The sequence below is a fragment of the Hyla sarda genome, chromosome 12, assembly GCF_029499605.1.
Source record: "Hyla sarda isolate aHylSar1 chromosome 12, aHylSar1.hap1, whole genome shotgun sequence".
In the NCBI taxonomy this organism is placed as follows: Eukaryota; Metazoa; Chordata; class Amphibia; order Anura; family Hylidae; genus Hyla; species Hyla sarda.
In genome coordinates this window covers 53722499-53794142 of record NC_079200.1, presented here as the reverse complement: position 1 = coordinate 53794142, position 71644 = coordinate 53722499, and the positions used below count along the sequence as shown (strand labels likewise).

The following is a 71644-nucleotide window of genomic DNA, read 5'->3' as shown; positions in this document are numbered from 1 at the left end:
TTAATTTTTATTGGGGGGGGAGGGGGCCTTTATTATGTGTTCGTGTAGTGTAGTGTTTTTAGGGTACAGTCACACAGGCAGGGGTTACGGTGAGTTTCCCGCCTGGAGTTTGCGCTGTGCAGGAAAGTTTGCTGCAGCTCAAACTTGAAGCAGGAAAATCAGTCTAAACCCGCCCGTGTGAATGTGTCCTGTGAACCTCCAGCTGTTGCAAAACAACAACACCCAGCATGCACTTTCAGAGCGTGCATGCTGGGAGTTGCACTTTCGCAACAGCTGGAGGCACACTGGTTGGAAAACCTTCAGTTAGGTTCTGTTACTTAACTCAATATTTTCCAACCAGTGTGCCTCCAGCTGTTGCAAAACTACAACTCCCAGCTTGTACTGATCACCAAAGGGCATGCTGGGAGATATAGTTATGCAACAGATGGAGGTACGCAACTACAATTCCCAGCATAGCGAGACAGCCGTTTGCTGTTTGTGCATGCTGGGAGTTGTAGTTTTGCAAGATTTAGACGGCCAACATTTAGAAACCACCGCACAGTGATCTCCAAACTGTGGCCCTCCAGATGCTGCAAACTACAAATCCCAGCATGTCCAGACAGCAAAAAGCTGTCTGGGCATGCTGGGAGTTGTAGTTTTGCAACATCTGGAGGGCTACAGTTTAGAGACCACTGTATAGTGGTCTCCAAACTGTAGCCCTCCAGATGTTGCTAGGACAACTCACCGGCTTCCGTAGTCTGCACCAGGGAGCCGCTACTCATCACCGCCGGTCACAGGAGGGAGTTAAGATGTCTATGGGGTGGAGTACCCCTTTAAGCAATGTTACTTGTTTTGGTGAGATGCTTTGACAATTTCATGGGGGCTGGTTACATTGTTTGCCTCAAAGACAAGCAGCTACCCATACACTCGCTGGACACTTTAAGTACACCTGATGAAATGCTTGTTAACACATTTAGTTTATCAGCCAAATCACATTGCAGCACCTCAATATATTTAGGCATGTAGACGTGGTCAAGACAACTTGAAGTTCAAACTGAGCATGGGAATGGGGGAGAAAGGACATGTAAGTGCCGTTAAACGTGACATAACTGTTAGTGCCAGATGGGCTTGTCTGAGTATTTCAGAAACTGCTGATCTATTGGGATTTTCACACACAACCATCAATGCAACAATCCAACAATGCAAGCCTATGGGAGGGGGAGTGACAGCTGTCACACGGCGCCGACCCCGTGGTCGCCGGTAATCAGACCCGGAGTGAACACGCTCCGGGGGACTGATTTTAACTGGGGTGCAAGATCGCGGGGGTCCCACCGCTGGATAGGGGATAAGATGTCTAAGCGCCGGAGTACCCCTTTAACCTCTTAAGGACCATGGACGTTCTGGAACGTCCCCCGCACCCTGGGCTTTAAGGACCAAGGACGTTCCAGAACGTCCTGGTGTTTCTCCGGTCTCTGCCGCGCACCGGGCAGAAATCGGAACGGCATGTCTGCTGTAATCGTTCAGCAGGCATGCCGTGCAAATGCCTAGGGGGGTCCCTGGATCCCCGCATGTCGGCGATCGCCGGAGATCGCTTGCAAAATCATGCAAGCGATCTTCGGCGATTCGGGTCACTTGTGACCCTATAATAAATGGTGATCGGCGGTGTACAATTCACAGCCAATCACCTGACGTTGCTGGGGAGCGGTGACAATACTGCCACCGCCTCAGCAACGCTGCTATTGGCCGGCGATCATCCGGCCAATAACAGAGCGGCAGAGGAGGGGTTAACGGCTCCTTCCCGCTGCTGCACCCGCTCTTTTTGTTCAGTCAGCGGGTGCAGCAGTGAGAAGAAGCCGTGGATCCCCCCTCAGGAGCCGTAGAAGAGGGAAAGCTGATTGCAGGGACAGGTAGGATTTAAAAGGTTAAAAAAAAGTTAAAAAAAAGTTTTTAAAAAAGTACACCCCCCCTCTGACCCCCTAATAGGTCCCGCAGGGTCCTATTAGGGTCTGATCCCTGACCACGGGTCCTATTAGGGGTTCAGGGAGCTGCGTGCACCATCCCCTTTTTTTTTTAATAAACAAAATCCCCCCCTGACCCCCTAATAGGTCCCCCAGGGTCCTATTAGGGGTTCAGGGAGCTGCGTTTGCCACCCCTTTTTTTTTTGGCAGCAGTTTTTTTTTCTTTTCCCCTATTACTGTTATACACTTTTTACACCAAGCACCACACAGTACATACTTCCCCGGCCCACCCCCCAGCCACCGTAGAAAAAAGGCAATGGCCTGCCGGGCATTTTTGGCAGCGGAGGCTTACGCTTTTTTAGCCTCCGACTCCGAATCTGCCAGTGAGGACGAGGAAGATCATAGTTTTGTGTTCTTCCTCGCCCTCCTCATCATCTAGTAGTGATGAGGAGTACCCTGTACGGCGGCGGAGACCCCGCCAGGCGAGGCCACGCACCCCCCATGAGAGTGACCCAGTGGCCGACACTAGTACGAGTGGCAATGCCGCTCGTAATAGGAGTCCGGCCCCCCAGACAAGTGCACAGGCGATCTTCGGCAATTCGGGTCACTTGTGACCCGACGACCCGGTAATAAATGGTGATTGACGGTGTACAATTCACCGCCAATCACCTGCCAAGCATTTTTTTTTTTTTTACATATGCAAAAGTCGGGAAACCCCTGTGGGGTATTAAGGTTCACTTTACCCCTTGTTACGTTCCCCAAGGGGTCTAGTTGCCAAAATATAATGCCATGTGGTTTTTTTTTCGCTGTCCTGGCACCATAGGGGCTTCCTAAATGCGGCATGCCCCCAGAGCAAAATTTGCTTACAAAAAGCCAAATGTGACTACTCCTCTTCTGAGACCTGTAGTTCGCCAGCAGAGCACTTTTCCCCATCATATGGGGTGTTTTCTGAATCAGGAGAAATTGGGCTTCAAATTTTGGGAGGTATTTTCTGCTATTACCCTTTTTTTTTTTTTTTTTTTTTTTTACATTTATAAAAGTCATGAAACACCTGTGGGGTATTAAGGCTCACTTTATCCCATGTTACATTCCCCGAGGGGTCTAGTTTCCAAAATGGTATGCCATGTGTTTTTTATTTTTATTTATTTTTGCCGTTTTGGCACCCTAGGGGCTTCCTAAAGGTGACATGCCCCCCAAAAACCATTTCAGAAAAATGTTCTCTCCAAAATCCCCTTGTCGCTGCTTCCCTTCTGAGCCCGCAGAACACTTTACATAGACATATGAGGTATGTGCTTACTCAAGAGAAATTGGGCTACAAAAACAAGTAACAATTTTCTTCTTTTACCCCTTGCAAAAATTAAAAAATTGGGTCTACAAGAACATGCGAGTGTAAAAAAAGATTTTGAATTTTCTCCTTGACTTTGCTGCTATTCCTGTGAAACACCTAAAGGGTTAAAACACTTTCTGAATGTCATTTTGAATACTTCGGGGGGTGCAGTTTTTATAATGGGGTCATTTATTGGGTATTTCTAATATGAAGACCCTTCAAATCCACTTCAAAACTGAACTGGTCACTGAAAAATAGTGAGTTTGAAAATTTTGTGAAAAAGTTGAAAATTGCTGCTGAACTTTGAAGCCCTCTGATGTCTTCCAAAAGTAAAAACTCATCAATTTTATGATGCAAACATAAAGCACACATATTGTACATGTGATCCAAATTTCTTTTTATTTTGGATATCCATTTTCCTTACAAGCAGAGAGAAAAATGCTAAATTTTCATTTTTTTCATCAAATTTTGGGATTTTTCACCAACAAAGGATGCAAGTTGCCACAAAATTTTACCACTATGTTAAAGTAGAATATGTCACGCAAAAAAAAAAACTCTGAGTTATTAATGTTTAAAGTGACAGTGGTCAGATGTTCAAAAAATGCTCTGGTCCTAAGGTGTAAAATGGCTTGGTCACACACTTGATTTTTTGATATGTTGTAGTACTTATAGTTACATAGTTAGTACGGTCGAAAAAAGACATCCGTCCATCAAGTTCAACCAGGGAATTGAACGGTAGGGGTGTGGCGCGATATTGGGGAAGGGATTTTATATTTCATCATAAGCATTAATGTTATTTTGTTCCAGGAATGTATCTAATCCTATTTTAAAGCTGTTAATTTTTCCTGCTGTGACCAGTTCCTGAGGTAGACTGTTCCATAAGTTCACAGTTCTCATGGTAAAGAAGGCGTGTCGCCCCTAGAGACTAAACTTTTTCTTCTCCAGACGGATTACTGATATAACATATCAGTAATATGTTTTCATTATTTATTTTTTCATTTTGAGGGTGAATTTTACGTTTGAAAACCGGCCACTAGGGGGTCTCCCTCCTAGTGGCCGGCTGCAGCCTGGCGTGACGTCACGCCTGAAAAAGGACTGATTTTGGCCTGGCAATCAGTCCTTTTTCATTTAGGCTCCTCTCGCTCCCTGCCTGCTGGCTCCCAGGCCACTGGCTGGGAGGCCACTCCTCCCACACGTGTCGTCGCCGCCGCTGACCCTGCACGCCCGCTGACGGACTCTGCAGTATCAGTAAGCATCAGAAGGAGGGGGACAGGGGGAACTGGGTATGCGTTTGTGACAGGGAGAACTGGGTATGCGGGGGTTGTGTGTGACGGAGGGAACGGGGTATGCGGGGGCAGTGTTTTTGTGGCGGATGGAACAGGGTATGCGGCAGCGGGCGTAGCACCGCATGGCACTAAGTTATAGTTCATCTACACAGGGTGCCTCCTGCTGCTTCACTACTACAACTCCCAGCATGCCCTGACAGCCAATAGATGTCAGGGCAAGCTGGGAGTTATAGTGGTGAAACAGCTGTAGGCACCCTGTGTAGATGAACTAAGGACGGAAGTCCCCCCCCCCCCCCCCAGCAGGCATCAGTGATGTGGTGCCTGCTCGTGAAGTCTGCCTGGTAGTGAGCACACTACCAGGCAGACAAAGAAGTTATTTTTAATATAGTAAAAAAATAAAAAAAATAATAATTAAAAGCAGGGAGGGGGTTAGGGATAGATGGGCAATAGGCAGGGACAGAAAAAAAATATAGGATGGTGGGAGCTACCCTTTAAGGGGTTAACTCAAATAGCCACTGGTTACAACCAAGGTATGGAGAATACCACACTGGGTGGCACTGCTGTCAGTCAACAACAGCTGAGAAACTGAGGCTACAATTTAAAGAAAAAATGTCAGCTCACTACCAGTCTGGTTATAGGTCCTCACACGAAACCAGTGAAGCCACTTGGAGCACAGAGGACAAGGAAAGTGTTCCCATTATTACAATGCAGCAAGACAAATGGCTATGCCTCCAGCTTAAAAGTTAAAATGTACTGAAACACCAAAAACATGTTTTTTTTTATTTAAAGTCTTTCTTTTTAAGATGCACCAATAAACTTTGGATGGAGAAATATCCATTTGCCTTAAGCATGGGTCCATCTGGCCTTGTATCAACCATGTAGGCTAGTGTTGGAGTAATATGTAATGGTGTAGGGCAGTGGTCTCCAACCTGCGGACCTCCAGATGTTGCAAAACTACAACTACCAGCATGCCCGGACAGCCTATGCTGGGAGTTGTAGTTTTGCAACACCGGAGGTCTGCAGGTTGGAGACCACTGGTGTAGGGGAAATTTTCTTGGCACACTTTGGGCTCCTTAGTAGCAATTGAGCATCACGTCAATGTGGCAGCCTGAGGATTGTTGCTGACCCTGCCCATCTCTTTTTGACTGCAGTGGCCTCCTCTTCTGATGGTTACTTCCAGCAGGATAATACACCATCCCATACATGACAATGAGGTCACTGGACTCCAATGGCCTCCAGAGTCACCAGATCTCAATCCTATAGAGCTTCTTTGGGATGTGGGAGATTCCCATCATGGATGTGCAGCCGACATATCTGCAGCAACTCGTGACGCCATCATGTCCGTATGAACCAAAATCTCTAAAACAATGTTTCTAGCATCTTGTAGATGGTATACCACAAAGAATGGAGGCAAAAGGGGGTACAAGCCGACACAAGGTGACTATTGCTTGTATACTGAATAAACACTTATCTCTCGCCCACCATAAAAACATGGGTATGTGGTCAAGCCCAAAAAACACAAAGTCAGGCCCTGAGGAACTCGCTTGAACTACAAAATCCAGGCTGACTGTGCTGTGAAGACTTATAGGAAGAAGCATACAAGATGGTCAATACTAGCAACTTGCAGCTTTGCCGCTTTTGGCCCTTTTGCATTCTGAGAAGAAATTAAACTGATCGCCCCCTAGGGACCAAAAATGTGTACAATGCTGCACAATATGCTGGTACTTGATATGCAATGAGAATGCCACATTATTTCCTGCAGATTATGCTACAATTGTAATAATAGCAATATAAAATTAAATTTAGAATCTTTAAAAAAAAAAAAAAAACAGTATATCTAAACATTATGGGGGAGATTATCGTTGCTTTTAGAGCATTTTTTTTGTCTATGTTTAGGCGCAGTTCAGGCACAAGCAGTTTATTTTGAGACTTTTATGCGCCTTTTAATATAGACAGTTTTATTCTTTTTGCCTACCCATAGAACTTTTTCTTGTTGACCATGCAGTGGTCAAGTATTTATCATTTGCGACTTTTGTCAAAAGTCGCTATTTTGTGCGCAAAGGTACATGTTTAGGCGCAAAGCTACACCACCTACCAGTAGGCGTGAGAATTTCTACCTTCCACAATTCAACCTTTAACCCCTTCCCGCAGAATCCCGTCTATAGACTGCAAATTGCGCAGGTCCTTCGCGCTTTCCACCGTCTATAGACAGCATTCAGTTAACCCGTCGATGCGCGGCATTGCACGGGTTAACTGGCAGAAGTCCTGCTGTTACCAGCCCGATAGCCGATAACTTATACTGGAATATCGGTAAAAGTTATCGGCTAAGTTATCGGCTATTTCTCCCCCCTCCCCCCCTCAGAAGCCGCTGCAGATCAATGATTTAAAGCAGGCGCTTTAAATCAATGAACTGCAGTGGCTTTTGCTGGGCCAGAGACCGCTGCCGCCACCCGCTTCTCTCCCCCTGCCTCTCCTGGGGTCCTCCCTAGTCCAACCACCACCGCCCCATTGCCTCCCCCATCCCCGGTTTTATAATTACCTGTTCCGGGGTCCGCGCTTCTTCTGGCTCCGGCGGCATCCTGAGCTGTCACTGTGCGCACTGACTGTGACGTCGCGTTGAGGACATCACTCGCCATTGTGCTGCGCAACTAACAGGAATAGCGCAGGACGTCACAGGAGCCAGAAGTAGCACGGACGCCAGGAACAGGTAATTATAAAAGCGGGGATAGGGGGAGGCAATGGGGCAGCGGCGGCATCAGAGAAGATAGTCACTAATCTTCGCTGCTGCTTCTAGGAGTTTCAAAACTACAACTCCCAGCATGCCCAGACAGCCTTTGGCAGTCTGGACATGCTGGGAGTTGTCGTTTTGCAACATCTGGAGGGCCACAGTTTGGAGACCACTGTGCAGTGGTCTCTAATCTGTGCTCTTCCGGATGTTGCAAAACTAGAACTCTCAGCATGCCCAGACAGAACAGGCATGCTGGGAGTTGTAGTTCTGTAACATCTGGCCCTGCAGATGTTGCCAAATTACAACTCCCAGCATGCCTAGGCAGTCTGGGCATGCTTGGAGTTGAAGTTTTGCAACATCTGGAGGGCCAAAGTTTGGAGACCACTACACAAAACTACAACTCGGCATGCCCTTAGGCTGTCTGGGCATGCTGGGAGTTGTAGTTTTGCAACAACTGGAGGCACACTGTCTGGGAAACTGTTTTCTAACTCAGTGTTTCCCAACCCGTGTGCCTCCAGCTGTTGCAAAACTATAACTCCCAGCATGCATTGACAGACCATGCATGCTGGGAGATTTAGTTTTGCAACAGCTGGAGGCACATGGGTTGGGAAATCCTGAGTTATGTAACAAACTCTGTTTTGAAACCAGTGTGCCTCCAGCTGTTGCATAACTACAAGTTACAGCATGCCCTTCTGTCACTGCATGCTGAGAATTGTAGTTTTGCAACAGCTGGAGGTTTGCCCGGCTATGCGCTGACAAGTACTTGCCAGTATGTCGGTGCTTTTGCATACCAACGCTCAACCTGTGGCGTACCCCTATGGGTACGTGTACCACGGGTTGAGCAGGCCTCTGGTTGTTGGTCTGACTCTTTTTAAGAAAGGTGTACGTTAGACAACTTTTCACGCTAAAGGAGAGCTGCGCCTTATTCATCATTACGCTGCTCATTATTGATGAATAAAGCGCACGCTAGTCAAAGTATAGACAAAAAAAATCTCCCCCTATATAGGTTTTTTTTTTTTTCTTTATCTGATAATTTGGGACCTATCTAGACCCATTGATGCTAGATGATAGGAATTTAGCATTTTTTTTAAACATTTTTTTAAACACATTTGCGACAACAGAGTTTGATATCTTAATTTTTAATATTTCAACTCAGAACATGGACAATTCGAACTGGCTTGTGATAAAAGTGTAGAAACACACAGACCACTTGCAGCGGAGACTACAAACAAGGATCATCGTTTCCTATGGAGGAACTACACAAGAGTTGTAACTTCATCAGGCTAAGTGAAAATATGCTTTACACTGCTGGAAGGAGGTGGCGGAGCTAATGGTAACGAATAACAGGTACATCTGGGAGGGGTGGGGGGTGGATCAGCAAAAAATTATAAGTAAAAACAAAAAACATCCAGGCATTACTATTAGCAATAGGTTGTGTTGGGTGTTACAGCTCAACAACACTTGAATAGGAGTGCAGTACCGGACATAGCCTATAAACAGACATGGTGCTGTTATGAGATGTGGTGGGGAAAAATTGACACTTTTTTCCTAATCTTTTATCACCATTCCCTTTATCTCAGGCTGTGGCCACAATCAAATTGTAATACAAAAATTATGTAATACTGGGCACTGAATGAACCATCAGGTAACAATCCGGTAATAGCCACATGTATAAATGTAAACCTTTCAACATAGAATTTTCATAAATTAGGTCATTCTTTATGTGTCAGCTAAAGGGAGGAGGTAAACCTAGGACAAATGGCCCCATGGCCGGCTTGGTTATCTCTATAATACAAGCAGAGTGGCCTTGTAATAGTGCAATAAACTAAAAAGACAATTTGATCAGATAAGAAAGACTCCTCTTGTTACGTTTACACACATGTAGTGAGACTGGATGCAATGAATTTGCAGCAGTGCTGTAAAGAACTAAGGCCCAGACGTGTGATAAAGGAAAAAGCCACTGTTCATTTCACGCTATGTAGTGAGACTGGATGCAATGAATTTGCAGCAGTGCTGTAAAGAACTAAGGCCCAGACGTGTGATAAAGGAAAAAGCCACTGTTCATTTCACGCTCGTTATGCAAATTTCCTCTTCCAGAAGGAGCCGCAGAAAAGCTTATTTGCATACTTTCCCATCAAGCATTGCATGCGAGACTCCATAATATCACTAAATCAACTCGCAGGAAACAACCCCCTCAGACTAGCATTAAAGGGGTACTCCACTGCCCCAGGGTTTGGAACATTTTGTTCTGAATGCTGGGTGCGGGCAGCGTGTCACGACCACGACCCTTTTGAAGTCACGCCACGACGTGACATCACGAGTGGTGGGGTGTGGCGTAACGTCACTACTAGAGATGAGCGAACTTACAGTAAATTTGATTCGTCACGAACTTCTCGGCTCGGCAGTTGATGACTTTTCCTGTGTAAATTAGTTCAGCCTTCAGGTGTCTTCGGTGGGCTGGAAAAGGTGGATACAGTCCTAGGAAAGAGTCTCCAGCCACCGGAGCACCTGAAAGCTGAACTAATTTATGCAGGAAAAGTCATCAACTGCCGAGCCGAGAAGTTCGTGACGAATCAAATTTACTGTAAGTTCGCTCATCTCTAGTCACGACCCCTGGGTTCGGAACAAAATGTTCAAAAAGCTGGGGCAGTGGAGTACACGGTTAAAAGGCCCACTAGTACCCAGCTCTGTACTGATGAAATGTAGTGACCTTTAGATAGCACTACAGTTTACCTTCTGGAAGATAACTAATTTGCATATTTTCCCATGAAGCATTGCCTACGAGACTTCATCCATCAGCTGGGTCTCCTCAAGGAGAAACCGTATCCCTGCACAACTCCATAGATTAATCCTACATAAAATGCTGACAAATCTGTCATTACTCTGCTTTTCTTTCCTACGATGCTATTCTGAGACAGATTTAGCTTTCTTTATGATTTCTGTGACCGGAGAGCAGTGCATTGTGGGAGCTCAGGGGACAGTAAGGCTATGTTCACACGGCAGAATTTCCAAGTGGAATTCAGTGGGAATATTCTGCTCGAAATCCAGCAAAATTTACTGCACATTATGTGCAAAGGGATTCCGCTGTCCCATTCACACAGCGCAATTTCCGCAGCAGACATTCCACAACAGAAATTCCGCAGAATTTATAGACATGTCTTTACATTTTGCGAAATTTTGTTCAGAGACCCAGTTAACACAGAAATTCTGCTCGATCTCCATGCAAGCTCTGTAAATCTGCTGAGGATTCGCATTCTGCTTTTCTGCACTGAATTTGAGCGTAAAAGCATAAATTGTACCGTGTGAACATAGCCCTATGCAGATGATGGGTCACATGACTACCTGTAAAGTGCTAATTTGTCACATAGCTCTAAGGCCTATTTGTGTTAAGGCTCAGTTTCAATCCTGGGCTGCTAAAGAAAACAAAAAAAAAAAAATTTTTCAATAATAATTCTATGGGCTTATATGATTTTAGAATTTTTTTTCCCCAGAAGCAGAGCCAGCCTTGTCCATTTGATGGTCTGGTACTGTATTTCACATTTATAAAAATCCTGAATGGGGACGAATTGCAAGACACAGTCCATGGACAAGGGTGGCGCCGTATTCCATCAACAAATTTGGACCAGGATTCCTAAAAGAAAATCCACAAAAATAAACCACAAACAGACATTGTTGAAAGATTTAATTTACAGCAGGGATACCTAATATGGTTAAATTTAGTTTTAGTTGTTTTATTTCTCTCCCAGATTGTATACCTAAAAACAAAAAGGAGGAGCAGGGTGGGAAGGAAAAAAAGAAAAAAAAAGGGGAGGGTGGGGGACGCAAAATCTTCAACAAGACCCAATGTCTTAAGATGTTCATTGGAAACGTTTTTGTTTCACCACACAGAAGTAACACACAAAAGACCCCCGTAGGTAAAGACAATGAACGCCAAACTATATACTTGAAACGTGTGCAGGTTTTATGTACGCGTGACAAAGACGGCTGTGTGTCCACATCAACAGATCACCTAAACAATGGGTAGAAGAGAATGGATAGTGATGTGGGGGAAAACACTGTAAATGGCTTTATTATGGGGAAGGTAGAGCCAGACTCTTTACCCTACCCTGTACAAAATACTATATGATGGTCTCCTGTTTGGTCCCTATGCCAAAAAAACCCTATTCCCCAGCACCCGATATTCACTGCTATGCCAGCGCGCCCAATCCCTGTTATTACGAGTCAGTACTTGATGCAATAAGCAACTTCTGTACATATAGGTCTGCGTCCCATAACCGTTGCAAAAAAGAAAAAAAATATATATATCTCTGTACTGTACAGCCTTGGCAGCCGGGATGACCGAAACACCACTCCAAATTTGGCCGGCTCCCCACCCCGCCCCCCCAAACCTCGAACTGGCAACTGTACAAATTCAGGAAGGCTGCAACTGCAGTATACAGCACAGGAGATCGGGAAGGTTTATACACTTAAAAATGGACGTAATCCTTCATGAGCAGCAAGTATAACTAATTATATTTATATATATATATTTATATATGTATACATAAACTAGAGGGCAGAAAAAAAAAATACCACTTCCCCTCCCTTGGAACCTAAACGCCACTGGACCAAAAGTGATGACTATTTCCTTGACTTATTTTTTTATATATTTTTTTCTTAAAAGAGGTAAACCAGAGAGACTTATCCAGAGATTTAAAAAATGTGTTTTGTTTTTTTCTCTTTTTTTGTCTTTAAAATGACATTTTACAGTACGACATTGAAGAATTAGGTGACGTTTGTTATTTAATCAATAATGATCTTTGCTAAAGAATCATTCTGTACAATTGATCTGATCCTAGAAGCAAAAATGTTAGAACTGAGCGGTGGGAGAGGGGAGGAACTTAAAGGCAGGACCTGTGAAATGTTGTACATTTTTTTTCTCTCGCTCTCGTTATGAATAAATTTAAATTTTTCATTGATATGGCTAAACCATCGACAGTATGATTTTTGTAATTTTTTTCCTCTTTTCCTTTAAAGCATGCGTCGTCTACAAGGCCACTTTCCCTATGATTACACCGATAATGAAAACCAAGACTGCCAGGGCGAGTATCCGTGGGTTTAAGCCTTCTTCTTTTACAAGGCTAGTGGATGAAGACACAGGGTTACTGGAGGCCTGGATTTTTCGCATCCTCAATCCATCTTCTTCCTGTTGAAATAAAGACTTGTGTCAATGCACCACCTTGTGGCTGATAAGGGGAAATACAGCACAATAAAATCTTTTTAAACATGGAATACAAAAAAAAAAAAAAAAAAAAAAAAAAAAAGAGTGTAGTCCCCAGAAAAACAAGGCAAACTGTTTTCTATTTGTACATTTAACCCCTTATTGATACAGCCAATTTGGCCTTGAGATCCTTTATTTTTGCATTTTCATTTTGTTTTTACGCCATGCACTTTATAGTAAAGCTGGCATGTTCTCTTTACTATGTGGGACAAAACTACTAAAATTATACCCATCATCTTTAGATACTTTATTATTGTAATACTTTTTATTTTTAAACTTTAAACAAAATTTGTATGTTTTAAATTGCCCTACTGTGACCCCACCCCCCCCTATAACTTTTTTATTGCTCCGTATACAGGACTGTATGGCTCATTTTTTTCACCGTGATCTGTAGTTTTCAGTGCTAACACTTTTGTGTATATGTGAGTTTTGGGATTACTTTTATTACTTGTTTTCTGGGATTTAATGTGACCGTACGGAGTCATTAACAGAGTATTTTAATAGATCGAACATTTCCACACATGGCGATACCAAGCATGTTGATTTATTTTTTACCTTTTCATTTGTAAAATCTGATAAGATAGGAAATGTTTTTTATTGGGGGGAGGGGCTTATTAATTTGTCTATTTATTGCAATCTTTAGATTGCAGATACTGATCAGTGCTATGCATATACATAGCACTAATCAGTGTTATCTGATATACTTCTCTGGTCTCCTAGAAGGCAGACCAGAGAAGACGACCCCATGATGATGGCCCAAAGCAGGTAAGGAGATCTCCATCTGCCATCTTGGCAGCTCTGATTCCCGCAGTCGTACCGCAGGCGATCTGATCAGCCATCAGAAACCTTGCATTGCCGCTGAATTGCTGATGTCCCAGAGCGTACCTGTATGGCCTGTGTCCTCTAAGGGTTAAGAAATTATAGAGCAATAAAAATAAATAACAAAAAACACAGCTAATATCTTCCAAAAACAGCACCACACCCGCCCGCAGGTTGTCTGTGGTATAACTTTGCTTCATTCACTTCAATGAAACTGAGCTACGAAACCACCCACAACCAAAGACAAGGGTAGTACAGTTTTTTTTTAAAGAAATCAGTTTTTTTTTTAAATCCTAGATAACCTTTAAAAGAGAATCTCACAGCTAGTTCACCTGCAATAAACCCAGTATACTTGGTGCAGGTGAAGAGCTGTAAAATGAGGGGTTACTTAAATACGTTCACTAGGTGTTGTGTTCTTCTTGTAAATAGTTTAATTCCTAATGCGCCCCAGCACACATTGGAGGCGTGAAGCCGGCTGACCAAGTTCCCCTGCCTCCTATATAATCCCCAGTTGGCCCCGCCCACATTATTATTATGTTAATGAAGGCAGTGAGCGAGCGCTCTGCTCTCTGTGCACTTTCAAGAACAGAGGTCCCTAGTCTTCAATTTGAAGGCACATTGCTGCTCCATTTATTGTCAATGGGACTGATAAAGAAAGCCGATTTCTGTGTCATCTCCAGCAGTCCCATAAACAGTGGAGTGGACGCATGCAAACACAACTAGTCCAAACCCTTGTTCTCATGATCACAGGGGGTCCTAGTTCCTCTATAAATTGCATGGAATATAGTCTGATCATCATACATACGACCGCTGTGACTTTTCCGCTGCAAGACAAAGGGTAGAACCACTCTAGCCCTGCTTACAATAAGGCGGCCAAGCAGAGCCGACTTCCCTAGAACCATAGCCAATTCATTATAGCAATCATTTGGGTTTATTGCTGTCAGATCCTTGCCTTTAAGACACTTATGGAAAATTCTATGTCTGCCACGAGACAACCCTTGTGTGAATCAAAAAAGTCTAAATCCTAACTGAATTTATCAGTGGATATTAATGCAGATGGTGATTTGGATGACAAGACTGAATCATTAAAATCAGGAAGTGTTGTCATGGGGACACAGTGGCAAAAACAGCTGTATGTAACTTCAAGTATCACTCCAGGCTTTATGGCCTTACCTTAAGCTGTTTATAGTCCTCTCGTAGTCTCTGAATTTCCGCCTGCAGCCGCTTGTTTTCTTCAAAGACCTTCTTTTGCTCAGAGTCGTCCAGACTGGAACTTATGGATTTGAACATGGAGGTGGATTCTGCCTTTGTTACACTGCTAGAGAGGACCTTGTTTGCTTCACCTTCATGCTGAAATGTAACAAACATAAAAGGACTCCCGTCAAACCTATTGTAATCTCCTCTATCAGAAGTTTTCCACTGTGTGGTCCACAAGTGATTTTTGTGGAATTTTTTTACATTTATTTTCAAAATAGAGGCAGAAACCATGACATGCAATAGATATAGTAAAGAGTTTATTCATCAAAACACATTTTAACCTGTGCGCCCAGGCTTGCATATGGGGGGGAAAAAAACGCATGGTCGTAAAGGTAGCACCCCTGAAATTTTTCACAAAAAAGGATTGCAGTAACACACGTTTTGCTATACATGTTTATTCCCTTGTGTGTGTATTGGAACTAAACCAAAAAAGGGAGGAAAAAAATCTAATTGGACGTAATGCCACCCCAAACTCCAAAAATGGGCTGGAAAAAATTATTGGCACCCTTAACTTAACAACTTGCCGCAAATGGACGTTCATTAACATCCATCTGTAGCTCCCGAGGTATGAAGCACGCATCATACCCGGTGGGTCCCGGTTGCAATAGGCAACCAGCACCCACTGCTAATGCCGGACATCACCGATCGGGCTGATGTCCAGCATTAACCCTTTAGACATGGCGATCAAACTTGATCGCTGCGTCTAAAACTAAAGTAAACATTGACGGTTAGCTCAGTGGTGCTGTTCGGGACCGCCGCAGTAAAATCGCAGCATCCTGAACAGCTTGCAGGATGCAAGGAGGATCCCTACCTGCCTCCTTGCTGTCCGATTGCCGAATGACTGCTCCGTGCCTGAGATCCAGGCAGAAGCAGTCGAGTGGCGAAAACACGGATCAATGCCATGCTATTGCATGGCAGTGATCAGTGTAGGAAATTGCACTGGTGTGCAATGTTATAGTCCCCTATGGGGGCTATAACATTGCAAAACAAAAACAAAAATAAAAGTTAACCTTTTATTCACCCCCACCCCCCCTTTTCCCATAAAAAAAAAAACAACTGTGTAAATAAAAAAAAAAACCATGTGGTATCACCACGTGTGTAACTCTCCGAACTATAAAAATATATTGTTAATTAAGCCACACGGTCAATGGTGTACACTAGAGATGAGCAAACTTACAGTAAATTCGATTCGTCACGAACTTCTCGGCTCGGCAGTTGATGACTTTTCCTGCATATATTAGTTCAGCCTTCAGGTGCTCCGGTGGGCTGGAAAAGGTGGATACAGTCCTAGGAGACTCTTTCCTAGGAATGTATCCACCTTTTCCAGCCCACCGGAGCACCTGAAAGCTGAACTAATTTACGCAGGATAAGTACGCTCATCTCTAGTGTACACATAAAAAAAAAACAAAGTCCAAAACCACGTATTTTTGGTCACTTTTTATACCATAAAAAAATTACTAAAAAGTGATCAAAACAAAAATGGTACCGATAAAAACTTCAGATCACTGCGCAAAAATGAGTCCTCCTACCACCCCGTACATGGAAAAATTAAAAAAAGTTATAGGGGTCAGAAGGACATTTTTTAACGTATTAATTTTGGTGCATGTAGTTATAATTTTTTTTAGTAGTAAAATAAAATCAAACCTATTTAAATTGGGCATCCTTGTGACCATATGGACTTACAGAATAAATAAAAGGTGCAATTTTTACCAAAAACTGCACTGTGTAGAAACGGAAGCCGCTAAAATTAACAAAATGGCTTTTTTTCTTCAATTTTGCCCCACAATTTTTTTGTTTTTGCCGTAGATTTTGTAATGGAATGATTAATGGTATTACAAAGTAAAAATTGTTGGCACAAAGAACAAGCCCTCATATGGATTTTTAGGTGGAAAATTTAAAGTGTTGTTTTTTCCTCCTCACCTTCTAAAAAGTGCAAAAATGAAAAAAAAATCGCCAAAGAGGAAAGGGGTTAATATTTGGTTGCACACTTTGGAAAAAAATTACTGAAATGAGTTGCTTCCTATAACCATTAATAAGCTTCTTACACCTCTCAGCCGAAATGTTGGACCTCTCTTCCTTTGCAAACTGCTCCAGGTCTCTCTTATTGGAAGGCGCCTTTTCCCAACAGCAATTTTAACCCCTTGGGGACGGAGCCCATTATGACCCTAAGGATGGGAGCATTTTTTGCAAATCTGACCACTGTCACTTTAAGCATTAATAACTCTGGGATGCTTTTACTTATAAATTTGATTCCGAGATTGTTTTTTCGTGACATATTCTACTTTATGTTAGTGGTAAATTTTCGGCAATACTTGCATCCTTTCTTGGTGAAACATTCAAAAATTTCATGAAAAATGAGAAAATTTTGCATTTTTCTAACTTTGAAGCTCTCTGCTTATAAGGAATATGGATATTCCAAATAAATTATATATTGATTCACATATACAATTTGTCTACTTTATGTTTGCATCATAAAATTGATGAGTTTTTACTTTTGGAAGACACCAGAGGGCTTCAAAGTTCAGCAACAATTTTCCAATTTTTCGCAAAATTTTCAAAATCGGAATTTTTCAGGGACCAGTTCAGGTTTGAAGTGGATTTGAAGGGTCTTCTGGTTAGAAATACCCCATCAATGACCCCATTATAAAAACTGCACCCCTCAAAGTATTCAAAATGATATTCAGTCAGTGTGTTAACCCTTTAGGTGTTTCACAGGAATAGCAGCAAAGTGAAGGAGAAATTTCAAAATCTTCATTTTTTTACACTCGCATGTTCTTGTAGACCCAGTTTTTGAATTTTTACAAGGGGTAAAAGGAAAAAAATCCTCTCAAAATTTGTAACCCAATTTCTCTCGAGTAAGAAAATACCTCATATGTGTATGTCAAGTGTTCGGCGGGTGCACTAGAGGGCTCAGAAGCGAAGGAGCAACAATGGGATTTAGGAGAGTGAGTTTTTCTGAAATGGTTTTTGGGGGGCATGTCCCATTTAGGAAGCCCCTATGGTGCCAGGACAGCAAAAAAAACCACATCGCAAACTATTATGGAAACGACACCCCTCAAGGAACGTAACAAGGGGTACGGTGAGCCTTAACACCCCACAGGTGTTTGACAACTTTTTGTTAAAGTCGGATGTGTAAATGAAAAAAAAATATTTTTCCACTAAAATGCAGGTTTTTCCCCAAATTTAACTTTTTTACAAAGGGTAATAGGAGAAAATTCCCCCCAAAATTTGTAACCCCATTTCTTCTGAGTATGGAAATACCCCATGTTTGGACATCAAGTGCACTGTGAGTGAACTACAATGTTCAGAAGAGAAGGAGCGCCATTGAGCTTTTAGAGAGATAATTTGTTTGGAATGGAAGTCGGGGGCCATGTGTATTTACAAAGCCCCCCGTGGTGCCAGAACAGTGGACCCCCCCACATGTGACCCCATTTTGGAAACTACACCCCTCACGGAATGTAATAAGGGGTACAGTGAGCATTTACACTCTACTGGCGTTTGACAGATCTTTGGAACAGTGGGCTGTGCAAACAAAAAAAATTAAATTTTTCATTTTCACGGACCACTGTTCCAAAAATCTGTCAGACACTTGTGGGGGGTAAATGCTCACTGTACCCCTTATTACATTACATGAGGGGTGTAGTTTCCAAAATGGGGTATCATGTGGGTATTTATTTTTTGGGGTTTATGTCAGAACCGCTGTAAAATTAGCCACTCCTGTGCAAATCACCAATTTCGGCCTCAAATGTACATGGTGCGCTCTCACTCCTGAGCCTTGTTGTGCGCCCGCAGAGCATTTTACGCCCATATATGGGGTATCTCCGTACTCAGGAGAAATCGTGTTACAAATTTTGGGGGTCTTTTTTTCCTTTTACCTCTTGTGAAAATAAAAAGTAAAGGGCAAAACCAGCATGTTAGTGTAAAAAAAAAAAGTTTTTACACTAACAGGCTGGTGTAGACCCCAACTTTTCCTTTTCATAAGGGGTAAAAGGAGAACAAGCCCCCCAAAATTTGTAGTGCAATTTCTCCCGAGTATGGAAATACCCCATATGTGACCCTAAACTGTTTCCTTGAAATACGATATGGCTCCGAAGTGAGAGAGCGCCATGCGCATTTGAGGACTAAATTAGGGATTGCATAGGGGTGGACATTGGGAATCACTGGCGAAGAATACCCCTAACAGGGTGCCTCCGGCTGTTGCTAAACTCCCAGCATGCCTGGACAGTCAGTGGCTGTCCGGAAATGCTGGGAGTTGTTGTTTTGCAACAGCTGGAAGCTCCGTTTTGGAAACACTGCCGTACAATACGTTTTTCATTTTTATTTGGGGGGGGAGAGACGGGACAGTGTAAGGGGGTGTATATGTAGTGTTTTACTCTTTATTAGGTGTTAGTGTAGTGTAGTGTTTTTAGGGTACATTCGCACTGGCGGGTAACGGTGAGGGTCCCGCTAGGAGTTTGAGCTGCGGCGAAAATTTGCCGCAGCTCATACTTGAAGCAGGAAATTTGCTGTAAACCCGCCCGTGTGAATGTACCCTGTACGTTCTCATGGGGGGGGGACCTCCAGCTGTTTCAAAACTACAACTCCCAGCATGCACGGTCTGTCAGTACATGCTGGGAGTTGTAGTTTTGAAACGCATGGAATCACACTGGTTGGAAAACCTTCAGTTAGGTTCTGTTACCTAACTCAGTATTTTCCAACCAGTGAGCCTCCAGCTGTTGCAAAACTACAATTCCCAGCATGACTGATCACAGAAGGGCATGCTGGGAGATGTAGTTATGCAACAGCTGGAGGTACCCAACTACAACTCCCAGCATGCCGAGACAGCTGTTTTCTGTGTGGGCATGCTGGAATTTGTAGTTTTGCAACATCTGGAGTGCTACAATTTAGAGACCACTGAACAGTGATCTCCAAACTGTGGACCTGCAGATGTTGCAAAACTACAACTCCCAGCATGCCCAGACAGCAAACAGCTGTGTGGGCATGCTAGGAGTTGTAGTTTTGCAAGATCTAGAGGGCAGTATAGAGATCACTGTGCAGTGGTCTCTAAACTGCAGACCTCCAGCTGTTGCAAAACTACAAATTCCAGCATGCCCACACAGCAAAAAGCTGTCTGGGCATGCTGGGAGTTGTAGTTTTGTAACATCTTTAGGGCTACAGTCTAGAGACCACTATAGTGGTCTCAGACTGTAGCCCTCTAGATGTTGCTAGGCAACTACTCACCGGCTTCTGTTGCATCCGGGAGCCGTCTTCTGCCGCACGCCGCCGCAGATCTCCGTCGCCGCCCGCCGATCGCCGTTGCTCCACTGCCTCTGGAGGGGTAAGTGGACGTCGGCGCCGCTCCTCTTCGTTTTCCCCGTTCTGCTCCGCCTATTGTGGGAGGGCAGGACGGAAAACGAAAGTAAACACCTTCGCCCCTGATCTGCTATTGGTGTTCGCGTCTAGACCACCAATAGCAGAGATAGGAGGGGTGGCACCCATGCCACCTCACTCCTATCGCTTTAGGGGGATCGTGGGTGTCTTAGACACCCGCAATCCCCCTTCTATTCCGGGTCACCATAGACCCGTAATGACCCGGAATCGGCGCAAATCGCAAGTGTGAATTCACTTGCGATTTGCGCCGATCGCTGACATGGGGGGGGGGGGGGGGCATTTGCACGGGGTGCCTGCTGATAGATATGGATACGTCCTTAAGTACCAGGACACAAGGGCGTATGCATACGCCCTTCGTCCCCAACAGGTTAAGATCTCTCCACAGGTGTTCAATGGGATTTAGATCTGGACTCATTGCTGCCACTTCAGAACGCTCAAAATTGAAGAAAAAAAAAAGCCATTTTGTAACTTTTGGGGGCTTCCGTTTCTACGCAGGGCATTTTTCGGTAAAAATGACACCTTATCTTTATTCTGTAGGTCCATACGGTTAAAATGATACCCTACTTATATAGGTTTGATTTTGTCGTACAGGAAAATGTATACGTTTAAAAATTTCCTCTTCTGACCCCTATAACTTTTTTTATTTTTCCGCATACGGGACCAAAAATATTATACTATTTTGGACTTTGGAATTTTTTTTACGTGTACGCCATAGACTGTGCGGTTTAATTAACAATATATTTTTATAGTTCTAGCTCAGACATTTACGCACGCGGCGATACCACAGATGTTTATTTTTATTTATACAGTTTTTGTTTTGCTTTTTGAAGGAAAAAGGGGGCGATTCAAACTTATTAGGGAAGGGGTTAAATCACATTTATTAACACAGGGGGCTATAACACTGCACACACTGATCTTTTACATTGATCACTGGTATATATTAACATGCTACTGATGAGTGTTATTGGCGCTTGACTGCTCCTGCCTGGATCTCAGGCACGGAGCAGTCATTCGCCGATCAGACACCGAGGAGGCAGGTAAGGGCCCTCCCGGTGTCCTGCAAGCTGTTCGGGATGCCGGGATTTCATGGCGGCGGTCCTGAACAGCCCGACTGAGCTGCCGGGATACTTTCACTTCAGAAGTAGCAGTCAACTTTGATTGTCGCGTCTGAAGGGTTAATACAGGGCATCACCACGATCGGTGATATCCTGTATTAGCTGAGGGTCCCGTCCGTTGACGGCCGCCGGGACCGACCCGCTATGACGCGGGGTCAAGACTTAAATATACGTCCTGCGTCGTTAAGGAGTTAATATTGGCAATAACGTGTCAGCACAGGTTCATCATCAAACGTTTTGGTCCAGGGTAGAGATGAGCGAACTTACAGTAACTAGATTTGTCACGAACTTCTCGGCTCGGCAGTTGATGACTTTTCCTGCATAAATTAGTTCAGCCTTCAGGTGCTCCGGTGGGCTGGAAAAGGTGGATACAGTCCTAGGAAAGAGTCTCCTAGGACTGTATCCACCTTTTCCAGCCCAAGGGAGCATATGAAAGCTGAACTAATTTGTGCAGGAAAAGTCATCAACTGACGAGCCGAGAAGTTCGTGACGAATCGAATTTACTGTAAGTTCACTCATCTCTAGTCCAGGGCACAAAATAGTTGCCCCAGCATACGTCTAACCAGAAGATACTTACGGGCTTGTCATTCTCAGAAGGAAGCTCAAACAGGCACCGGAGTTTCGAATCCATCAAATCATCTGGCTTAGCTTCTTTCCACTGCAAAGTATGAAAAAGTTTTAGAAAAAAGGTATATACAACATATCCATTCAAATAAAGAGAAAATTCACGCACAATGATGTGGTGGTCATGGGTGCTGCTCCAATTATGTCTATGGGGATGTTAGGTATATAGCTTTATTCTCCATTCTCTGCTATCCTTGACATTGTCCACTCAATAAACGAAGCAGTAGTGGTCCTGCACATAGGAGACTTGGGACCCCCCATTCTTAAGATCACAGAAGGGCCTAGCGGTCGTGTCATACACTTAGCCCATATACTATAGATTGGGATAACATTTTAATATGAAGAGTCTGGATATAGGTAAAAAAAAGAATCTTCTCGTGTTCAGCCTGCTGAACATGCGGGCAGCAGGCCATGAAGCTCCCAATGATTTCTAGATTTCTTTCCATGTGGTACCAGGTCTCAGATTTAAATCAATGGGAGATTTTTTTGCCCTTGTGCACATACCCACACAATAGCATTACATGGCCTGGACACCATGACATCCACAAAAGCTGGGTCTGCGATATGCCATAAAAAAATAAATATGGCTTTGTATACTTACAACGGCTTCCATGTCGGTGGTGTCTGGCGGTGCATACATGGACTGGACCATGAACTTATGCTTGCTTTTCTCATTAGGATCATAGTCAAAGGGTTGGAGCATAACTGAAAATAAAGAGATAAAATACACACATTAGATCAGACTGTTAATGTATATACCGTATATACTCGAGTATAAGCCGAGTTTTTCAGAAAGATTTTTCGTGCTGAAAACAACCCCCTCGGCTTATACTCGAGTGAACTCTCCGCCCTCAGTGGTCTTCAACCTGCGGACTTCCAGATGTTTCAAAACTACAACTCCCAGCAAGCCCGGACAGCCATCAGCCGAGCGAAGGGGAGAACAAAACTAAAGGGGGTGGGGTCTGGATGATGCCGAAGGCTGCAGTGGTCTTCAACCTGCGGACCTCCAGATGCTTCAAAACAACAACTCCCAGCATGCCCGGACAGCCATCAGCCGAGCGATGGGGAGAACAAAACTAAAGGGGGTGGGGTCTGGATGATGCCGAAGGCTGCAGTGGTCTTCAACCTGCGGACCTCCAGATGCTTCAAAACAACAACTCCCAGCCGATGGCTGTCCGGGCATGCTGGAAGTTGTAGTCTTGGAACATCTGGAGGTCCGCAGGTTGAAGAACACTGTAACATTGACAAGCGGTGATGATGAAAGGGGGGGGGGGGCTGATGACAGGGGGTGATGATGAAGGAGGGGTCGGATGATAAGGGGAAGATGACAGGCGGTGATGATGACAGGGGGGGGGATGATGACAGGTGGTGATGATGAAGGGGGGGGTCGGATGATAAGGGGATGATGACAGGCGGTGATGATGACAGGGGGGGGGGATGATGAAAGTGGTGATGAAGGGGGGTGTGTGGGAAGATGACAGGGTAATGATGACAGGCAGTGATGATGAAGGGGGGTGTGGGATGATGACAGGGTGAAGATGATGATGAGGGTGTTAATGACGAGGGTCTGGATGATGATGAGGGTGTTAATGACGGGGGTCTGGATGATGACGGGGGGGGGGGGGGGGGGTGATTTATTTCCCACACTAGGCTTATAGTCGAGTCAATAACTTTTCCTGGGTTTTTGGGGTGAAATTAGGGGCCTCGGCTTATACTCGAGTATATACGGTACACAATACAATACAAACCCAGCATATCAATGAAATTAATTCTAGAAACTGCAGCAGTAATTAAGTGATTACAATAACTGACAGAACCACAAAGCCAGTTGTGACTCCTGGCTGCCATGTGGACAGTGTTTTCTGTTTGTTCTACAGGCGTCTCAATGACGTGTTTATGATAGCTCATTAATGAAATAAATTGGGATATCGGGTGGAGTATCTGAGGGAAGAACCATATAATAGATGAACTGATACACATATGAATTAAAAGCGCACACCCAGCTACTTAACTACACGTGTACAGAGGAGGACGCAGACAGTCATCGCATGGGAAGGCCTGATCTTGGGCTCGGTTACTATAGCAATTCTAGCCAATTCCTGCTCTTTCAATCAAATGGTACCCCGCCGACAATGACGCGTGATCACTATAGCAGGCCTCAATCGTGCACTGCAGTCCGCACAACAAAAATAAACAACATTTGGGGAATCCTTAGCTTATTATCAGCAGGGCAAGTTGCATTGAGAGTCATAGGCCGTGAGGGCATTCCGGGAGTTGCAGTTAGTCAAACTAACTACAATTCCCAGCATGCCCTAACACAGCCTATGGCTGGGCAGCTGTCCCAAACAAAAACTACAGCTCCCAGCATGTTGCACTATAACTTAAGGTCACAGAAAACTACAAGCCTGCTGTAGCTCTGATGAGCTGCCGGCAGTAAGTGCTGCTGGAGATCGGGTGGTCTCAGTGGCCTTGGGGGCCAGTCTCTGGATAGCTGATCTAAGAGCCTCTAAGCAACATGTGTCAAGCAATGCTAAAAACTCCTGACTGGCACCTTACAAACCAAGCCTCTTTCATAAGACACACCCCCAATATTTTTCGCCTTTTCTCCCCCCTTTCGGCTTAAAAGGGTAAATTTTTTTTTAATCAACTGATGACAGAAAGTTAAACAGATTTGTAAATTACTTCCATTAAAAAAAAATCTTAACCCTTCTAGTACTTATCAGCTGCTGTATGCTTCACAGGAAGATCTTCTCTTTTTGAATTTCCTTTCTGCCTGACCACAGTGCTCTTCTGCTGACACCTCTGTCCATGTCAGGGAATGTCCCGAGAGCACTGTGGTGAGACCAAAAAGAAATTCAAAAAGAAAAGAACTTCCTCTGTAGTATAAAGCAGCTGATAAGTACTGGAAGGATTAAGATTTTTTTAATAGAATAATTTATCTTTCTGGCACCAGTTGATTTTAGGTTTGGCCGATATTCACGATTTTGGACTTTATCTGTATCGGCAATTACCTTGCCGATAATCAAACCGACCCCCCCCCCCCACCCGGACCGCTGCTGCCCCATTGCCTCCCCCATTCCCGGTTTTATAATTACCTGTTCCCGGGGCCCGCGCTACTTCTGGCCCCTGCAGCGTTCTGCGCTTTGCTGCGCAATGACAAGTGACGTCATCAATGCGACATCACCGTCAGTGCGCACAGTGACAGCTCAGGACACCGCAGGAGCCAGAAGTAGCGTGGAACCCGGGAACAGGTAATTCTAAAACCGGGGATGGGGGAGGCAATGGGGCAGTGGTTGGACTAAGGACTGGCAGGGGGAGAGAAGGGGGCGGCGGCAGTCTCTGGCCAGAGGATAGGGAGGGGTGGGTTGGACTCAGGAGGACCCCAGGACAAGCAGGGGGAGAGTTGTCGGCTATCGGCTTCTGTAGTCGCAGGATCGCCACACCAGGGAGAGGAACGTCGCCCAGCGTCGCCGGTAAGTGGACCTCCACCGCCGCTCCGGTCACAGGACGACAGACCGTGGATGCTGGGAGTTGTAGTTTTGCAACAGCTGGAGGCACAGTGGTTGGAAACCTTCAGTTAGGTTCTGTTACCTAACTCCGTATTTTCCAACCAAGGTGCCTCCAGCTGTTACAAAACTACAACTCCCAGCATGTACTGATCGCCGGAGGGCATGCTGGGAGATGTAGTTATACAACAGCTGGAGGTACGCAACTACAATTCCCAGCATGGCGAGACAGCCTTTTGCTGTTCGCGCATGCTGGGAGTTGTAGTTTTGCAAGATTTAGAGGGCCACGGTTTAGAGAGCACCTCACAGTGATATCCAAATTGTAGCCCTCCAGCTGTTTCAAAACTACAAATCCCGGCATGCCCAAAGAGCAAAAAGCTGTTTGGGCATGCTGGGAGTTGTAGTTTTGCAACATCTGGAGGGCTACAGTTTAGAGACCACTGTATATAGTGGTCTCCAAACTGTAGCCCTCCAGATGCTGCTAGGCAACAACTCACTGGCTTCTGTAGTCGCAGGATCGCCACACCAGGGAGAGGAACGCCGCCCACCGTCGCCGGTAAGTGGACCTCCACCGCCGCTCCGGTCACAGGACGGTTCCACCGTTCTGCCCGGATTATTGTGGGTGGGCAGAACGGGGGAACTGAATTTTAACCCCCTGCCCCCGATCTGCTATTGGTCGGTCGCCACCCCACTCCTATCCCTTCGTGGGCGTCTTGGACAGCCCTGATCCCCCTTATTTTCCGGGTCACCGGAGACCCGTATGACCTGAAATCTCCACAGATAGATATCCGCAGTCGGGCAGGGACCAAAATTTTCATGGGCGTACAGGTATGCCCTGGGTCCTTAAGTACCAGGGCGTTTGGGGCGTACCTAAGTGTTTAAGGTTGAAAACACTATTTTTAGTTGTTGTGTTTCGGTTGCCAAAATATCGGTGCATTCCTAATTTTTTTATTCTATCATAATAAGACAGCCTGGACACGATTTTTATTTATATAACTTTTTGCTATACAACTGCCTTAACCCCTTAAGGACTCAGCCCATTTGGGCCTTAAGGACTTTTTTATTTTTACATTTTCGTTTTTTTCCTCCTTGCCTTCTAAAAATCATAACTGTTTTATATTTTCATCCATAGACTAGTAAGAAGGCTTGTTTTCTGTGCGACCAGTTGTCCTTTGTAATGACATCACTCAATTTACCATAAAATGTGTGGCACAACCAAAAAAATACTATTTGTGTGGGGAAATTGGTAAGAAAACTGCAATCTTGCTAATTTTGGAAGGTTTCGTTTTCATGCTGTACACTTTACAGTAAAATAGACCTGTTTTCTTTATTCTGTGGGTCAATACGATTAAAATGATACCCATGATTACATACTTTTCTATTATTCTACCGCTTTTAAAAAAACGCAAACTTTTTAACCAAATTAGTGCGTTTAAAATCCCTCTATTTTGCTGACCTATAACTTTCATTTTTCCGTATGAGCGGCGGTATGAGGGCTCATTTTTTGCGCCGTGATCTGTAATTCTTTTTATACCACATTTGCATATATAAAACTTACAGATGATCGGATTGCCGCGGCAGCGCTGCGGGCGAGGTGATCTTCCACATTAAGTGCCGCATTTCTGCAGATGCCATGATCTGTATTGATCTCGGCATCTGAGGGGTTAATGGCGGACATCTGCGCGATCGTGGATGGCTGCCATTACCAGCGGGTCCCTGCTGCGCATGACCCGAGCATCGCTCCGATGCTCGCGGTCATGTATAGGACGTAAATGTACGCCCTGGTGCGTTAAGTACCACCTCACCAGGACGTACATTTACGTCCTGCGTCGTTAAGGGGTTAATATAGATTTTGTTGTTTTATTTTTATATAACATGGGAGGGTATTAGTGGGTGCCATTGTGGGTTCAACGAAAAACGATTACCGGTAGGAGTAAGTTATGTTTTTCCTATCGCCCATGACGGCACCCATGGAGAGTAGAATAGAATAAACTATTTAGGGGGGAGTTGACTACGACCTGGAGTACTTTACGACAAAGAGATCTTCATCTCTCATCAGATTTAATCTATAGTGCCTGTAAAAGGTATGAGGAGAACTCCAAGTGGCTGCTCAGCAAATTTGTTGTATGGAGGCTGAGGCCCTTTCTGCCCAGGATGTGGAAACTGATCTGGTAGAATGAACTGTAAACCCTATCATTTTTCGGATTATCACAGAATAAGGGTAAAGTAACAACTTGAGTCCTGTGGAAGTCATAGACCACCTTAGGGAGGAAAGCCAGATCAGGAGAAGACACCACCCTATCATCCAAAATGGACACATAAGGTTCATTAATGGTAAAACTAGTGATTTCTCCAAGCCGTCTAGCCGACGTGACCGCTAACAAGAACAAGTTTAAAAGGTAAGAACTTTTAAAACGTAATTCTGTCAAAGGCTCAAATGGGGCTTTTGTAAGACTTTTTAGGACAATATTTAAATCCCAGGGGGGAACAGATTGTTTTACTACTGGAGACATCCTGACTGCTGCTTTAAGAAGTCTTTTTATCCAGGGAGGATCGGCTAATTTATAATGAAAGCGGGCACTAAGGGCAGATACTTGACCCATTAAAGTGCTAGGTCTGAGATTTTTATCTAGACCTGCCTGCCGAAAATCTAGGATTTTTGAGATATCAGGGGACCTAAGCACATCAATAGGGTCTTGTACAAATCTACCATAGGCTTTCCATGTTAAGTAAATTTGGGACGTTCCCTTCTTTCTAATTGCTAGTAGAGTAGTGATCACACAATATGAAAGACCCCTTTGCTCTAGGATCCCCTTTTCAACAGCCATGCCGACTGGAGGTCTCGGCATGCAAAACTGGTCCCTGACGTGGAAGGTTCGGGGTTTCCGAGAGGATTCAAGTGGTTGTAACGGGGCAAATACTATTACTCTCACTCTGTCTTCTCTGATCTTTCAAGATCCTCGGGAGCAACCTGACTGGAGGGGAGGCATAAAGGAGTCCCCTGCGCCAACACTGGGGAGAGGAATCTTTCCCCAAGGGATGGTCTGTTGGGGACAGGGAATAGAACTTTTCCAGTTTTCTGTTTTTGCACCTGATGCGAACAAAACTACGCGAGGAGTGCCCCAATGCTGACAAATCTGGGAAAACACTGACTGATCCACCTCCCATTCTCCCTGGTTTAGGCGATGTCTGCTGAGATAGTCCGCAATGCAGTTTTGGGATCCCTTTAGATAGAGAGCAAAAAAGGAACTTAGATGAATTTCCAAAAATCTGAAGATATGGTGACAGGTTCTCATGAGAGAAGGGGACCTGGTTCCCCCTTGATGATTCAGGTAAGCTACTACCGTGGAGTTGTCTGACAATATCTTCAGATCCTTTCCTGCAACCAGGGGAAGGGATTGAGAAATGGCGAACAGGACTGCCTTCAACTCCCTCAGATTCTGAGACTCTCTGGACACCTCTCGACTCCAGTGACCTTGTAGGACTAGGAACTCCTAGTAAGCCCCCACCCCAAGGGGCTTACATCCATGGTCAGGATAAATTAGTTTTCCTTTATCCAGGGGATACCCTTTTCTAGGTTTTTTTTAGGTCTAACCACCAGAGAAGGGATCTTTTTACTTGTCTCAGAGGGATATCTGATTGTCTAAGAAATCGGGGGCTCTGTCCCACTGGCTCAGAATCCGATCCTACACAGAAGGTTAACAGGCCCAGAACTGACAAAGCCAACCTTACTGAAATCTCCCTCGGTTCTAACAACTGAGAAACCCACTTCTGAACCAGAGCTACTTTGGACTGAGGAAGAAAGGAGATTTGGCGGGTAGAATCTAGCCCTATCCCTAGGAAGAAGGATATTTGGGAAGGAACTAGCTGGGATTTCTCTAGGTTCACTTCCAAGCCTAACTTCAGTAAGATATCTTGTACTCTGTGGACCTGATGAATCAAGAGGTCCCTGGAATTCGACACCAAGAGAAAATCATCTAGATATGGAACTAAGATAATGTCCTGTTCCCTCACATGGGCCATCACCTTCGCCATGAGCTTGGGACAGATCAAAGGGAAGAGCTTGAAATTGCAGGTGCACTAAGGAATTCCCTAGAAAAACTCTGCCACTCATATTTTTGGTGACCCTGGAAAATCGGGACATGATAGTATGCGTCCCTCAGATCCAGGGTGACCATGAAACAGTTCTGACTCAGGTTCAGGATGGCTGACTGAATCATCTCCATAAGGAATTTTTCGTATGTCAGGAAACTATTCAGCAGCTTCAGATTTATTATAGTGCGGAAGGAGCCATTTGGTTTTCTAACCAAGAAAAGGGTCGAATAGTAACCTCGGCCCCGCTTCAGCTCTGGAACCAGAGTCAGAACTCCTTTCTCTAGAAGGGAGAATACTTCTTTCTCCAAGGCAGCTTGCTTCTCTGGAAATGCTCGAAGATCTGTTTGAACAAACGTGGAGGTCAGGAGACATGAAAAAGTTCGGGCAACCAGTTATCTGCGGAAACATCTGAAATAAAAGTCTTCTGCTGCCACTAAATTAGTATTGATTGTAGTAGCTGTTCTCTTGGGGTACCATCTCTCATTTGATCCCCCAGCTGATCAATCCAGAACCTTAGAGATCTGGCTATTGATGTGGTAGCAATCACGCGTCTAAGAAGGAGCCAGCGGCTGCCTCCCAGGTTTTTTTCAGGAAGCCATCCGCCCTCCTATACATCGGTTCCTTTAGAGTAGAGATGAGCGAACTTACAGTAAATTCGATTCGTCACGAACTTCTCGGCTCGGCAGTTGATGACTTATCCTGCATAAATTAGTTCAGCTTTCAGGTGCTCTGGTGGGCTGGAAAAGGTGGATACAGTCCTAGGAGACTCTTTCCTAGGAAGTATTCTCCCTTCTAGAGAAAGTAGTTCTGACTCTGGTTCCAGAGCTGAAGCGGGGCCGAGGTTACTATTCGACCCTCTTCTTGGTAAGAAAACCAAATGGCTCCTTCCGCACTATAATAAATCTGAAGCTGCTGAATAGTTTCCTGAAATACGAAAAATTCCGTATGGAGACTATTCAGTCAGCCATCCTGAACCTGAGTCAGAATCAAATTTACTGTAAGTTCGCTCATCTCTACTTTAGAGAACCAGCATCCTCAAATGGTAGGGCTGCTTTTTTAGCCATTTTAGCTGCAGGTGGATCGATTTTAGGGGATCTGTCACAATTCACAGAATTCTTTTCCTGAAAAGGATATTTTCTTTTTATAATTCCTGGTACCACAGCAAACTTTATCTGAATACTGCCATTCAGACTATGATAGAAGATAAGGAATCATGAACTGGAAAGGCAATTCTCTTTTTGGGTGTAAGACCTTCAAACATATGGTCCTGCACAGACGAAGGCTCAACTTTATCCTCTAGCTTCATAGTCGCTCTAACCACTCGGACCAATCCGTCCACATTTTCAGTAGGAAATAGATCACCGCTATGACCATCCAAAACTTAAGACTCCTTTTCCAATTCTCCTCCTTCCATCTCAAAATAATCTGCCTCATCCAAATTAACAGACAAGGGCGGCTGAATGGAAGCCATTTTGGTACTCGCACCCGGCTGTACAGATACCCAAGTCAACATACATGCCCTAATCTCTTCTCTGACTACTTCTTGCATGCTCTTGGTAAATGCTGGAGACTCATCCTCCACAATCTTCTTCACACAGGATTCACAATGCAAACTCATACAAGCAGAATCCAGCTTTCTTCTACATAGTACACATTCCTCTTAGACTTAGTCTTTTTAGGGGCTTCCTTAGCCTAAAACAGTAAATAGAACCACCATTAAGGTATCTGCTCGAATACCACAACAGGTTCCATATTCTCAGTGCGGGTTGTTTGCTCCATCTGTCCACGGACTGGAGCGAAGTCCTTCTCCTTTAAGGTCTGGAGAGGTCCTGGGACTGGCTTAGCACCTCTCCGGTTTAAATCCCCTGCTGGATTTCCGCCCTTCCCGGCCGGACGTCATGGGACCCTCCCATCTCTGGGCATTTTCCCATAGGCCGCAGCGCCCCCATCCTTCTTCCATTCACATACGCAAGCTCCGCCCCCTCCCCGGCCACCCGTAGTGAACCTGGAAGAGGATAGAGCCCGCATGGAGACCCGGCGCCAAAAGGAGTAAGAGGGACCGGGAGACGTGCGCCATACACAGGCGGGGAGAGGCTGCACCAGACTCTGCAGCGGCATCTCGCTAGAGGTCTTCTGCCACTAGAGGTACCCTGTAAGTCCCATTTGGACCAGGGCACCCAGTCCCCTAATCCCTATATGCAATTCAGTAATGGAGACCCGTCCCATTCCTCCGCAGGACAGGAAACAGAATTGGGGAATAGCAGCCCGTGTCATCCTTATATGCAAGTTGTACCTGTTCCTGTCCCTCGGATGAGGGGGCGGTCTTCATGGGTGCTGTCGTGGGCGATAGGGAAAAAACTTTCTTATTTGGTTATTTAAATGGGCAGTGTCACTTGATCAGCGTGAATACACAGACTGTCTGTGCCTTTTCTGTTTGGGGTTCAGCTGTCTCCCACAGTAGGCGATACCAGATTTTCACGCAGCTGCAGACTCTACAGGGATGTCCATGTAGATTTATATGCGACTAAAGATTAAGTTAAAGAGGTTAGTCAACCGCAAATTGTTAAATGCTTTTGTATAAAGCAAAATTAAACATACTGTAACAGAACAAGTGAAACGAATGCAAAAGCTCAGTGTGAACCTAGATTTACCAGATACATTGATTGAGGAGCCAGCATCAATGACCCCGCTGTTAGGTCGCACACAGTACCGGCGAGGCGCTGTGGTCTTCACTTTGAAACAAACATTTTTCTCTGTGGGGTTCGAGAGTTTCAGGTTTGTTGTAACGACATCTGTGAAAGGACCTGGGGAAAAAAAAAGACGAAAGAAAGACATGTCAGAAATGAATGGAGAGCTCTCATTTACTGCCCAGGAAAGATTCAAAGGAGTAGTCGAGCATTGGAAAACTTATCCCCTATCTTAATCTCCCATACGGGGCTCCCGCTCTCCGGTCAGATAGAACGTGTCAACCAATGCATGAAGCGTTGGTCGCCACGCCCCCTTTATATAGTGCTATGGCAGAGCCGGAGATTGCCGAATAAAGAGCTCCAGCTCTCTCATAGAGTTGTATTGAAGGGATGTGCCAGCCACCGCTTCGTGAGGTGGTCGACACGCCCCCTTCCTGCTAACTGCCGGGGCCCGTATGAGAGATGGTGGGGGTCCCAGCAGTCGGACCCACCCGCGATCTGAAACTTAACCCCTATCCTTAGGATAGGGGATAAGTTTTCCAATCCTTTAACAATTAAAAAATATAGATTTAATTTAAAAGCAGCAGTTCTCAAAGTATAGGGAAGCCAAAAACATCTGGAGGTGCATGCCTGCTAGGACCCCCGCTGATCAGGAGAACAAGGCCCAGAGCCCCTTAGAGTGAAGCGGTGGTAAAAAATATGCAAGGCTGTGCTATTCAAAGACTACAGAACTGTTGAATGGAGTGGCAGCGCATTTGCTTGACCATCTATTCATTTGGAGGGGTTATCCCAAGATTAAGTTAACCATATCATGAGGGACTCCAAAACCCTCACCTCTTGATTGGTTGGGTACCCAGAAGATGGGACCTGTGGTGATCATATATTACCAATACTGTGGATAGATGATAATACACTACTGAAGTTACCTGACCTGCTTGTGAGGTCTACAGTAAAGCATCCATCATTATTTTATTGGTGCCATAAGATCAAAGGTTTCAAAAAATAACAGATACCCTTTAATTTAGTAAATGAGGGAGAAAAGGGCCTTATAACACTCCTGTAACAGATTTTCAACAGCCACAACCAAGACTGGCCTTATGTTGGATGGTGCTCTGTATGGTAACCCACATTATAGGGTGCACCATCATATAGTGTACAATATCATGTGTGTCTAATCACATCACACACTGGTGCTAGAAGTACAGTTGACTTCTAAACAGTACCCAATGTATGTTCTGTGACTGCCTAAAGCAACTTCATTACCACCCTTGCCCACAAGTTTTATATTGAGACCTGCAGGACCCCCGGGATGCCAATCCAGATGCAGGGCTTTATTGTATCGTATCAAATGTCATCAACACATATTAACCATATAACAGCTCAGCACAAAAAAAAAAAAAAAAAAAAAAAAACACACAAGAAACATTGCCATGCATTTAAAATGAACATCATGGTGGTCACAAGTTTTGGGCACCAGGCCATCCGAGGCCTAAAGTGGACCCGCACTATAAAACTATTAAATTTATACAAAGGATATAGCATATGGATTATACAGAAGATATATACCAGGATAACATGAGCAGCAAGCAAAATTAGAATATGCTACAAGTATATAGTCCGCAACCACCCCTAACATGGTCCGGACTTGGAAGTTCTGTGGAGTACAATGGGATTCTGCAGCAAGTGGATTCTGCTGGGAATTCATTCTGAGAACCCATACGACAGTAAAGGACCTTTTGCACAGAGGGGGGGTAACTAATTGTGTCAAGTGCACATCGCCCATATAGAAAGTCAATCAGTGTTTGGTTTCTTCCATCTTTGTTTAAAGTCTTCTGCCCATAGTCACACATTGCTCGTAAGCAGAAAATGGAGAAAAGCACTGCTGACAAACAATGCGATCGGCTGAAAAACACTGGGATGTTTACACAGGGCAATGATCAGGAAGAAATGCTTGATGTTCGATCGGCCTGTGTAAAAAGACCTTTCTAACCTTAGGAAAAAACTAACAAAAGAAGTACAGATTACCAAGACAATACCACCGGGTCACCTCATGGAATGCTGCTCCTAAAAAGCTTAACAAATCAAAACCTGTCCAACTAGATTTTCCACCTAACCCGTGTACATCACCTGCACAGAGCGCACATTCCCCGTGATCTCTCCACATCATCTGCTTTCTAGCTGGATCAATACATGAATACTCACCCGGCCCGTGACTTCACTAGAAACATGGAGAGACCAAACGCAATAAAGAAAAGTCAGCTTCATTTATGTGAAGTTACAGGATAGGAGGCTGTGGAGGTTCAGAGGCAAGTACCTTCACTCAACCATTATGGAATGAAACCAAAAAAGTTGTGTCAGTCTAAAAACCTTATGGGGTAGACATAAGATGGCCATATATGACAACTGGGCAAGAATCCAGCTATGGCCAGTATCAGACAAGTTTAAAGGGGTATTCCAGTGAAAATTTTTTTTTTTTTTTAAATGAACTGGTGCCAGAAAGTTTAACAGATTTGGAAATTATTTCTATTAAAAAAATCATAATCCTTCCAGTACTTAGCTTCTTTAAACTACAGAGGAAGTTCTTCTCTTTTTGGATTTCTTTTCTGTCTGACCATAGTCCTCTCTGCTGACACCTCTGTCCATTTCAGGAACTGTCCAGAGTAGGAGCAAATCCCCATAGCAAACCTATCCTGCTCTGGACAGTTCCTAACATGGACAGAGGTGTCAGCAGAGAGTACCATGGAAAGACAAAAGAAATTCAAAAAGAAAAGAACTTCCTCTGTAGTATACAGCATATGATAAGTACTGGAAGTAATTTCCAAATCTGTTTAACTTTCTGGCACCAATTGATTATAATATTATATATATATATATATATATATATATATATATATATATATATATATATATATATATATATATATATATATATATATATATATATATATATATATATATATATTTTTTTTTTTTTTTTTTTTTTTTTTTTCCACTGGAGTACCCCTTTAATACAAACACAAATCCTGGCTTAACCATGGGTCTAAAGACCTGAACCAAGAGAATCAATGGTAATCAATGAGGTTTCCAGTTTGTCCAGCCAAGAAAGCAACTATAGTATTTTTGTCTGAAATGATCCTCTTTCTATGGTGTTGGTGGGGGTGACAACATTTTGGCATAAGAAGAACCCCATAGAAAAAGTTTTTGTCATTCCTTCTGTTAAAGCATACCTCTGATGATGGCCACGGAAGTAGTATATTTGTAGAAATTTGTAGAAACTTTGGAGCCAGAGACTATCATGATCAGGAGGATACAGATTTGCCAGTAGCTCTATAGACTTACATGGGACTTCTGGCAAATCCGCTTCTGATCGCCATAGTTTAGGGCTCGAAAGTGAAAGATAAATGTATACAGATCTCCAGGACCATCATCATCAGAGGTATGCATTAAAGAGTACCTCATGATGTTGTTAAATATTGTAATCTTCCCAGTTCACTGCCCCCATCATGATAAAAATAAAGGCAGGGGCTGGTTTATAATTTTTTTAGTTTTCTACCTTGATATTGTTCTGTATTTTCTGCTCAGTCTCAGTCAGATTCACAGACTGGGAAGGGGCATTCCCCAGCAGGCATGACATCATCTGAAGCCATACAGGGGAGAACTTTCTCCCTCACTCTGCTACACACAGCCCAGTGTGTGAGATGCGCTATGATTGGATAAGGCTTCACACCCAACCACCAAGCATATCCTGATTTTGGATTTCTGCCAGGCCAGCAGGAGTTCAGTCTGTGCTAAGGATGGGGGGAATGTTCTCTGGACAAGTAGGGAGACACCTAGTGGCAGCTATTTTTAAACACAAACATAGAAAATTATTATTATTATTATTTTTTTTAAAGTACATTAGAAAGATTTTTTTATTTACCATAAGGAGTGCAATAGCAAAAGTTAGTATTAATGAGAGTGCCCATTTAACTATACATTCTTATAGTTACAAGGGATTTCACATAAGCCTAAAATCACCTTCCTAACAGCCTTTTTTGCCCATATCAGCAAAATAAGCCCTATTTATATAGCTGGAAATTGTCTCCTGCTGGAAATAACACCAGCTGAGGAGAAGGAGAGAAAAAAAAAAAAATGCATGATGTGGATCCCCAGATGGAAAGTAATACCCCAGATAACCTCCCCGTTGGAGAAAGCCATCTTTAATATATTTTAAATCACATGATTATAATAATTGCCCCAAGTATCACTAACAGCATATCCTGCGGGAGTCGAAGACGCGAATATTAGTAGGACTGCAATGATTACTCGGTATTATCGATTACTATCGATAACAGGGTTCGTTGTCGACGAATGACGTCATTAAAGAATCGAGCTCTGATTCGTCGTTAAGCAAAACAAAAAGTTACAAATGTCCTAACGCCGGCTGCACAGCGAGCCCAGTGCCTCCCTCACCTCCTACGAGATACAATGGTGCAGGCTCCATTAGTTAAGGCATAATGCAATCCTTTTATTTTGCTGGTCCTGCAAGATTGAGGTACAGGGCTCCATGCTAGGAGCGGGATTGGGTGGGGAGGAGGGGTGCTGCTGCGAGTCTCAGTCGGCCCCTCCGACTATTCACCGGCATTACAAAACAGCATGAATATAACTTGACAAACCATGGGCAAAGTAAGGAAAAAGACCTTCTCTTAGATTGCGTTATGCCCCAACTGATGGTGCCTGCCTCTCCATACCTCGTACGGAGTTCTCAGTTTCGCTTTAAAGCGTACCCTTCAGATCACTCAAAAAAAAAAAAAAACTGTTATATGTACATGTACTTTTTTTAATGTGTCTGTGACCTATATTTCTCAAAGAATTTGCTTTATTTCTGAAATACCTTAATTTTGTCCACCAGAAGCAGGGGGGCGGGTACTCACTGTGATAACCCCTCTCCCTCCACCCCCACCCTCACCTCAGTCCAGTGCTTCCCAACCAGGGTGCCTCCAGCTGTTGCAAAACTACAGCTCCCAGCATGCCCACACATCATTTGGCTGTGCAGGCATGCTGGGAGTTTTAGTCTTGCAACAGTTGGAGGCTATGATTGCAGCCCCCATTATTACTTACACACACACACTGGCTTCATATATTCTTACACATACACATTAGATAGACACACTGATATACACACATACACATATATCCACACACACACACACACACACACATACATACATACATGCAGGGCCACTTACTTTTTCGTCTACAATGCAATGTTTCTGCCTCTCTCACACAGCAGACATCAGTGAGACCCCAGCTCCCTGACCTGCCCCTCCCCTTCTCTTTACATGAGTCTGCAGTGTGTACAGCTTCCCCCCCCTCCAAAACGTCCAGGGCGAAGCAGTGTACATATTAGTTATGATCGCAATGTACACCATCCAGGCTACTCAGCAGGTAAAGCTAGAATTTCTTAACAGAGCGGTAGTTGATATCCTGGATTTTGGGTCATTACATATAGATGTTTTTATCTTTTATGCCAGTAGATATACTTTTTTTTTTTTTTTTTTTATGACCACTGACAATCTTGCAACTACACAGCAAGGGTGGTGTCACTGTGTATTTTTGTGGTTTTGTGGCATTTTGAGCTTAAAAAACAAAAACAAAAAAACAGCCAGATGTTAGATGGAAGCCAATAGGAAAATATAAAAGACTCAACACATGCCAGAATGCTCTAGGTGTGGCGTAATTTCAGGCAGTCTGTGGAATGTTTCTACTATTCGGTTAGATTTTTGTCATAAAAATTTTAAGAAATAAAATAAATATGCATGAGTAAATGTGTTTTTATTTTAAGAGGAATTTTTTTACATTCCTAAAGGGGTACTCCCACCCTAGACATCTTATCCCCTATCCAAAGTATAGGGGATAAGATGTCTGACCGCGGGGGTCCCACTGCTGGGGATCCCCACAATGTTGCATGCGGCACCCACCTGTTTCTTGTCCGGAAGCGCTGGTGGGTCTGGGTCGCGACCACTGGAACGGAAGTCCGTGACGTCAGGACTCCGCCCCCCCGTGTGACATCACTCCCCGGCCCCTCAATGCAAGTCTATGGGAGGGGGCGTGACGGCCGTCACGCCCCCTCCCATAGACTTGCATTGAGGGGACGGGGAGTGACGTCACACGGGGGCAGAGTCCTGCCGTCACGGACTTCCGTTCCAGTGGTCGCGACCCAGACCTTCCAGACAAGAAAAAGGTGGGTGCCGCATGCAACATTGCAGGGATCCCCAGTGGCGGGACCCCCACGGTCAGACATCTTATCCCCTATCCTTTGGATACGTGCTTCTCTCCCTTTCATTCTAGCGATCAGTCAGGGTCTGAACACAAACTAAAACAAGACATTTATACATTTTATTACCTTCTAAGGCTTTGTTCACATGACAGAAAAACCAGAGCATACAAGTTATCTGCTTTAAAGGGGTGATGCAGCCGAAATGAACTTATCCCCTATCCGTCTGCTGGGAGCCCCCACGATCTCCCGAACGGGACCCAATCTCGCTCAGTGAGGAGCATATGTCACCTACCGCTAGATGCCCAGGCTCTATTAATTTCCATGGTAGCGCCAATGATGCCTGAGTGCTGGACTTGGGTCTCCTCAGAGTGCCCATAGAAATCAATGGAGTGCGTGCCATCTACCCCCGCATGCTCATCATTCAGAGCCGGGCCTCATTCCGGAGACCCCACCACGATCAGCTACTTATCCCCTATCCTGTGGATAGGGGATAAGTTAATTTCGGCTGTAGTACCCCTTTAATTTACTTGTGTGCCATGGTTTTTGCACAGAGAAGTAGCGGAAATTCATTGAAGACATTTTGTCATGAGAACATTGCCTAAGCAAGAAAAGAAAGTCTGAAAAAAGACATCCTTATAAAAGGGAAGAAAACAATTCAGGAAGACAGGTGCCAGATTGTCAGATTAAAGGAATCCCCTCTCCATTTTCTGTTATAAATATCGCTATAGACACACACATCTATTGTATATATATCGGATTCCAGACTTGCGGCAGTTTTCACACTTCATAAATACCCTCGGTCTGATCTCGCACATGCTGCGGTATGATAATAAAACACGCTAAGTAATGTAATTAGCATGGACGAGGCTTGGCTACAATTACAAGAGCTGGCAACAGTCGCAAGTTTATTTATAAGAACGCTACTCTAGAACGGCTCATACCGCCTCCCCCCACCGCTACTTTATCTGTCAGCTAGACTCATCCAACCTTAGCAAGGTGGAAGAGAGAAATGTGAGCCTTCTGTGGGAAACAAAACCCAGAAATATATTTTTACAAGAAGCAGGTAACTACAGAGGCCAGAAATAGGAAAAGATGCGCCATTTCTCCAGCCTGCTGTCCATGTAACGCCAGTGCGCACACAATTCACGGAACATATTCCCCCACAGGCTTCATGTCAGCACTGCCTGACAAGGCCTTGTTGCCCATAGCAACCATATTTCATTTTTTTTTTGCTTTACTGGTCGCTATGGCTTAAACCAGTCCGATATAAATCGGATTTATGCTTTACATTGGCCTATATGGTTGCACATTTATTCTTCAGTGTAAAGTCGTACAAACATGTCTGTAATATGGCTTTGTAAACCTCCAAGTAGTACAGAACCATTGTTCACCATTCACAGTAGCCTATGAGGGCAAAATTGATCATTTTTACAGGGTTTTTTTTGTGTAAGTTTGTTGCAATTTTTTCGCTCAAGTGGCAATTGCGCAATTTTTTTTTTTACTTCAGTTATTTTAGCAAAATGCCTTAGGGTGAGGTCAGGCAGGTGGGCGGGCTGCTTGGAGACTGTGCCCGACTGCTGGGATCCCCCCCCACAATCTTAAGAACGGGATTCCAGAAGCTTCTACAGTGTCTAAATGGAGCCATAGTCAAGTATGCACAACATTTATCGTCACACAGAAATCTTTTTTACACATCTATAATCTGCAGCGGATTTTGCTACCCAATGGATCGGCAGCAAATCTGCAATAGTGAGGGATTTACATGAAATCCTCAATGGATTATGTACATGTGAACACACAAAGAACAAAAGTTGTGCAGGTTTTCCATAGCAAAGCGTGTGGCTCATTCTTCAGATCTGTTGTATATTTGCCGTGCCACTAAGCTTGAGCAGGTGCAGGGTTGCCCAAGAATTTTTTCAGCGGCAATGGAAGAGGAGGGGTTTTCTGTAGCTGCGTCTGCTCTGCAGGGTTCTCCTGTCCGACCCGCCACAGCAGCAAGAGAGCTTCCTTATCCTCCTCCACATCTTCAGTCACACAACCTAGAAAGTAGAGCTGGGCGGTATGACCAAATATGTGTATCACAGTATTTTTGTAACTTATGGCGGTTCCACGGTATATAACGGTATTTCTTTCACCCCCCCCAAATCATGTGACCCGCCAGAGCTGTTCTGCTTCCCCCCCCCACCAAATCATGTTACTTGCCAGCGCTGTTCTTCTCCCCCGCCAATTAATTATAAGCCCAGCTGGGTACTACTCAAATATGCCACCCGCAAGCACTGCCCTCCTCCTCTTTGTTGGGGGCTGCCGGCACTGGAACTCTATACTGTACGCCAGTGGTCTCCAACCTGCGGACCTCCAGCTGTTGCAAAACTACAACTCCCAGCATGCCCGGACAGCCGTTGGCTGTCCGGGCATGCTGGGAGTTGTATTTTTGCAACAGCTGGAGGTCCGCAGGTTGGAGACCACTGCTGTACGCTGTATCCCGATCCCTGGGCTGCAAAAGATAAAGAAAATAAACTTTAACTTACCTACATTGGCCTCACGCTGGGGACGGGAACGTCGGACAGCCGTCAGCCTATCACCGGCCGCAGCAATGTCCCGCCCCGGCCAGTGATAGGTTAAACGCACAGTTATGTAAGATGCCGGCCAGAGCTCCTTACATGACAGTGGGCTCAGCCTATCACTGGCCGGGGCGGGACATCTCAGCGGGCGGTGATAGGCTGACGGCTGTCCGACGCTCCCGTCCCCAGCGTAAGGCCAACGTAGGTAAGTTAAAGTTTATTTTCTTTATCTTTTGCAGCCCGGGCATAGGTATACAGCGTACAGCAGTGGTGTCAAACCTACGGACCTCCAGCTGTTGCAAAACTACAACTCCCAAGCATGCCCGGACAGCCGTTTGCTGTCCAGGCATGCTGGGAGTTGTTGTTTCGCAACATCTGGAAGTCCGCAGGTCGGAGACCATTGGCGTACAGTATAGAGTTCCATCGCCGGCGGCCCCCAACAAAGAGGAGGAGGGCAGTGCTTGCGGGTGACATATATGAGTAGTACCCAGCTGATAATTAATTGGGGGGGAGCAGAACAGCGCTGGTGGGTCACATGTGATTAGTTCAGGGGACAGCGCAGCGCTGGGCTGATAATTCATTCCCAAGGGGGAGGGGCCCAACCGGTATTGCGGTATGGAAAAAAATTCATATTGTGCAGCCCAAAAATTTCGGTATTCGGTATGAGCCGGTATACCGCCCAGCCCTACTAGAAAGGAAAAGGAGGTTCACAGAAGGAACTCCTTCCCCACAGATTCCTCCGAGTCGGACCCTAAAGGTATTGCTGACTACCCTTGTTTGAGGGAGAGTAAAAAAAAAAAAGCACGAACTGTTCCATAGGCTGAATAAAAGGTGCAGGCTGCTCCTCTTCAGATTGTTTGAGCATATCTTCAAGAAGTTCCCTATATGAAGAGTTTGCTTACCCTGCCAGGTCTCTCCACACAGAAGTGGATTAGGATAGAGTTAATCTATCACCATGTCGGCCGCCTCATCCCGGAGGGGTCAGCACAGCAACAAACAAATGAAAATGGTAGGGTTGGCTGGGAGAGTACCCCCCAGTAAGTTGCTCTCACAGAGATGGGAAATAGCGGATTCCTCAAATGTAAAAGACACTGCACAGCTAGCATTCAGAACTACACTCATTAAAGAAGACGACCGTGCTCCCAGAAACTGTCAGTATACCAGATATACAATCCCTATTGGCGCCAGAAACTGATCTGGCTTTGTCATCTATGACAGGTAATGGAGCCCACAATCATACCACTTATAAAATACTATGTGATATATCTAATTTAAAATTGCAGATACAGCTGGTCCCCAGTGCTTCAATAACATTACTAACGCTAGAAGAACCCGCTGACTTTCTGCGGTGGGAATGTCAGACTTCGCTCCTAAAGCCATAAAATCCTTAACTTGTAAAATTCAAATCAAGGGCAGATTTTGAGCCCCCAACAGATTTTAGAATTAAACTTCCTACCAGTTTAAGAGACCCTTTCGCTCAGAGGATCGGTCTGGGCCAGACCCAAGAGTACTGTCAGGGATAAGCAAGAAAGCCATACAACAGAGGTCAAGGTTCCACCCAAAGGAGGACTTTCCAGAAATTCCTATACAAAAAAGAACCAATACAGAAAACCTTATCCCATCTCGGGATTATTTATTTAGACATATGGACTAATATTGCCTTGGTCTGTTGGGTACTGAATGTGATAAATAAAAATTGTCATAAGGAAGCCTCATTTCCAGTTGGACGACAAATTAGACCAAGGGATAATGATAGCTTTAGAGGCAGGAACATTTTTAAAAGGGCAGACCCAGATCAAAAAGGTTGGATAAGCCACATATTTATGGTTCTAAAACAGGACGGGTCAGTCAAGCCAGTCTTACATGTAAAACCTCTTGCCAAATTCCTGAAAGAGCAAAGGTTCAGACTGGAAAGCATGGTAGACCACAGATTTGTGATGGAAAAAAAAGGTTTTTCTTAAAAAAAAAACACTTAAAAGACGCATTCCTTTTGGTCTAAGGATAGGGGATAACATGTCTGCTCACGGGGAGTGTTCATGACGTCACACCACGCCCCCTTCATTCGTGTCTATGGGAGGAGGCATGACAGCTAGTACACATCCCTTTGGATAGGGAATAACATGTCTAGTGGCAGAGTACCCCTTTAATGTATCCTGTCTGGCCTTCCAGACCCTGGTTTGCCAAAGAGATAATCCTCGGTATGACATCCAAGTGTTTTTTTTTTTTGGGGCTCGAGGGATCTATTACAAAAACTTCCACAGGTAATGTGGATTGCAGTCTTGATAAGCTCTTCTAATAGAACAAGCTAATGATCTTAAAATTGGTTGGTAAGACCAAAAACCCAACCCTGATATAGATCATCACTAGCAGAGTTCCAAAAGTGGAGGTCTAGCCTTAGGGAAAATTCTGAAGAATAGCCTGATTAATGGGCAGCCCTAGAATTCCTGATATCATAATTTTAAAGGGAACATTACCTTATGCCTTACCATCCTTGGGAGATGTTCTTGAAGCCACTGAAGAGGGGGGCATCATTATGAGGCAGCTGAAGGGACTAGGTGAGTATAGCTCCCCACCAAGGTGTCTACTTACAAGGCCAGGGGGGGGCACATATATCTCCTTACCATGCCTGTGGGTAGGAACTTCTCACAGGGATGTTGAGGAAGAAGATCTTAACATATATAAATGGGTTGCCACACGTTATCTAGGGTAAAATCTGCTGACAGGTTCTCTTTAAGGTATATCCGCTACCACTCTGAAAACTTTAGAGGGGTATTCCAGGATTTTTTTTTTTTTTATTTGACTATGCTACAGGGGCTGTAAAGTTAGTGTAGTTCATAATATAGTGTCTGTAATTGTGTGTGACGGTTTTCTCACAATTCTGTGATTTTCACCCCAATATTTATATTTATCAGCATACAAAATGACTGTTATCTAAGATTTTTCCCAGGTTGCAATGCGGTCGAGACCTGACTCACTAGTCAGCTGATGACAGGCAGCCTGTCTGCTTCAATGGGTGGAGCGAACGCTTGGTGGGAGGGAGATCAATCTGCAACTAATGCAACATCTGTAGGCACCCTGATTGAAAACCACAGGCCTTTTGAATGGATGCATCTCATTTATGTTTCAATGGGTGTGGTGTGTGGGGGAGGAAAATGGAATTATGGGATTTGTAGTAAAAAAAAAAAAACGGAAACAGGAAATACCAGTTCACAAAAAGCTAGCCACAGTATTTTGGTAATCTCACAACATAGCCATTTAGCCCCAAGACAAGCGCAGATCCTTCCTACGCATGTCCATTACTGCCTACCAGGTACGTACTAAAATCACCTTATGGTGGATAACCCCTTTAAGTTCAGCATTAAACATCATACTTCCGAAACTCACAGATAATAGCATAGCAAAAGTGCAGTAGCTTCTAGACCTATACTTCCTAAATAAACCCGTAATTCCTATAGGGAAAACAAAAACTGCAAACAATGACAATAACCCAGTGGAGTTCGATCTGAAAGAAGATCATGTGGATCATTATGTTTAGTTAAAACACTAAAGGGTTATTTAGAAATGACTGTTACAATAAGGAACAATACCCCCCAATTTATTTATTACCTCTTGGGTTCCGCTAATACCATCAGAGATTGGATCCTATTTCCATGAAAAACTCAGGCATAAATATTTTTAAAGCACACTCCATAAAAGGTGTGGCCATGTCAAAAGCGGCATCCCCTTAAGTTCTATACTTAAATGGCCACTGTCATTTGTAAAAACTATTGACATGTCCCACCTGTGGACCATCCACACTTGTGATTGATGAATGGACAAAAAGGAGAGAATGCTGCTGCCAGACTTCCCGACAGCAGATTATCTCCCTGAGAACAACACAGTTTGCAGAAATATTTGACCTGCAAAGTGCATTTGTGCTAGGGAATAGGCCAGCAAAAGCAGATGGGTGGCTCCTTCCGTAGACCGCTGGAACAGTGAGTGATGCTGCTCTATGGGGGTCTCAGTGTTCAGACTAGGGATCGACCGATTATTATCGGCCGATAATTACGATTTTGGGCATTATCGGTATCGGCAATTACCTTGCCGATATGCCGATAATGCCCCCGACCGCTCCCCCACCCACCCGCCGCACTGCGTCTCACCCCCACAAAACCACCCCGGCTCCATTGCCTCCCCCATCCCCGGTTTTATGATTACCTGTTCCCGGGGCCTGGGGTCCACGCTACTTCTGGCTCCTCCTGAGTCCTGCGTTACGCCGTGCACAATGATGAGTGACGCGACGTGACGTCACCGTCAGTGCGCACAGTGACAGCTCAGCAGCACCGGAGCCAGATGTAGAGTGGACCCCAGAAACAGGTAATTATAAAACCGGGGATGGGGGAGGCAATGGGGCCGGGGCGGAGCGGTTTGCGACGCGGCGTGGTGGGGCGGTAGGGGGCGTGGAGCATGTCTGTGATAGGACTCAGGACCCCTGGACAGGCAAGGGGAGAGAAGCGGGTGGCGGCGGTCAATGGCACCGCAAAAGCCGCTGCAGTTCATTGATTTAAAGCGCCCGCTTTAAATCAATTATCTGCAGCGGTGTTGGGGGGGGGGGGGGGGTAAATACCCGATAACTTATACCGGAATTCCGGTATAAGTTATCGGCTATTGGCCCTAACCTCCACAGTTTATCGGTATCGCCCCTTATAAACGATATCGGTCGATCCCTCGTGAACCTCCACCAACCAGGAGAAAAAGCCGGGAGAAGTTTGCGCTCAGGGAGTTCTCTCAAGGCTCCATGTCACGTGATCGAAACTAACTAGCAATGCAAGTCTAAGAGTGTGTTTTGATCATATGACACAGACCTGGAAGAGATGCGGCAGGACAGACTTCTCCTGGCTTGTTCTCATGATCAGCGGAGATCTGAAAACAGAGAGGAGGCCCATCAGCTGTTGCCAGCCTATTCCCTAGCACAAATGCACTTTGCGGGTGTGTACTGTATTGTTCTCAGGGTGATATATCTGTTGTCAACGAGTCTAGCAGCAGCATTCTCTCCTTTGCCCATCCAAAAATCTCAAGTGTGTGGATGGTCCACAGGTGGGCCCCCTCTACTTACTCAGAAAACAATAGGATACAGTATATTGCATCTAAGCACTATACAGTTAAACAAAGCACAGTGGCAATACCAGACAATCTATGCAAAAGTGTGACAAGTTTAGGAACAAATCACCATTTGTTTTTCCTTTAAACTCTGTACAAATCCTTCAAAGGGGTATTCTCATTTGAGAACGTTATCCCTTATCCACAGAATAAGTACTAGCTAGCCGATCGGTGGACCTCCACCAGTCACAAAGACATAGGTAAAGTGTGCCCCTAAATGAATACATGACAAGCAATGTGGGCAACGGTCCATTTATTCTCTATGGGGCTTCTGAGTATTGCTAAAAGGATAAGGCAATGTTTAGAAGACCCATAAAGAATGAAAAGAGCACTGGATGTGCGCACACCTTTTCTAGGGATTGAATGGGGTCCCAGCAGTCGAACTCCTACTGGTCCACTAGTTATCACCTAGCCTGTGGATGGGAGATAACTTTGTAAAATGATAATCCCCTTTAAGTGTGGGTCTTAATAGAAAGCCTCTTGGCAAGGTTTGGACACTAGGAGGAGGGAGGCCATGTTAAAAATTCCCATGAAGCATGGGAAAGACTGTAAACTTAGCACTTTGCACAGGAGATAAATCGCACTGCTCGCAATAAAGACCTCTTTTCACGTTACTCGTCTCCAAGGGAATTGCCTAACAAATCACGTCAAATGCTCCAAGGCCATCTCAAGTTTGTTCACTTTCTTTTAAGTATGAGAAATCTCCCCCCCCCCCCAAAAAAAAAAAAATGTATATACATATACACATTGACACACACACATATATGTATATATATATATATATATATATATATTCCGGGGAGAAATCCGATAGCGTAACCATACCAGCATTGTATTGAACATGGCTTTAAAACAAAATGTGTTCTGCTGATATAAATTATTAAGATGCTTTGAAAATGGTGCAGGATATTGTATTTATATACAGAGAGTGGCGCCAGCTCAGCACCTCACCCTGACACATGGTACCATCAGACACCAGGCAAGCTGTACACGCTGGCGAGGTCTAAGTTCTACATCCAGACCTGATAACGCGGCTATAAGGAGTTAAATGTTTAACTACCATTACACTCTTTTGCCAAGACTGAGACATCTTGATAAGAGGAAACACTACAGAGGCGACTACTTTATTATTCACTATTCATATTATTTGTTACTCTGTCGAACATTCTGCCCTTGGCAAGACGGCATTTATTAATAGTGACGGGTGCGGCCAAAAGCCTTGACTTATTAAAAAAGAGCTTATCGTCGCGTATATTTCTGGGGAAAGTCATGGGAGTGCATACTTTATTTAGTAACCGAGGATCTAAATGTACTGGGAGAGGGAAGAATACAGAGATGTATAGATGTACGCACACTATTGTATACATATACACACACTGCACTGGATTTGCCACCACAGATTCCAGTGTGGAGAAAATGTAAGTTTTGGGGGTACAGTGGAGTGTCGTGTACAGAAATGTACCCATATACAGTAAAATTTAATAAGCCTGGAACTACTGGGACCTGATGGATGTTGGATTCTTACTTAGTACACACAACCATTGTGCTCTGACCCATTCAGGGTTGCTTTTTTTTTTTTTTTTGGGAGCCAAATGAACCCTGGACAGGTTGGGGCACAACTGACACTGCCAGGTCCCGAATGATCCAATTAACTTACAGTGTGGAAAAGTAGTATTTGGTCAGCCACCAATTGTGCAAGTTCTCCCACTTAAAAAGATAAGAGGCCTGTAATTTTCATCATAGGTATACCTCAACTATGAGAGACATAATGAGAAAAAAATCCATAAAATCACATAGTCTGATTTTTAAAGAATTTATTTTCAAATTATGGTGGAAAATAAATATTTGGTCGTCACCTACAAACAAGCAAGATTTCTGGCTCTCACAGACCTGTAACAACTACTTTAAAATGGGAACTCCGGTGGAAATTTTTTTTTTTTTCAAATCAACTGGTGCAAAAAAGTTAAACAGATTTGTAAATCACTTCTATTTAAAAATCTTAACCCTTTTAGTACTTAGCTGCTGTATACTACAGATATACCACAGATACATTTGTGAATTTCTTTCCAGCCTGAACACAGTGCTCTCTGCTGACACCTCTGTCTGTGTCAGGAACTGTCCAGAGCAGAAGAGGATTTTTATGGGGATTTGCTTCTAATCTGGACAGTTCCTGACACGGTCAGAGGTGTCAGCAGAGAGCACTGTTGTCAGACAGAAAATAAATTCACAAAATTTCTCTGTAGTATATAGCAGCTTATAGGAAGGATTAAGATTTTTTTTTTATAGAAGTAGTTTGCAAATCTGTTTAACTTTCTGGCACCAGTTTGATTTGAAAACATTTGTTTTTTTATTTGTTTCCACCGGAGTCCCCTTTTAGGGTATGTTTACACTGCGGAATTGGGGCGGAAAACACGCTGAAGATTTCCACCCCAAAATACACAGTTTTTTTTCCACGCGGAAATGCAGGTTTCATGCGGATCAATACTCCTCTTTTTTTTTCCCCCCCATGCGAAAATTTGCCTCCCCATCCCCAGTTTTATAATAACCTGTTCCCGGGGTCTGTGCTACTTCTGGCTCCTGCGACGTCCTGTGTTACGCTGTGCGCTGTGCAATGAAGATTGACGTCCTCAACGCGACGTCACCGTCAGTGCGCACAGTGACAGCTCAGGAGGACACCGCCGGAGGCAGAAGTAGCGCAGACCCGGGAATTATAAAACCGGGGAATGGGTAATTATAAAACCGGGAATGGGGGAGGCAAAGGGGCGGCAGCGGTGGTCTCTGGCCGGGGCGGTAGGGGGTGCGGTGGTGGGGGGTTAGCGGTGGTGGGGGGGGGGTGCGGGCGGTGGTAGGACTCAGGAGGACTCCAGGACAGGCAGGGGGAGAGAAGCGGGTGGCAGCGGCAGGCTCTGGCACCGCAAAAGCCGCTGCAGTTCATTGATTTAAAGCACCCGCTTTAATAGCCGATAACTTATACCAGAATATTGGTATAAGTTATCGGCTATCGGCCCTAACCTCCCCAGATCATCATTATCGGCGCAAAAAAAAAAAAATAGATATTGGTCAATCCCTAGTTATCAGTATTAACTTGTTATCAGTATAAAAGGCACCTGTCCACAACTTCAAACAGTCACATTCCAAACTCCACTATGGCCAAGTCCAAAGAGCTGTCGAAGGACACCAGAAACTAAATTGCAGACCTGCACCAGGCTGGGAAGACTAAATCTGCAATAGGCAAGCAGCTTGGTGAGAAGAAATCAACTATGGGAGCAATTATAAGAAAATGGAAGACATACAAGACCACTGATAATCTCAGCAAAAATTCCAGAACCACACAGAGGGAACTAGTGAATGACCAGCAGAGAGCTGGTACAAAGTAACAAAGGCTACCATCAGTAACCCACTATGCCGCCAGGGACTCAAATCATGCAGTGTCAGACGTGTCCCCCTGCTTAAGCCAGTACATGTCTCGGCCCATTTAAAGTTTGTTAGAGAGCATTTGGATGATCCAGAAGAGTATTGGGAGAATTATGTCATATGGTCAGATGAAACCAAAGTAGAACTCAACTCGTCATGTTTGGAGGAGATAGAATTTGAGTTGCATTCAAAGAACACCATATATACTGTGAAACATGGGGGTGGAAACATCATGCTTTGGGGCCGTTTTTCTGCTAAGGGACCAGAACGACTGATCTGTATAAAGTAAAGAATGAATGGGACCATGTATCGTGAGATTTTGAGTGAAAACCTCCTTCCATCAGCAAAGGCATTGAAAATGAAACACGGCCAGGTCTTTCAGCATGACAATAATCCCAAACAGACCGCCCGGGGCAACGAAGGAGTGGCTTCGTAAGAAGCATTTCAAGGTCCTGGAGTGGCCTAGCCAGTCTCCAGATCTCCACCACATAGAAAACCTTTGGTGGGAGTTGAAAGTCTGTGTTGCCCAGCAACATATCCCAAAACATCACTGCTCTAGAGGAGATCTGGATGGAGGAATGGGCCAAAATACGAGCAACAGTGTGTGAAAACCTTGTGAACACTTACAGAAAACGTTTGACCTCTGTTATTGCCATCAAAAAGAGTATACAACAAAGTATTGAGATTAACTTTTTTTACTGACCAAATAATTATTTTACACCATCGTTTGCAAATATATTCTTTAAAAAAAAAAAAAAAACAGACAATGAGATATTATGGATTTTTTTTTCTCATTAGGTCTCTCATAGTTGAGGTATACCTATGATAAAAATTACAGGTGTCTCATCTTTTTAACCCCTTAACGACGCAGGACGTATATTTACGTCCTGCGCCGGCTCCCGCGATATGAAGCGGGATCGCGCCGCGATCCCGCATCATATCGCGTGGGTCCCGGCGCTAATCAACGGCCGGGACCCGCGGCTAATACCACACATCGCCGATCGCGGCGATGTGCGGTATTAACCATTTAGAAGCGGCGGTCAAAGCTGACCGCCGCTTCTAAAGTGAAACTGAAAGTATCCCGGCTGCTCAGTCGGGCTGTTCGGGACCGCCGCGGCGTCCCGAACAGCTGATCGGACACCGGGAGGGCCCTTACCTGCCTCCTCGGTGTCCGATCGACGAATGACTGCTCCGTGCCTGAGATCCAGGCAGGAGCAGTCAAGCGTCGATAATGCTGATCACAGGCGTGTTAATACACGCCAGTGATCAGCATAGGAGATCAGTGTCTGCAGTGTTGTAGGCCCCTATGGGACCTATAACACTGCAAAAAAAAAGTTAAAAAGTGTTATAGGTCCCATAGGGACCTATAACACTGCACACACTGATCTCTCATCCTGATCACAGGCGTGTATTAACACGCCTGTGATCAGCATTATCGACGCTTGACTGCTAAGTGTTAATAAAGGTCATTTAACCCCTTCCCTAATAAAAGTTTCAATCACCCCCCTTTTCCCATAAGAAAAATAAAACAGTGTAAAAAAAATAAATAAATAAATAAACATATGTGGTATCGCCGCGTGCGTAAATGTCCGAACTATAAAAATATATCATTAATTAAGCTGTACGGTCAATGGCGTACGCGCAAAAAAATTCCAAAGTCCAAAAAAGCGTATTTTGGTAACTTTTTAGAACATTAAAAAATGAATAAAAAGTGATCAAAAAGTCAGATCAAAACAAAAATCATACCAATAAAAACTTCAGATCACGGCGCAAAAAATGAGTCCTCATACCGCCCCGTACGTGGAAAAATAAAAAAGTTATAGGGGTCAGAAGATGACATTTTTAAACGTATAAATTTTCCTGCATGTAGTTATGATTTTTTCCAGAAGTGCGACAAAATCAAACCTATATAAGTAGGGTATCATTTTAACCGTATGGACCTACAGAATAATGATAAGGTGTAATTTTTACCGAAATATGCACTGCGTAGAAACGGAAGCCCCCAAAATTTACAAAATGGTGTTTTTTTTTCGATTTTGTCGCACAATGATTTTTTTTTCCGTTTCGCCGTGCATTTTTGGGTAAAATGACTAATGTCACTGCAAAGTAGAATTGGCGACGCAAAAAATAAGCCATAATATGGATTTTTAGGTGGAAAATTGAAAGGGTTATGATTTTTTAAAGGTAAGGAGGAAAAAACGAAAGTGCAAAAACGGAAAAACCCTGAGTCCTTAAGGGGTTAAGTGGGAGAACTTGCACAATTGGAGGCTGACAATACTTTTTTGCCCCACTGTAAATGGGGTCCATCAGGTGTCAGGTATTTTTACAGCTGAGAAAAAAAAAATAGGACATGCAGTATTTTTTTTCCACCACCTCCTGTCCTTCCAACAAACTGGCCAACAGAGCTCCCTTTACCGAAGTACAACGGTCGTGTGAACAAGCCCTTAGCCATACAAGAGATAGCTGTTGGCTGAATGCTGGTTCTACCAAATGCACTCTCTCCTGACCCCCATACAATGTGTGTCTGGGATGGTAGAGAGGGTAGGTGAGCGGCTGTCAAGACTCCTAACTCTCTGCATCTTATCTCCCTGAATTGGCATGTTAAAGCGGACAAGTGTCTAAAAAGTGTATTGAAACATAAACTTAATAATGAACACAAAAAAAACAAAGGACATTAAAAAAACATGAAATTTACCAAGTTGAAGCAAAAACACACACCTACTACACTACCCCTCGAATAATAATAGGGGTATGGGACCCTATAGATCCAATGACGAAAAATATACACTCTAAGGGCCTATTCACACGTACAGTATTCTGCATAGATTTTGCGCAGGATTTTCTGCTGTAGATTTCAATGTAAACTGATTGACTAAACACAGCTTGAAATCCTGCGTATCAAATCTGCGCAGAATACTTTATGTGTGAATAGACCCTAAGGGAGGGAAATGCCAAAATGACTATACAATACCAAGTCAAAAATAGAGACCCTGCTCACTCGCGCGGAAGGTGAACGTTTGAACAGTAAACCAGTGCCCTGGGTATCCCATGCTTCTTTCAGCCTCATAATGCATTGGTGAAATTTAAGGTCCCTGAGTCACTATATTTCATTTGGTAATTGTTTAGTAATTTTTCAGATTGTGTTTTTTTTTTCCTCCATATTTGGCACTTTACATCTATGAATTTCTAGCTGTATACCTAGTTTCTCTTTATTGAGGTATTGCAATATTTTTTTTTTGCCACACAGCATAAGAACATCCCTGGTATTATTTTGTCCATGTGATTGTCCTGCATATAGTCGTCATTAGATCAATTATGGTCCGGGAGGTTATACTCCTTATTGTCACTAGAGGGTAGTGTATTAAATTGTGTGTAAATTTTGTGTTTTCAAATCCCCTTATTGTTTGCCAGCAAATTATTCAATAAAAATTAGGGATCGACCGATTATCGGTATGGCCGATATTATCGGCCAATAATCACGATTTTGGGCATTATCGATATCTGCAATTACCTTGCCGATAAGCTGATAATGCCCCGCCCCCCCGGTCCCCCCCCCCCCCCGACCCACCGCACCCCCCACCGTAGTGCTGGGCGGTATACAGTTATGAACCGGATACAGTTTTTTTTTCTCCCACGGTATGGATTTTTGCCCATACCGCTATACCGGTCGGGCCCCTCCCCCACCCTCCGAGTCAATAAAAAAAATTAAACTTACCCATAATGGGGGTGGTCTGGGCCATCCATCCTTCCTGTAGTGTCCGGCGGCATTCCGGGTGGAGGGTGAACCGGTCCGGGCTGTCCTTCTTCGGGGGTCCTCTTCTCCCCTCCGGGCAGGCTCCGGCCTAGTACGCTGCATAGACGCCGCTACGCCGTGACGTCAGGTGCGTCGCTGCGCAGCGGCGTCTATGCAGCGTTACTAGGCCGGAGCCTGCCCGGAGGGGAGAAGAGGACCCCCGGAGAAGAAGGACAGCCCGGACCGGTTCACCCTCCACCCGGAATGCCGCCGGACACTACAGGAAGAATGGATGGCCCGACCACCCTCCCCGGACAGTCCCTGCAGCAACTGGGAAGGAGAGTCAGGGATCTGTATAATATACTATACCTACAGTAGGCCCTCCAGCTGTTGCAAAACTACAACTCCCAGCATGCCCGGACAACCAACGGCTGTCCGGGCATGCTGGGAGTAGTAGTTTTGCAACAGCTGGAGGCACCCCTAGGCGCACCGGTGGCGGTGATAGGTCTCAGGACCCCCGGACAGGCAGGGGGGAGAGAAGCGGGTGGCGGCCTATGGCACCGCAAAAGCCAATGATCTGCAGCGGTGTCGCAGGGGGATAAAACTCCACAGATTATCGGTATCGGCCCTAAAAAAACGATATCGGTCAATCCCTAATAAAAATTACACGTTTGCACTTTATCTTGGTGTGTGTTTTATAAATTGCCAGTCTGTTCTCTTCTGTTTGTGTACATGTGTATCATTTTACCATATACCAGGCCATACTGTCTAGGAAAGCATCCACATGTTGCATTTTTTATTTATTTTTTTAATTAAAAAAATGTTTTGTGGGGGAAAAAAAAAAAGCTACTTCTACTTTAAGAAAAACAAATTTCTTCTAATATAGGGGCATGGCTGTCGACAAACTGCAACCTGTTTCCAATGATGACTAGCTGTCTTCTAGTAAATTTAGCTTTGTCCTATAACATAGGCTGCAATTCAGGATCGGAACCAGATACTAAAGATGAAGCAAGATAAAAAAAAATAAAAAAATATTAATAATTTGACTATAATAGAATTTTTTAATACTGTGACTAGGCGGCACCGTTTTTAAAGGACATATTTAGAGATGAGCGAATTTACAGTAAATTCGATTTGTCACGAACTTCTCGGCTCGGCAGTTGATGACTTATCCTGCATAAATGAGTTCAGCTTTCAGGTGCTCCCGTGGGCTGGAAAAGTTGGATACAGTCCTAGGAGACTCTTTCCTAGGACTGTATCCACCTTTTCCAGCCCACGGGAGCACCTGAAGGCTGAACTCATTTATGCAGGAAAAGTCATCAACTGCCGAGCCGAGAAGTTCGTGACGAATCGAATTTACTGTAAATTCGCTCATCTCTAGACATATTATAGGTTTTCCAGACTGGGCAATGCTGACATTTAAAGACATTTAGGGAGATTTATCAAAACCTATGAAGAGGCAAAGTTGCCCATAGCAACCAATCAGATCACTTTAATTTTTAACAAGGCCTCTGTAAAATGTAAGAAGCGATCTGACTAGTTGCTATGGGCAACTGCGCAACATTTCCTCTGCACAGATTTTGATACATCTCCCCCCATCTTCTCTATTGAGGTCCATGGTTATACCATTTAAAAACATGCATGATGAAAGTACAAATACTGCATAGAGACAATGGGAGAGATTTATCAAAACCTGCGCAAGGGAAAAGTTGCCCATAGCAACCAGATGACTTTCATTTTGCAGAGGCCTTGTTAAAAATGAAAGATGCGAGCTGATTGGTTGTTATTGGCAACTTTTCCTCTGGACAGGTTTTAATAAATCTCCCCAAAACGTGCAAGGATCGCCTCTCAACAAACAATGAAGTGTGAACATGTTCATACGGTAGCCGACACCCCTGGAACACTATAGCTGTAAAACACCACAAGTAGCCATTGTGGATATCTCTACAGGCCTGTCCATTCACAAGTGAGCAATACGTAGGCTACACAGATTCACCACCAGTCCACATTCTAGCTGTGTAAATGACAGGTGCACATGAAGTGGTGGTGGGGGTATTCCTAACAAGTGCGCAGTAGCCCCTTAGTGTCTATAAAAATCCAGCACTCAAGCAGAACCCAGCTGTGTATTCTATTTATATGGCCAATACTCTGCACCCAAGATACCAAACAAAGCCAGTTTTCGGGATAAATTAGTCCTGTATAAGGCTGAAGTCTGAGCTTCTGAAGCCGTATGTCAGAGAACTCCCACATGTGTATCTGCAATAGAAGACTGTATAAATAACTAAGCATACATCCCAAATAGGCTCCCACTGTAAAGAGTATAGTGTGCACAGTACACTTTACTTTTAGGCCCTGGTTCATACAGTGGAAAAAATAAGCGCACATTATTTACGCTCGCGTTTTTAGGCATAATTTGCACACAAAAAAAAATAAAACCCTGAAAAGAATACAGTTGAAAATGCAAATGTAAATACAATATGCGCACATTTTTTAGGCTATGTGAACCCAGCCTAAGGGTATGTTCACATAGGAGGATTACCTGAAGATTTTTGCAGATCCGCCGCTGAAGGACCGCTGCATGGTGGCTTTACATGTGCAAGTCACAGTGCGCATGTGCAGTATACTCTCTCATCATGGGCGCGATGTGTGCGAGTACATAGCGGCATAAAGCCACCATGCAGTGATCCTTCAGTGGCAGATCTGTAGCGTAAAACATGCACCCTTAGGATGCGTTTACACTTGTGTATTTTTGCTACAGATTTTGCTGCCCATTGGCTTCAATGGGCAGCAAAATCTGCAGCAGATCTGCAGCAAAAATACGGATGTGTGAACGCACCTCTATATAAACATACAAGTGAATAGGATAACACTAATGTAAATAGCATACTGTCATCTATATAAATGGAGGAGGGGTGAATTAAACACATAACCTACAAATGTTAGAAAAAAATAAATATTTGTTGCAAAATATTCTGCCATGTGTGAATGGAGGTTTTTTTTTTTTTTAAACGCCATTTAATGACATTATTTATCATACACAAATAGGCCACACTGAGACCTGGCACAGCATCTGAAGGCAAACAAACGTGCATATAGAAATGGCATCACTAAGCCATTGTGCTGTAATAGAATAGGTTTACAAGGTGACTTTGACACAGGTTGTACGGCCAAAGTGAATGTGGTAAATTGCCGGAACCAATCCTGTACGAATTTCTGGTGACTTTTGAGTTATAGCAACTTAAATAGTGCCACAATGTCAACATTCACTTAATCAGCTGAAAGCAGTGCGACTTGGCACAATTTTGCTGCGAGACCTGTGCGGCCATGCCACCCTAGGCTTAACACAAATGATCATGTGTTCCCCGAGGCGCCGTCAAACACATGCTGGCGACACACATCCTTCTCTCCTTACAGCATGCAAATGTTTACAGAGGATTCATCACTGCTTATCTCCTGGAGAAACATATAAATCGCTTTGGGGACCAAGCTCATTCGACTGACAACATTGTCTCCTGTCCACAATACGGTTCCGTATGGCCAAGTCTGCATGTGTTACCAATGAAGTAAGGAGTATAAGCAGCTGTCGGCATCCTCTGGCAGTGGCTTATCTCCTGTAATAACAAAAGATCAGACATATACAAATTCAAACATTCAATTCTTCTGTAGCCCATCTGCCACTGGGTGAGAGTCAGGAGACCCCAATACATTATCACACGGTCAACTAGACCAAGCCATACAATGGTAGCATTATAATTCTGTCAATGATCAGTGACAATGTTATACTGACCCACAACATGGTTCGATCATGTGCCAAGGTCACAAAAGAGAAACAAAATGGGGAAAGAAAACATCATTCAATATTCCAAAAATGTCTATTAATCTGGCATACGGAAGAGGCCATTAATATTGTATTGTAACATTGACCATAGCTATTGCACATCTATAACCACAACTAAAAGGTACATGGAGACTATGGGATGAGAACATGTTACGTTTTAGATGGAAAATGGACATATTCCTAAGGTTACAGATTTCTTTCATACATCAATGGCACTTTTAGGCATTTTTCGACAGAGCTAAAAGATCAGGCAATACAAAAGCAAAAAAAATATACAATTTCAGAGACAAGAAAAAAAAATACAACATAATGCGGCTGATGAAAAACTAGAGAGACATAAGGGAAGAGTTTGCTCAGGTCCTAATGGGTACGAAATGGAAGCCACTCACGGAAGAAAATATATGTCCCCGAGGAGGTTGAACATACCGCACTGTACATTCTGCTGCGGAAGGAGTGTACTCCATATTATGAATGTCCATGAGGTAATAACAGGATACATCATTGTTTTAGACTGCACCGCCACGTGCCCACAAATTGGAATTACAGAGCTAACAACTTCACAATACAGGGACATGTGGGGGCACCCCAAGTAGTATGGAGCTGTAGGTATTTTGTGTATAACATTTGAGCACAGTACAATATAGTGACTAAAGATCCCCAAATTATTACCCTATGAAAATATTAGCCGAACACACTGTCAGTCACGAACAGCTGTCAGTCTGATATGGCTAACCACCCCCTGCCACAGATGATGTGAGGGGAAATCGGGCATATTGATTTCAACTGCTCAGTCTTTTTGTTTTTGGGGAGACAATATCCGAAGAGTCTGGCATCAGCTTACCTCCTCTTTCCACATTCAGAGCTCATGAACACATGGCCGAGGGTGAATAGGATCGAAAGCTCTCAGCCAAACAAGTGAGCTACAGAATGTCTACCTTAAAGGGGTACTATGGTGGAAAACTTTTTTTTTTTAATTAACTGGTGCCAGAAAGTTAAACAGATTTGTACATTACTTCTATTAAAAAATCTTAATCCTTCCAGTACTTAGCTGCTGAATACTACAGAGGAAATTCTTTTATTTTTGGAACACTGACTGCTGACATCATGAGCACAGTGCTCTCTGCTGACATCTCTGTCCATTTTAGGAACTGTCCAGGGCAGCATATGTTTACTATGGGGATTTTCTCCTACTCTAGACAGTTCTTAATATGGACAGAGATGTCAGCAGAGAGCACTGCACTCGTGATTCGGCAGACAGCTCTGTGTTTCAAAAAGAAAAGAATTTCCTCCGTAGTATTCAGGAGCTAATAAGTACTGGAAGAATTAAGATTTTTTTAATAGAAGTAATTTACAAATATGTTTAACTTTCTGGCACCAGTTGATTAAAAAAAAAAAAAAAAAGAAGTACCCGTTTATAGGGGTTATCCGGGAATTTTTTCTTCTTCTTCAAAACAAACATGCCCAGGCTGCCAAGAAAAGAGAAAGAAAAAACTATACTTACCCCTCCCTGTACCTGCTGGTATAACTGCTGCTGGTCTCCACCATGCTGTCGGCAAATATCTCACATTGACGGTCAGTGAAATCACTGGCTAAGGCAGGACCTTACTGCAGTCAGTGTTTGGCTAAGCAGCAATGTTACATATTTACCGAAAGCACCGTGGAGAACAGGAGCAGCGATACTAGGGATCGACCGATTATCGGCCTATAATCACGATTTTGGGCATTATCGGTATCGGCAATTACCTTGCCGATAAGCCGATAATGCCCCGCACCCCGCGACTGCCCCCCCTCCGACCCGCCGCACCGCGTCGCCCAGGCCCCATTGCCTCCCCCATCCCCGGTTTTATAATTACCTGTTCCCAGGGTCCGCACAACTTCTTGCTCCTGCTGCGTCCTGCGTTACGCTGTGCGCAATGACGAGTGACGTGACGTACGTGACGTCACCGTCAGTGCGCACAGTGACAGCTCAGAAGAACGCCACCGGAGCCAGATGTAGAGTGGACCCGGGAACAGGTAATTATAAAACCGGGGATGGGGGATGGGTGCGGTCGCAGTGCGGTGGTGGCGGTGATAGGACTCAGGACCCCCGGACAGGCCGGGGAAGAGAAGCGGGTGGCGGCGGCGGCCTATGGCACTGCAAAAGCCACTGCAGTGCATTGATTTAAAGCGCCCACTTTAAATCAATGATCTGCAGCGGTGTCGCGGGGGGATAAATAGCCGATAACTTATACCGGAATATTGGTATAAGTTATCGGCCCTAACCTCCACCGATTATCGGCCCTAAAAAAACAATATTGGTCGATCCCTAAGCGATACTGCATGATACAGGGACCGAATGAAAAGTATATGGAGCCTCTGCAGACAGATACATAGCCTCGTGGTGCTTCTGTACAGTACTACATATTCATCCACCCTTTAATGCATTGTTCTCAGGAGAGAATACCTCCATAATATCGTGATCAATGAAGCATGCCTTGTAGAAAACGAAATATTCTGTATTACAGAGGTTGTAAGCAGCCATGTTACACATGCCCTTATTTTTTTCAGAACAGTCATGCATTAATGGGGTACTCTGGCAAAAAAAAAAAAAGTACTTTTTGCCAGAGTACTCCTTTAATGCATGCCTATTCTGACAAAGTAAGGGCTGGTGCAAAATGGCTGCGTACAACCTCTAATTATTTATTTATTTTAAACAAGGCATGCTTTATTGATCACGATATTATGGAGGTATTCTCCCCTGAGAAAAATGCGTCAAAGGGTGTAAAACTATAGTGCTGTAGAGAAGAACCACGTGGCTATTGCTTTATAATACGCACTTGCAGAGACTCCATGTATCACCTCCTGCGCAAATGATGCCTTATACATCAAAAACGGTATTAAGGCTTAGAGATCTCCTAACACTATATACATTCTGTCTACATGTAACCTCGTGCATTACCCTCCTCCTAATCTTCCTGAGCAGCGGAGCCCACTGTCCCTAAGAGACGCTGGCTCAATCTGTAAAGCACTTTGACTGAAACTCAGTAATGGAATCTGATGTAACATCAGGGGCACAGGACGCTCTACTGATAAAAGCAAGGAAAGGAGAAAGGACCGGGCAGCACAAAGGCTTACGTTACAGCGGTGTCTCAATGCGCTTTATCTCCAGTTATGACCTCTGTATGGTGACAACACAAACAGAAGTGACATGAATGTGAGAAGGGAAGGCAACATAGAAATGAAAAAAAGAAATAAGAAAAAATGATATATCTATATTTAATTTTTTTTTTTTTTTTTTTTTTTTAAGAGCCGAGGCAAGTGCTCTCTATCACCCAAAGTGCATGAAAAAGTGCAAATGTGTCACACTAAAAAAAACGTGCACAAAGGATGCGGTCTATCGCTAAGCCCTTCTCCAACAGGAGAGAGGCCCCCCCCCCAACAACCACCCCCTAACCCTTCTCCTCCGGGCCAAAAGGCACCTGCAAGGATCCAGGTTCGATGCCCCTTTTTGCCGAAGTTACTAAGGTGGACGAAAAATCTCCTGGCTTCAACCTGGCCGTTAACCAAGGTATCAGCCAAGGAGCCGTATACTGATGGCATCTTGACCGAAGCCAAGATGCCCAGGGGTTGCAGGGAGGTGAGGAACCTAATGGCTACACACACCTCCCCTGGACCGCCAGGAGGGACACCCAGAAGGGCTACCGCATCCTGCCAATCCTGTGTACAAAGAAAAACACGAAACGTGGCACAGTGACATACAAAAAAATATAATACATAAGTGAATGAAGTGCAGATATACTGCCCGGTCATCCGGCCGGATCTATAAAAATGTCCCCGATCCTAGCCAGAAGGCCGGGATACCAAGGGTGAGTGCCAAAGGTGAAGAGTAATGGTGCTGTGCTTTCACTTAGCGAGTTAACACCCAGTGAGTTTCGGCACCTTAGGGTCACCACTCCCCGAGGCACAGAAGTACCTCGGCTCTACACCCCTCTACCTCATGGCGAGACCCGGAGGAAACCAGTCACATCAGGATAGCTGTCGAGCTGATTCCTCAGAACCAGCCCCGGAACGCCCTGGTACAGTTGCTCCCTCCACGCAGCATCCATCCCACATCAATGGCCAAATCCTAAACCACTGATAAGAACAGATACTACACTTGATCTTAGCCAAAAGGCCGAAAAGCGATATCTATCTATGGAGACAAAGGCAATCCAACCTGCTCACCCCGCCCGGACAGATGGAGGACGGACTCCTGGCGCTGGACAACGCCGAAAAGAATGTAGAAAATGTAAAATGGAGTTCAGCTCAGTTGCAAGTAAAATCCAATTTATTGGCAGACAAATGCAGGAACACAAGGGGTTTCGCGTTTCAAGCACTAAAAGCGCTCTTAATCACACACGAATGTATGATTAAGAGCGCTTTTAGCGCTTGAAACGCGTAACCCCTTCTGTTCCTGCATTTGTCTGCCAACAAATTGGATTTTACTTGCAACTGAGCTGGACTCCAGTCTCCATTTTCCTGATATCTACCTATATATAATCTTACAGTAAATACAAGACATCCTCTTAATTTATGGGGAATTCCAGTGATGTGGAGCCCACCATACTGACCTTATGATCATACCTTATGCCCAGTGCAGGGCTTGGGGACCTGTAAATTCTGGGATCATGCTCCGCCCCCTTAGGCCCTGCACTAGGTATAACAGTTTTAGTTTTACATCTCACGTCCCTTTAAAAAAATTCAATTCAATCATTGTCTACCAACCAGTGTACCTCTAGATTTTGCAAAACTACAACTCCCAGCATGCCCGGACAGCCGAAGGCTGTCCGGGCATGTTGGGAGTTGAAGTTTTGCAACAGCTGGAGGCACACTGGTTGGGAAACACTGACCGGACATACAGAAAAGCTAACAGTCGAATAACAGCCATCTCTCTAAGCCCCCCCCCCCCCCCCACCCATACACATGTATGCTCGGCTGAGCAATGCATGCACGTGTTCTAAATGGGGAGAAAGTCGTTGCCAGACATCTCAGCTTATTTCCCCAAGAACTAAAGGATCGGGCAGCTGAAATCCAACATGTCCCATCCTTCTTGTAGGAAGACCTGAGAAAGCTGGCTGACAACCAATATGGCCGCCATTAGAGCTTCCATGGTTGTTGAATTAGGTGGATTCTGTATCCCCGCCTCACTTCCCGGGGATACAACACCCACCATGCGGCTGTCAGGGAATGATGGGCGTTGTGGTTTTGCAAGAGCTGGAAAAGATCAGTATTGGCAGCCATGTTGGTCGCCACCTAGCTTTCCCAGAGATGGATATCTGACCGAGCTGAGAGAAAGTAACATTTGCCCAAACTGGATACTATATATTTATTCTGTACTGAATATTGTAGGCGTACTGTTAGCTGTATGCATGGGAACTACAAGTCTCAAGACACCAGCAGAAAGGCCAAACAGCCAAAACCCAGGGTTCAGGGGACAACCATGAGGGCTGTCTAATCATTTCTACATTTCTATACAAGGGGACCCCATAGACTCTGATCCTATGTCATCCTGAGAACAGGGAGAGGGCAAAGAATCGTCCTATATATAGAGCTGCGTGAATCATTGCTTTTCATAGCCGTATCAAAGCATGTGGGTTTATTTTCTGCTTTGGCTTGTAGTAAGGACTGGGAATAAACCCAATACTATGCTAATGGCGGCCGAGCGGGCCAAAGGAGCTGGGGCAAAACGTATAGGGGCCGCCTCTTCAATATCAGGTTTCTATTCTGACCCGATACCTTTGCAGCAGCTGTAATACGAGTGCAGATATAAACATTAGGTTACCTATAATGTGCACATTCCCTTATAGTATACATGAGAGGCAGATTATGTAATGGGAACACATGACAGCGATAAGGACTCTTAAATAAAAATAGAGGTTATATAGGGCCGTGGATATAATAGGGGCAATGAAGACTTACAGCAGGGCCAACACCTGGAGCGATGGGGTGGGCACGAAGATCTCACTAGTATGTAGCTGGACAGATATATTAGGACCCATATTCTATATCAGTGGTCTCCAACCTGCGGACCTCCAGATGTTGCAAAACTACAACTCCCAGCATGCCCGGACAACCGTTGGCTGTCCGGGCATGCTGGGAGTTGTAGTTTTGCAACATCTGGAGGTCCGCAGGTTGGAGACCACTGTTCTATATGATGTTTAGACTATATAAAAAAAAAATATAAAAAAAAATATATATATATATATATATATATATATATATATGAGCGAACTTACAGTAAATTCGATTCGTCACGAACTTCTCAGCTCGGCAGTTGATGACTTTTCCTGCGTAAATTAGTTCAGCCTTCAGGTGCTCCGGTGGGCTGGAAAAGGTGGATACAGTCCTAGGAAAGAGTCTCCTAGGACTGTATCCACCTTTTCCAGCCCACCGGAGCACCTGAATGTTGAATTAATTTATGCAGGAAATGTCATCAACTGCTGAGCCGAGAAGTTTGTGACGAATCGAATTTACTGTAAGTTCGCTCATCTCTATATAGATAGAGTGTCCATAAAAAGCAGCACATCCAGAGTAGTGAAATGGGTGCAGGCCAATTGAACCCCCCCGTGCTCCAGTTCTACTGGATACGTAATGGATAAAGGCAGCACACCACAATAGCAGAACCCAAAAAACTGTGAATATATTCCATGATGTCAATAACAAAGTTTCGGTGATCTCTCACCACTTGAAAATGGCGGTGAGAGATCGCCGAAACGTTGTTATTGACATCATGGAATATATTCACAGTTTTTTGGATTCTACTATTGTGGTGTGCTGCCTTTATCCATTATATATATATATATATATATATATATATATACACATACACACACACACATGATGACTACAATGTCTCTATACTGATACGCACATATTTGAAATCTATACTCATTTATGTTTATATATATATATATATATATATATATATATATATATATATATATAATATATGTGTGTATATATGATGACTATTAGGTTGCAAATACTAAGCACAGTCAGGGTAAGGCTATATGTAATAAGGCTCTTCTATGCATGCAGCCTATATTATCCATGACAGCATTCAGGTATACATATATGTCCAGGATCTGATGTATGAATATACAATATACAATATGTTCCCATGATCAGTTTAAGGTGAACCCATATGTAGTATTAGGGCCTTCTATATGTGCACCCTATATAATCCACACCTATAGATACCATGTCTATGCTCATGTATGTATGTAATGCAAGGATACAAAACACATAGGCAGATTTAGTCTGTGGTGTGTGTATATATATATATATATATATATATATATATATATATATATATACACACACACACACACACACCCTATATAACCCATACAGATTGTAATCCACCAGCACAGACATTACATGTGTATTCGTGCATGTGACACTTATAGGGTGACAATACACAGCACACAGGGTGAGCCTGTGACGTATGTGTACCCTATGTAGTCCACCCAGATTATAATCCATGACATATGTAGACTATACAGTAGGTGACACCAGTTAGGAGATATATATATATATATATTATACACACACGTTTGTACATGATGCCTGTAAAGCTGCACAAAGCCCACAGCAGATCAGAAGCCATAGTAGTATCAGGCACTTCTGAGCCCCCTATAGAACCCATCCACATTACAATGCAGCCCTGACCCCGCGTCCCCCTAATACAGTGCAATCCCCCATGGGCGGGGAAGCCCCATGCCGCCCGTCCTTCCCCCTGCATCCCCGGGGTACCCTCGCCGCCGCCCCGGGGCTCCTCACCTTTGAATTTAAGCTCGTGCTGAGGCTCCAGGACGAGGACCTGCTCGGATTTGGCCATATCTCCTCCGGTGTGCTCTCTGGGAAGGGGCAGTGCATGCAGCGGTCAGGGGGTGCTCGGGGCCTGTGCAGTGAGCAGTGCAGGAGCTGGTGATGCAGCAAAGCGGCGGAGGGCGGAGGCTGCTGACGTCACGCACTGCAAGGCCCGGAGTAACTGTTGATCCGCCGCGCATGCGCAGGGGACGGGGCGGGGAGGAAAGGAGGAAGGGGGAGGGCGGACTGCAGGGGACACGCAGGGCAGAAGCCGTGTGACTCACATACACCGTGGCGTCGGTGGTCACTCCCTGTCCTGGGTGTATGTACAGTCCTCAGACATAGGTTCACGGGGAATGAAGGCCTAAAGTACAGAGGCGCGCAGGGAATGGAGGCCAAAATATAGAGGGGCACAGGGAATGGAGGCCAAAATATAGAGGGGCACAGGGAATGGAGGCCAAAATATAGAGGGGCACAGGGAATGGAGGCCAAAATATAGAGGGGCACAGGGAATGGAGGCCAGAATATAGAGGGGCACAGGGAATGGAGGCCAATATATAGAGGGGCACAGGGAATGGAGGCCAAAATATAGAGGGGCACAGGGAATGGAGGCCAGAATATAGAGGGGCACAGGGAATGGAGGCCAATATATAGAGGGGCACAGGGAATGGAGGCCAAAATACAGAGGTGCACAGGGAATGGAGGCCAGAATATAGAGGGGCACAGGGAATGGAGGCCAATATATAGAGGGGCACAGGGAATGGAGGCCAAAATACAGAGGTGCACAGGGAATGGAGGCCAATATATAGAGGGGCACAGGGAATGGAGGCCAGAATATAGAGGGGCACAGGGAATGGAGGCCAATATATAGAGGGGCACAGGGAATGGAGGCCAAAATACAGAGGTGCACAGGGAATGGAGGCCAGAATATAGAGGGGCACAGGGAATGGAGGCCAATATATAGAGGGGCACAGGGAATGGAGGCCAGAATATAGAGGGGCACAGGGAATGGAGGCCAATATATAGAGGGGCACAGGGAATGGAGGCCAAAATACAGAGGTGCACAGGGAATGGAGGCCAATATACAGAGGTGTACAGGGAATGGAGGCCAAGATATAGAGGTGTACAGGGAATGGAGGCCAAAATATAGAGGTGCACAGAAAATGGAGGCAAAAATATAGAGGTGCACAGGGAATGGAGGCCAAAATATAGAGGTGCACAGGGAATGGAGGCCAAAATATAGAGGTGCACAGGGAATGGAGGCCAAAATATAGAGGGGCACAGGGAATGGAGGCCAATATATATAGGGGCACAGGGAATGGAGGCCAAAATATAGAGGTGTACTGGGAATGGAGGCCAAAATATAGAGGTGTACAGGGAATGGAGGCCAAAATATAGAGGTGCACAGAAAATGGACGCAAAAATATAGAGGTGCACAGGGAATGGAGGCCAAAATATAGAGGTGCACAGGGAATGGAGGCCAAAATATAGAGGTGCACAGGGAATGGAGGCCAAAATATAGATGTGCACAGGGAATGGAGGCCAAAATACAGAGGTGCACAGGGAATGGAGGCCAATATACAGAGGTGTACAGGGAATGGAGGCCAAGATATAGAGGTGCACAGGGAATGGAGGCCAAAATATAGAGGTGCACAGGGAATGGAGGCCAGAATACAGAGGTGCACAGGGAATGAAGGCCTAAAATACAGAGGAGCGCAGGGAATGGAGGCCAAGATATAGAGGTGCACAGGGAATGGAGACCAAAATATAGAGGTGCACAGGGAATGGAGGCCAGAATTCAGAGGTGCACAGGGAATGGATGCCAGAATACAGAGGTGCACAGGGAATGGAGGCCAAAATATAGAGGTGCACAGGGAATGGAGGCCAATATATAGAGGCGCACAGGGAATGGAGGCCAAAATATAGAGGTACACAGGAAATGGAGGCCAAAATATAGAGGTGCACAGGGAATGCAGGCCAAAATACAGAGGTGCACAGGGAATGGAGGCTAAAAGACAGAGGTGCATAGGGAATGGAGACCAGAATACAGAGGTGCACAGGGAATGGAGGCCAAAATATAGAGGTGCACAGGGAATGGAGGCCAAAATACAGAGGTGCACAGGGAATGGAGGCCAAAATATAGAGGTGCACAGGGAATGGAGGCCAGAATACATAGGTGAACAGGGAATGGAGACCAGAATACATAGGTGCACAGGGAATGGAGGCCAAACTACATAGGTGCTCAGGGAATGGAGGCCAAAATACAGAGGTGCACAGGGAATTGAGGCCAAAATACATAGGAGCAGAGGAAATGGAGGTCAAAATACATAGGTGCACAGGAAATGGAGGCCAAAATGCATAGGAGCAGAGGAAATGGAGGCCAAAATACATAGGTGCACAGGAAATGGAGGCCAAAATACATAGGAGCAGAGGAAATGGAGGCCTAAAATACATAGGTGCACACGCAATGGAGGCCTAAAATACATAGGTGCACAGGGAATGGAGGCCTAAAATACATAGGTGCACAGGGAATGGAGGCCTAAAATACATAGGTGAACAGGGAATGGAAGTCAAAATACATAGGTGAACAGGGAATTGAGACCTAAAGTACATAGGAACACAGGAAATGGAGGCCTAAAATACATTGGAGCACAGGAAATGGAGGCCAAAATACATAGGTGCACAGGAAGTGAAGGCCAAAATACATAGGAGCACAGCAAATGGAGGCCAAAATACAGAGGTGCACAGGGAATGGAGGCCGAAATACAGGGAATGAAGGCCAAAATACAGAGGTGCACAGGGAATGGAGGCCAAAAGATATGATTTGATTGATAATCTGTTTTCCCTTAAAGGAGTACTCTAGTGCAGAGTATTCCTGCGCTGTTCTGCCCGGGCTGCAAAATAAATGAAAATGAACCATCACTCACCTCCCTGGGTTCCCGCGGAGCGCCACTACAGCTGTTCGGTCCTCTGGTCCATCTCCTTCATACTTCCGGGTGTAACGAAGCGTCACATGGCGCTCAGCCTATCGCCGGCGATAAGCTGAGCGCCATGTGACGCTTCGTTACACCCGGAAGTATGAAGGAGATGCACCGGAGGACCGATCAGCTGTAGTGACGCTCCGCGGGAACCCAGGGAGGTGAGTGATGGTTCATTTTCATTTATTTTGCAGAACGGAGCAGGAATACTCTGCACTAGAGTACTCCTTTAATCTCCTCAGCAGCACAATATGGGGTGTTTTATGCCCCTGTGCGCCCACAGGACATTAGGAATTTTAATAAGAAACATAATTAGGAGTCCCCTCCTCCTTAGCCCATATAACGGGCTTACCTTCACAATGATTCAGAGTAGTTATAAAGTAGAGAAAAGTATGTATAAAAAACAAATCAAATCATATCTTCCCTAGCGTCCCTTAGCAGCACAATATGGGGATTTAGCAAGTAGAGTACCCCATAGAGAGGGTCTCAATGCTTGACAGAATTGATAACCGAGAAAACAAAACTTGGCTGTTGAGAAAGTGTAGGCTGTATTCTATAAAAACTAAAAAAATTTGATGGACTAGCCCAAGTAGTGGCTAAACATATCTACTCAATTGGAACAGAGCATCTCTCTGCCCAGGACGGACCTACCGACATGGTAGAATGAGCTTTACAAAACACAGGAGGGTCCCTCCAAAGTATAGCAAAAGTGAATACAGCCAGATATCCATCTGGATATAGTGGGTTTAGAGGCCTTCTTGCTCTTACTAGGACCCTGAAAAGAGATAAACAAATTCTCTTCCCTCCTAAATGGGAGAGTTCGTTCAAGGTAAACCTTGAGACAACGGACAACATCTAAATTCTTTAGAAGTTGGTCCTCACCTTCTGGAAGAGTAGGTAGTGCAATAACCTGATTAGTGTTCTGGAAGGATGCACACTTTGGTAGGAAAGTAGGGAGAAATCTCAATAGGACCTTGTCCTCGAGAAAACTTGTATAAGGCTCCTTAGAAGAGCCTGCAACTTACCTACTCTTTTAGCCGAAGTAATCGCTAACAAAAAGGCCGTCTTAAAAAAAAGAAGCTTTAGATCAATCTCTTGAATGGGTTCAAAAGGATGAAGAGACAACTTCTTTAGGACTAAAGGTAAATCCCATGGAGCAACTGGTCTAATGATTCTGGGTTTAAGGTGAGACACAGCCTTAATAAAAGATTTAAATTCGGGTATTAGAAGAAGTCTTCTATGAAGAACCACTGAAAGTGCAGAAACTTGAACCTTTAGCGTACTGGGTGACAGGCCTTTATGAAATCCATCCTGAAAGGAGTAGTCCAGTGGTGATTCAGTGGTGAGCAACTTATCCCCTATCCTAAGGATAGGGGATAAGTTGCAGATCGCGGGGGGTCCGACCGCTGGGGCCCCCTGCGATCTCCTGTACGGAGCCCCGACAGCCCGCGGGAAGGGGGCGTGTCGACCTCCGCACGAGGCGGCGGCCGACATGCCCCCTCAATACAACTCTATGGCAGAGCCGAAGCGCTGCCTTCGGCAATCTCCGGCTCTGCCATAGAGATGTATTGAGGGGGCGTGTCGGCCGCCGCCTCGTGCAGGGGTCGACACCCGCTATCTCAGCGGAGAGCCGGGGCCCCGTACAGAGAGATCGCAGGGGGCCCCAGCGGTCGGACCCCCCGCGATCTCAAACTTATCCCCTATCCTTAGGATAGGGGATAAGTTTTTCACCACTGGACTACCCCTTGAAGGAAATCTAAGATCTTAGGATTGGAAGGATTAGAAGGATTAATACCTTTGGATAAGGACCAGGTCTGAAAATGTGTTCTAATTCTTGCATAGGACCTGTTGGTAGCTTCACTCCTTGAGTGTGCTAGCGTGTCCAATACTCTTCCAGAATAACCTCTATCACTTAGAGGAGAGCGGTCAACCTCCAGGCTGTTAGATTGTGTGATCTGAGGCTGTGACAGAACAGTGTTCTTTGTGTCACCAGATCCCGCCTGAGAGTAAGCGTCCAATATATCCCTCGAATCATAGACATGAGTAGGGCAAACCAGGATCTCTTGGGCCAGAACAACATTATTGCAATTACTGAGACTTGATCCATCTTCATCTTCCTCAAGACCTTGGGAATCATGTGCACAGGGGGAAAGATGTAAGCTAGGTGGAAAGTCCAAGGAATGGTCATAGCATCTACCACCAGCGGATTGTCCGTAGGATACAGGGAGCAAAAGTTCTTGAGCTTCGTATTGTTGTTTGTGGTGATTAAATCCACCTCGGGCATCCCCCACATTTCGGTTAGTTGAAGAAAAACTAATGGGTTCAGTGACCATTCCACTGGTAGCGTCCTGTCCCTGGATAGGCAGTCTGCGAGCACATCGTGTGTCCCCCTGATGTGAACTGCAGATATCCGTGATACCCAGTTCTCTGCCCAAGACATGATCCTGCCTATTTCCCTGAGTAGGGTCTTTGATCTGGTGCTCCCTTGCTTGTTCATGTAGTATACCGACGCAATGTTGTCGGTTATGATCCTTACTGGTTTGACCCTGAGGAAGGGGGCAAAGTGTAGCAGGGCCAAGTAAATGGCTCTCAGTTCTCTGGCATTGGATGACATTATCCTTTCTGCCTGCTTCCAAGTTCCTTGAACTGTTTCGTGAAGCATATGGCCTCCCCACTTGTTACCTGAGGCGTCTGTGGTAATTATGATCCAATTCGGCTCCTCTAAGTGCTCGCCATCCTGTAGGCGTGCCCACCAGGTTAGGGAGCCTCGAACTGACGCGGTCATAATCATCTTCTTGTCTAGGCTGGAGAGTGACCTGTTCCATTGCCTGAGGACTTTGGACTGTAAAGGTCTCAGGTGCCAAAGTGCCCAACGGACTGCTTCTATGGAAGAGGACATTAGTCCCAGTACCTTCATCAAGTTTCTTATTGGTATCTGGCGAAGTCTGAGTGTATGCTTCACTGCGCTTTTTAGTCGTTCCTTCCTTTCTTGTGACAGATAAAGGACCATCTGACTTGTGTCGATCCTGTATGCAAGAAAGGATCCTATTGTAGACGGGCAGAGGCAAGATTTTTCTTGGTTTACTATCCAGCCTAGACCGTCTAAAAGATTGAGAGTTATTTGTATTTGACTCTGCAATAACTCAATGGGCTACTAATAGCAGCCCATTGTCCAGATAAGGAATTATTCCTTTCCCTTTTATACAAAGAACCGCCATCATGGCGGAAACAACCTTCCTAAAAATTAAGGGGGCTGTCGAGATCCCGAAGGGGAGTACTCGAAACTGAAGGTGCAACAGGGTTCCCTGAACCCATACTGCAATCCTCAAGAACTTCCGGAATGACCTGTGAATGGGGATGTGGAAGTAAGCATCCTTCAGATCCAAGGATGCTAGAAGATCCCCCTGTTGAAGCATTGTCTTCACTGTACAGATGGTCTCCATTCTTCCTGACAATAAACTGGATTAGATACCTGAGATCTATTATTAACCGGAATTTGCCTGATGGTTTGGGAACTAAAAAGACGGGAGAGTACACTCCCCTTCCTACTTCAGAAGGGGAAACTGGTTTGCCTGCCCTTAGGGCAAGAAGCTCCAGAATGGACTCCTCCTGGATCTCTCTCCTTGGAGAACACAACTGGGGAGAAAAAATCATCCTTTCTCCAGGGCACTGATGGAGAAGAGGTAAGTACCCGTCTGATACTCTTGACAGGAGAAAATGGTCCCGTATAAGACGTTCCCATGCAGGAAGAAAAAATGAAGACGGCCCCCCACAGGAAGACGCAAAACATCAAAAAAATGACACTTTATTTATATCCTTAGAAGACCCAGCACCTCTCTTCTGGATCCTCTTCCTCTATAAGACTGTCACCCACGTCTGGA

At 44.7% G+C, this 71644-nt stretch overlaps 1 protein-coding gene and 1 pseudogene across 1 annotated transcript; both read right to left on the bottom strand.

The window, feature by feature from the left end:
- Positions 1-10945: 10945 nt before the first annotated feature.
- VAPB (VAMP associated protein B and C) lies at positions 10946-64959 on the bottom strand. The gene is made up of 6 exons (XM_056548382.1): positions 64756-64959; positions 31976-32128; positions 22325-22428; positions 21677-21757; positions 14531-14707; positions 10946-12463 (listed from the first exon to the last, which is right to left on the bottom strand). The coding sequence occupies exons 1-6, from the start codon at positions 64811-64813 to the stop codon at positions 12305-12307; spliced, it is 732 nt and encodes a 243-aa protein (XP_056404357.1). The 5' UTR covers positions 64814-64959; the 3' UTR covers positions 10946-12304.
- LOC130297193 (U2 spliceosomal RNA) lies at positions 61012-61120 on the bottom strand (annotated as a pseudogene).
- Positions 64960-71644: the final 6685 nt, after the last annotated feature.

Coding starts and splice junctions, on each gene's coding strand:
- VAPB (XM_056548382.1), bottom strand. CDS start 64,813: ATGGCCAAATCCGAGCAGGTCCTCGTCCTGGAGCCTCAGCACGAGCTT. Junction 32,129..64,755: donor GCACGAGCTTAAATTCAAAG/GTGAGGAGCCCC, acceptor TTTTTTCCCCAG/GTCCTTTCACAGATGTCGTT. Junction 12,464..14,530: donor AGGACTATAAACAGCTTAAG/GTAAGGCCATAA, acceptor TTATTTCAACAG/GAAGAAGATGGATTGAGGAT.